At 29.9% G+C, this 72089-nt stretch overlaps 1 protein-coding gene across 3 annotated transcripts; it reads right to left on the reverse strand.

Annotated features, from left to right (window-relative positions):
• Positions 1–23328: 23328 nt before the first annotated feature.
• On the reverse strand, positions 23329–52062 carry LOC129921416 (homeotic protein spalt-major). Of its 3 annotated transcripts, none has more exons than XM_056003227.1 (5): positions 50628–52053; positions 24996–28886; positions 24685–24821; positions 23695–23771; positions 23329–23553 (listed from the first exon to the last, which is right to left on the reverse strand). In XM_056003227.1, exons 1-5 carry the CDS (start codon positions 50770–50772, stop codon positions 23550–23552), a joined length of 4254 nt encoding a protein of 1417 aa, XP_055859202.1. In that variant the 5' UTR covers positions 50773–52053; the 3' UTR covers positions 23329–23549. The 3 variants fall into 3 exon arrangements, 2 of the variants coding, with proteins under 2 accessions (XP_055859202.1, XP_055859201.1); XM_056003226.1 differs by having other exon boundaries at positions 23691–23771; positions 50628–52052; XR_008773513.1 differs by lacking the exon at positions 23329–23553 and having other exon boundaries at positions 23696–23771; positions 24989–28886; positions 50628–52062.
• Positions 52063–72089: the final 20027 nt, after the last annotated feature.

The following is a 72089-nucleotide window of genomic DNA, read 5'->3' on the forward strand; positions in this document are numbered from 1 at the left end:
CAGAAATATCTTTTTCACCATCAGACACCTTTTTGTGGAAATTCTCTAGGAGATCTAGGTAGGTACTATAGAAACAACTGAAACCAATATTTTTGTAAATACATCAAATTGACAAGATGTATTCTTGTAGGGGCTTAAACGTTCTACAAAAAATTCCTTGGCATCAAATTGATGGCTTTAACCGTTTAGAAGATATTCGTATCCAAACCAATGCCCACTGATTTCAATAGTTTTCTTATGAATCGTATGCATTGCGATTTGGATACGAATATCTTCTAAACGGTTAAGGGGGGAAATCCCTCTGGACGACACCCTTTTCAATATTTTTTATGAAAAACTGAAAGCACTTATTGAAATTTGGAAAAAGACAAGACATTACTGACATTATTAAATATTGAAAAAATTTTTTTTGAAATGAAAAAATAACAAAATGGCGGCTCTGGAGCCTTTCAAAGTTGACGCCTCTAGTTTACGCCGTGCAATGCACAGGTCCAGGAAATCATCTTAAATCAAAAAGGAAATTTTTTTCAGTTAGATGATATTAGTACGCATTGCATGAACCTAAATTTATTTTTTTTAAATGAAAAATAAAAATTAGAAATCAAAAAAACGAAAAAAACATGTTATTTTTTACAAAGAAGTAGTTAAATAAAATATTTACTGTACAAATTTTATTCAACTTTTAGGTTCATGTTGTGGCCAATAAGTTAAGGAGTAATTTGCTTCAAATTTCAAGTCGATAGCTTTATTAGTTTTTGAGTTACATTGCACGGCGCGGAAAAAAACTAGTTTCAAAAAAAATGCGTTTAAAGTTTTCGTTTTCGTACTATGGTAGGTTCGGAGCGCATTGGTTTCGGGACTATCTAGGCATTTTTGATACTTCATTTAAGGCTAAGACCACTGAAAATAGTTTCTTCGGTTGATAAATAAATTTATTACGCAAAAAAAAAAATAATGCAAAAATAAAAAATTCCAGAGGGATTTCCCCCCTTAAAGCAATCAATTTGATGCCAAGGAATTTTTTGTAGAACGTTTAAGCCCCTACAAGAATACATCTTGTTAATTTGAAAATAATGAAGTTTCAGTGAATTGGAAAATTTTTAAAAGTAAAAATTGTTTTTATAATTTTTTTTAAACTTTGACCTCGAATATCTTTAGAATGGCTAGATTATTGAAAAAATTTAATAAAACCTTTTTTGTGGAGCAATCTGTTTCCTACAGGAACATGTCATGCGCGTTTGATTATTATAATTTTTCAATTTGTTAAAAAATTAAGAATAAAAAACGAATTTTTAAAGATTTTCTCGATTTTTGGACCCCAAATATCTACTAAACGGTTATATAATTGAAAAAAGTGTATAAGGCTTTTTTTGTAGAGCGTTCAATTTTCTACAAAAATATCTAAAAAAAATTTGCTAAAAAAGTCAATTAATAAAAAAAATGATTTTTTTTAGTAGAAGCTTGATGTAAAAATGGAAAATTGAGAAGCGGAGGACCTTTTCATTAATATAAAAAGCTCATATTTGGTGTGTATATTCTAGAGGTTACTAGCAATCGATTTTTTTTCTGAGTACAAAATCGAAAAAACGAATTTCGATTTTTTTGACCCACCCTAAAGTAGATACTATTAAAAAACCTAAAATGTTCCTTGGTTTGAATTCAATTGAAACCCGAAGATTAACGTTTATGATTTAGTCGATACTAAACTACCAATAAAGCAATTTCAAATTTCAAATTGTTTGAAACTTAATCTACCAAAAGCATAAATCACTGCACCATTCATACCATCCGACCGACCTCACAAAAGTATCATAATCCTGTTTCACCATTAAATGCTATCTATTTTTCCTTTCATCTTCGCCAAGGAAGATAATAAAAAAAAATCCACAAATTTTCACTTCAATTATACCACACCATGTTTACACATATGTCGAATCTCATATTTGTCATCGAATCCTTTGCCGATCCACTATAGAATATTATCAACCCCTCAGAAGAAGACACAATTCGTTTGCAGCAACAAATATCTACAAAATTGTGACAAACAAAGACACCAGCTCAGGAGTTCTCCTTCCCCCACTATGTACACTGTACAGAATATTCCACATGCAATAAATTCAATTAATTTCAAAAGAAGACAAAAAATAAATATCCTTTTTATTCGCAAAAGGATATTGTAAATACATATGACAGGCATTCTATAATTTCTTTTATCTGTCTCTCGACGACATCGACGACCGACAACGGTGGATGGTGCACAAATCCTTCTCAATCCATATCGAACCATTGAACCCCTGGGTCTGTACTTCATAACTTCCATTCCAACCAAACACACATAGAGTGCATCATCAGCCAGCATCATGTGTTCTTTGTTACATCCTTATACAAAAGTTACACTGCGGAAGGACTATTTATTTATTATCTTGTCACTTTTGTGGAGTTGCTCTGATTTTTCCAAAATCAAAAAAAACTCCTCATACATCACACCGTAAGCCATATTCCTCCGCCATTCACAATAACCTCCTTCTCAATTTTTCACAATTTAATTTTTGTCAAGGATATTTTTTACACCAGTCATGATATTTTTTTTTTTTTTCTTTTTTAAGTTTTATTCATTTCGATTTTTGCCGCCTGTCAACAAGTCCTTGTATAGTTAATAGAAGAGTGTATTGTAAATAGGATTTTTTATCATCCTTTTTTTTTTTTTTTTATGTTTTGTTGTCGTCGAGTGTTGTCTTCTTCAATATTTGACCAGATGCGACTGTTCACGACCACGAATTATCCTGCAGCGCAGAATACATCTGACTGACTGTACAGAGTAGCTATAGGGTGGATGAAGTTGATCCTGAAAAAGGATGTATGTTATAGGATTCACTTAATTATTTTTGACCTATTTTGGTGGGAGGATGGAAAAAGGATATTTCTGTCATATTGAAGAATTGCTTTGGTTTTTTTTTGCAAAAGAAAATGTAGGTACACCTTTAAATAATATACAAAAATAGAACAACGAAACAATCATCTAAAAACCCCACCACACTAAATCTATACTCCTTCTCCTAAGTCGCTTCGTCTATGATCCATCCATGGAAACCACTTAATGAACATCGTCTCAATTAGGACATAGAAATAGTAGAAGGAAAAGCAAGAAAAATGCCTAATAGCCATTAACAAAATTGGGTTATGTGCCGGTTATAATGCTTAGCAATAGTTTTCCCTATCCACTATATATATGCCCTAAGCAGCATGCTCATTAAGGCAACAAAATTTGATGAAGGATTTTCTTTCTTTCTTTCTTCTAATAGATATTCTGCCCTGGACTGTACACAGTGCAACTTTTGTATATTAATTGCCCCCAAACAAAGGACTCACGGGAAGGAATTGAAGAAATTATTGAAAAAATTCTAGAAGCGCTTGCAAGTTCTTTTTGCCATATAAATGTTATTAGCGATGGGGGTAAGAATGTGTATTATAAAGAAACAGTATTTCTGTTTTGGCTAAAAACGAAACAAAAATGATTCCGAGTCTGCTTAAAGGCATTTTTTTAATGCTGTTCTTATTTTAATATTTCTGAGTCGTGAACACCAAAAACCAATATAGTTCTTAATTAATAATTTTTATTTTAAACGAAACTAAATAAAAAAAAATCATGTGTGCAACTCACACGTGGTAGAAGTGAAACCTTAAGAAATCATTTTTCTTGCAAAAAAAAAAAATAGAAAAAATCTACCTATTTTTATTCTATCACCTTCAAATCCATGTTTTTTATATGACAACCTATATAAATCTTATATCATCTGAAAGCTTATTGTCTAAGCTCAAAATATATATATCGATCAGGTGTATGAGACATCTACAAAAAGAGCTAGAATTTTTTAAACTCGATGAAATTTCATCCAAAAAGCAAAAAAAACATTTATTTTTATGTTCTCATGCTATTAAATCAATTTTTTTGTTTGACAACCTCTAAAAAAATTTACACCATGTGAAAGCTTAGTGTTTCACCTTGTATAATGATGCATAAATCTTATTTCAAAGATGTCTACAAGAGAAGTTAGAATTTTTTAAAGTCAACCATGTCGAATTTCCAGACTGAGATTACGGTACTTCCTACACTGGTAGCTGGTCATCGCCAACAGATCTCCACAGGTATTTTGAGGTATTTTTAAATATTTTTCAATTTAAGATTGTGTAACTTGTAGAGCACGTAACGTTATGTGTGATATATCAAATAAAAGGTTATGTTATCAGCATGCGTATTAAAGTTAAATCAATTTGTATGTGCACTAGATCAAAAGATATAACGTGTGTTGGAAAAGAACATCTTTTTACCGTTATCTCCGAATTTTGAATATGAAATTAATTGAAGTTTTGTACAATTATATTTTATTTAATTACCTATCTACAGTACAAATTTCATTCATCTATCTATTAAAACAAAAAAGTTATAACAAGTTGAAGTCGTGTCGCGTTTTCGTTTCATCTTGTTTCAAATCACTACGATACTAAAGAAGTTTTCACTTCAAAAAACTAAAATTAAAATAAAACCTAATATCCTTTTTTTAAAAGGCTTAAACTAGTTGAGTAAATTATATCAGGCAACAGTGGCGTATTGAGGGGGGGGGGGGGGCTCAGGGGGCTCAAGCACCCCCAAACCCCCAAGACAATATTATTATTTAGCTGATTTCTTCATAATGTACATGATTAACTGAAACTTGTTCGTAAATCTTAGAGATTTAGAGGCAGCTCAGATGTTTGAGCCCCCTCCAAATTCTGAAAGGGCTGTTTGTGTTTGTTTGAGTAAGGGCCTTAGCTGCCGTTGAGGGTTGGGATACATTTTTTTCCGATTTTATTCCAATTCGGAATTCTTCAAATCTTTTTTTTTCGGTATTTTGGCGTCGAATTACATCACCGTTAAATTTTGTAAAACTTCTTATGCAAACTCAAAACACCGTATTTTATCGTCTTCAGTATATTTACTTTTTTTTTAAATAATATTTTTCTCAAAGATAATAGAAATGTTTGGTATCTTAAAATCTTAGTGGTCAACATAACTAATGGGTTCTTTAAGGAAATTTCAGTTTGCGCTTCTGAAAAATAGTTTTTCACACTTTCACGTTCTGCATTTCACTTTTTGCGCATTCACTTGCCGATAGTGAAATTAAATGTTCTGCATTTTTTCACTCATTTTGGATTTTCTGATCGAAATCAGCTCACTTTGTTTCTGTAAGTGAATTTGGTGCCTTTTTCAATGATACTGCAATCCTTGAACAAAATTTGTTGTTAATTTATTTATATAATAATTTATCACTGCCTCTATGTTTGCACCTCATTCGCTTTACACTTTACCTAATTAATTATTATTTGAGTATTTACAAATTGCAATAATATCGCCCATGTTCTGCATTTCACTTACATACATATTTGATATGCCTCGAAAAATGTGTCTACTTATTTTTTCTTTTAAATTCTGCTTTTTTTTCATTAAAAATGTAAATAAAATGGCATCCATGCAACAAAATAAAAATGGATGATACTTCAGTTTTGACAGTTCAAAGCATTTACGAAGTGAAATTGAAAAGTGATTTCAATTCACTTTCGGTCGAATTGCGGAAAATAGTAATGAGTATAGTCAAAAACAAGACGTGATAGGAATAAATACGTAAACAGCTTTGAATTCAGCATATGACAAAGTTCAAACGATATAAAGTGTTTTTTTTTTTAAGATTACTCAACACCTTGCTGTTTGTATAAAATGATTGAGATACAAGAACTTTAAAAAAAACACTACTTTGACTGTGAAAGGAAGAGACAGTAGTACGAAGCTGTCGAGAGCAGTAAAATGTAACTTTCAGTACTGCAGCACAGCGCTTTTCTCTCGATCAAAGACGAATAAAAAAAGAAAAAAAAATGTTCCTTCATTTAGGTACCTTATACAAAATTTTTGAAAAATTTTCCAGCCCCCTCCAAATTTTTTTCTGGATACGCCACTGTCAGGCAATATGTTACTATCATAAGAATATTTTTATAAATCATTAGGGTTTATTTGATATACAAAATTGTAGCTAATTAAATGCATATTTATAATGCAAAAATTAATTTTGTAGCTCCACCCAGTCAATTTTTATATCAACTTCAATTTCAGATGTGTACTTCCGGTTTGATGAGGAAAGTGGAGACATTTTTAAAGAATATCTTTTTTAAATTAGCTTTTGAAAATAGATTTTTTGGTACAAATTCCAATTTTGTAGTACCAACGATTTTAAAAATATTCAATTTTTTGATTAAAAAAGTTAGCTTAAAAGTGACTAAGCTTTCAAAATAAAAAAATAGAGAAATACAAAATAATTATTCGAACAAAATTCAAGATCCTATTGGAGGTTCTGATTTTTGAAAAATATTTTTCCGACAGAAGTGCACATGAATTATAGCACTTTTTTGAACTTGGTTTATTTATGGTCATTTATATGAATTTCAATAAAAATAAGCTATGTTTTTAAATAGTTTATTATGACTACATTAGTATTAACTCCTAAGTGGGCTTGACCTCAAGCCCACTTAGGAGTTAATATTGTATATTAAAAAAAAGGTCACGAAGATAGAAATAATTTGACTACATTAGGGTGGGTCAAAAAAAATCGAAATTCGTTTTTTCTATTTTGTTCTCCGAAAAATCGATTGCTAGACACCTCTAGAATATACACACCAAATATGAGCTCTTTATATTAATGGAAAGGTCCTCCGCTTCGCAATTTTCCATTTTTACATCAAGCTTCTACGAAAAAAAAAATCCTTTTTTTATTAATTAACTTTTTAGCCAATTTTCTAACATATTCTTGTAGAAAATTGAACGCTCTACAAAAAGGCCTTATTCACATTTTTCAATTATCTAACCGTTTAACCCTTTCGGACCCAGCGTTACTCTCATGTAACATTTTTTTAAAAATTCGTAAAAAATATTAAATTAAACAATTTTTTAGGTTACGATGGCTTAATTGAAAGATAATAATGCCTAGTTACTGGATTATTACAAAAAGTTAGTCAAATATCATACCTTTAATTTTTTTTTATCGAGAAAGGGGCTGAAATTCTTTTTTTTTTGGTGGTCATAGGCAGTGCATGTTACTTACATGTAACATGAGAAAAACACATTAGTTTTGGTATTTATTATTTTGGAAAATAACTTTTTGCTATTAATATTTCTTAGTTGTGATGTTTTTGACCCGATAATACCGAAAAAACATTTTTTAATATTGATTTTCATAGCTTGGGTTCGAAAGGGTTAATAGATATTTGAGGTATAAAAATCTAAAAAATATTTAAAACTTCGTTTTTTGTTCTTAATTTTGTAACAAATTGAAAAATTATAATAATCAAACGCGCAAGACATATTCTTGTAGAAAATAGATTTTTCAATAAAAAAGATCTTGATAACTTTTTTCATTAATCTAACCATTCTAAAGATATTCAAGGTCAAAGTTAAAAAAAATTATTAAAAACTTTTTTTACTTTTTTTTTAATATAAAGAGCTCATATTTGGTGTGTATATTCTAGAGGTTACTAGCAATCTATTTTTTTTCCGAGTACAAAATCGAAAAAAACGAATTTCGATTTTTTTGACCCACCCTAAGCTACATAAATTACAATAAATTTTCATTAAAATACGCTGCAAAAAAAAAAACACCTTTTTGAAGCATTTTTTTTATGTTTAATATTGTAAATTTTTGCCAAAACAATTTTATACAGCGACTATCAAAAAGGAAGTACCTGCTGTTAAATGACCAAGCCAACGAAAAAAAAATTAAAAAAAACGAACAAAAATCCACCCAAAACAGCTTCATTAATGAGATTTTCTACCCCATATCGAATTCAAATGAATGAAAAAGGCCCCCATTTAGCTCACTGAATAAACATTTCCAACTAAACCATCAAAAAAATATCTTATCTCTTTCACAAAATCTTTATAATCCCAAAGAAAAAAAAAAAAAAAAAAAAAAACCACAAAAGATCTGTTTATACTTAATAATAAAACAAAAAACCACTAAAGTATCTATAAAAATATTATGAAAAACCTAAAAAAAATCAAAAAAATATAAAACCCATCTCGCCACATTCACACTATATACTCAAGATGAGATGAGGAGCCTCTCCAACCATCGGAATTGGCCCGGCCGGCCAGCATCAGCATTTAGCCATGTTCAGAGCATCAGCACCCCCCATCGAGTCAATCGATCGATTAAAATCAATATCATCGCAGGTTCAGCTAAAAGGAGATGAAAACGCTGCTGCAGAGCTGAACAATGGGCCGGCAATCCATTCGGTGAAAGATCCAGCTACCGGGGAGCTGGGAAGCGTCATTTGTTTTGGTGCACAGGTGAGGTCTTTTCAAAGGAAATCACGTGGTTTTTTTTTGTTGTTGCCTTCTTTTTTTTTAGTTTGTTTCTGTTTGTCTTTCTCTCTTATGGGTGAGTAAATGCGCTACCGCCTTACGATCTTGCTGATGATGCGTGATGCGGTATATTGATGCTGCGATGAAGCTGAAGTAGATTCGGATGCTGCCGCTGTTGATGGCTCTTTACCATGTCGATGTCCATATTCCCAGATATTCGGATGGAAAACACGAGGGAAGATATGACATCATGTCATCATGGAATTTGATTTACGACTTATTCGATATTAATTTATATGCGAGAGATCTCTGCTGGAGATTAGAGAGAAGCCCGCTCTTGGTATGCTAGTTATAATATTATGGTCAAGAATTGTTTGTTTGTTTTTTTTTATTTGTTTGTTTACTGAAATTATCTATGAAATATATTTTATATGTTTTTGATTTGTGTTTTATTGTTTTTTTTTTTTTTTTTCTTCTATCATCAGCAAGATATTCTGATGATTTTTTGTTTGATTTTTCTAGAAATGTTATACTCGATGAGATGGTTTTGGGTGATGATGATGTGATTCGAAGAAAGGGTTTAATAGGATTTTTTTACGGATAGTAAATCTTGTTTCTTTTTTCTTTCAATTTATGGGAGAAGGTTTATGTAAAGAGGGCCTAACTATGGGGGTATTGGATTTAATTACCCTTTCTTCGAAATTTAGTTTGAATATTTTCATGGGCCAATATATTTATAGCTTTTCTGAAAAATATTCAAAACCAATTTTCCGGGGAATTTTTATGAAATTAAAAAAGTATTAATGTCACTATCTAATTAGTTTACTTACAACGCAGTTATTTAGTGTCGCATATTCGATTGCAAAGTTATAAATTTTTCATGGTTATCTACTTTGTGAGAAAAAAATTAATAAGGCCTTATTGGTTGAAAATTTTGAAGGTCTACAAAATCACTGGATTTTGCAAAGAAAGAATTTCTGAAGAATTTTTTGTGCTGAAAATTTGACTGACGTTTTTGAAGGATTTGAATATTAACAGATCAAAAGAGAAGTTTTTGGGTAGGGTCTAAGATATATTTAGTTTTTCTTTTTCAAAATTATATTTTTTTTTATTTTCGTGCAAAATATTGAAAATTTTAAATTTTGAAAATCATTAGGTACCTACAGAGTTAAAAAAAAAAATAATTTTTTTTCATATACCTATTTTTTCCAAAAACAAGTTAATATGCCCTTTTTAAGAAAATATAAAACAACACTTCAAAAGAAAATTTGAACAAAATTCAATAAATTGAATTATTTTAAAAAATAGCAAAAGTGTGTTTATTACAATTACTTGAACAATTCTATACCTACGATTTTTTTTTCGAAATCGTTTAAGTCGTTTACGAAAAATTTAGAAATAAAAAAGAAAACAGTTCTATGGGAGACACCAACGACGGACGTCCCTTACTTTGGAAGACCACTTTGGTGCAGAATCAAAAAAAAAAAATAATATCAGAAATTGTACCTAATCAAATAACCTAAAACTTTTAGCTCGCATGGTTTTCGAGTTACCCATTGAATTTTCCTCTAAAAAAAAAAAAACTGAAGTTAGCGGAAAGAAACTTTATTTTTATAGTGTCCAAAGTACATATATAATTTAATTCTATACAAAAATTTATTAAGACCTAAAATAATACAAAATTTTTCTCTTTAACAAAAGTGTGTCATAAAATTTCTTGAAAAAAAAACAAATACAAATTTTTGTTTCGAAAAATATAAAAATAAAAAAAAAATTTCATGAATTTTGGAAAAAAAAAAATTGTTTGTAATGTAAATAAAAGAAAATACTTTTATTAAAAAAATAAAATTAAATATAAAAGCAAAGTTTCACAAAAATTCTTCAATCTTTTTTCAAAAAAATTGAGTTTTGAAAAACAATATTAAATTTTTTTGAAAATGTTTCTTAATTTTGGTAGTATCTTTACTAATTTTTTTTTTTTACAACAATTTTCCGTTGAAATCGGTTACGTTGTAACGCAAAAGTCAGACAACAAGAAAGCGGTTTTAAGGAAGATACCGCGCGTGTCGGTGCAAAAAATATTACTTTTAAATCAAAAGTAGGACCTTATTTTCCGCAGTAGGTATGTGTTATTTTTTCATTCACTATCGTAAGATCCATTTTTGAGAATAACAACCATTTCCCATTTTGGTCTATCTCTATAGGTATATAGTAATTACCTACTCTTAATTTGTCATAAAAAACATCAATTTCCCCTCCAGAAAATCTTAAATACGATCTACGAGCTTTAAATCTACGAGCTTTAAATGAATCGATTCAGTGATTTAGGCAAATTTTTCATTTTATGTAATTTTTCGAGATTTCGGGATCGCATGGGACTTTGGATTTTCGGTATCCTGGGTTTCAAGATTCTGGATTTTTTGGGAATTTTGTCTCCAACACAAATAACAAATGCAGTTTTACAATCAGGATTCAATTCGAGATTTTAGTGTTTTTTTTTTTTTTTTTTTTATTTTCTAGATTTTGCATTTTCAGGATTTAGGGTTTTCGGGATTTTGATCCCAAACCCAAAAGCAAGGCATGAATTTTTATGTATTTTAAACACCCTCTATTAGGTTAGTCTCAAAACTTTTAACCCAAAAACTGTCTGATAAAAAAAAAAAATCAGTTTTGTTAGCCCTGATTTTTCAATCATCAGTTAGACTATCATAGGTATATAACACAATATAAAAAAATAGATATTCTTAAGAATAAGCTCTAACTCAGGTTTATCTGACTACACTGGCCTGCAAAATTTAACTTTTTTTTTCTCCTTCAAATAATTTTTTGGTATTATGAAAGATAAGAATCTAAATCTGGTTTCAGAAAAATTCTATCAGGTACCATTTTTGTAAAAATGATTTTTGAAAAATGTGGGTATTTTCTAAGAAATCACATTTTTAGATTCATTTGATCTTGTATAAAATTAAAACTATTTGTCAAATTTGGAGGACTTATTCCTCATAATATGACCTATCGATTGACACCAAATATTAATGTTTACTCATATTTTAAATTTAAAATACTGATTGAGAAAAAAAGCAGAAATATCGAAATCCTTCACTTTTTAGTAAATCCTACATGAACAAAAAAACCTTAATTAAGGAAATTGTAAAATATTAAAGCCCATTATATTTAAAAAGTCAAATATTACAAAAAAAAACTATAATAAAATACATTAAACAAAATTTTTACGTGTTTTGTAATTTGATATACCTAGGTACTACTTTTCTATTTAGAAATATATCTTATTTGTAATAAACCTATCGATAAACTGCCTTGTAAAGTTTCAGATTTGTTTCTCCTAGCAACAAAAGTATACTTTTCTTATAGTTTTTGATGTGCTGAGTTAAAATTCGAAGTCAAAAAAATTCTATCACGTCAGAATTTTGAGATATTCGCATTAATGTATCACAAAATCAAGTTTTTTTTTTTTGAATATCTCAAAAAAAAACTACTATATCTCAAAAACCAGAGCTGACCGAAATTTGTTTTGAGTTCAGATTCAAAATCAACACACTAAAGTCCATTAGAAAAGTATACTTTTGTTCTAGGGAGAAAGATATATTATTTTTTAGAGATCAGTTTCTTTATGGTAAAATATGCCAAACCCACTAAACTTACTTAAATTAAGATATCTCGGAGAAGAAAAGAGATATTGAGAATATTGAAACTGAATTTAAAAGAAAAATATAAGTTCTTTTATAAACCGTAACAATTTTAATTGAAAAAGATAACATTATGCCAAAATATTTCTTCGAAAACAGCAAAAAAAAAATGGGTTTTTGAGATTTCCCAACGGGTAGGTATATCTAAAAAACGTGACGTCGGATTCGGAATTAGCATACGAAAAACCTTTAGAAAAGTATAGTTTTATTTAAAGGAGGATTTCCTTGCAGACCAGTACTATTGAAAAATTGGCCCTTAATAAAAGATACCTACCCAAATATCTATGTGTGAAGTACTTTTGCATTTTATCTAAATTTTTTTTTTTTTGGAAAATTACTACTCACTAAATATTTTGTTTACTTACTATCTGGCAAAAGGACAATTTGCGTGTGCTTTGGTCATGGCAATTACACTGTGTGACCACAATCGACTCACTCTAATAACCACATCCCGGTTGTGTGTTAAACATTTTGTTTTTTTGTTGTCCTCCTCCGCCAATTTGATTTAACATGCTTCTCTCATAGGGTGGGAAACACACACAAACACCTGTTTCATAATGTATGCGCCATATAAAATGTACTCGTAGTTTTTATTTTTTTTTTAAACCAATTTTAGCGGATGTTTAATGTCCGCCTTCGATTATTTGCACTATTGGCGCACTCTCGCCGTAAAATGTTGCTACGTGTGCACGATCACACGTCAATTTCAAATCAAGTCTTTATATCGTTCGTCGTCGTCGTCGTCGTCTTCGTCATCCATGGCGTCCAGGTGCAGTGCAGTGCAACATTTTTAGGGGCAACCATAATCAAGGGGATGGGAGAGGCAAGAAGGTGCAATTTTTCGACGAGGAGGTGGATTTACCTTGCTTGCGCTTACCCGATGGGTGCAATGGGTGGGTGGTGGATTCATGATAATTGGCGAATTATTGTATCTGAACGACTGAAATTGCCCCAGACATGCGATTCGATTTTTTGATTGGTTTTCTCCTTCGAATACAGATTTGAAATGAATTAAATGTTTTTTTTTTTTTTATTTTAGTATTTTTCCTTCTTTTTTTTTTCTTCTTCTACCAGCAAAGTTGTTTATTTTAGTTTAAGATTTTGGTTTTATTTACTTTTTTTTTTTTGGCTTAAAGTTTGTTTGGCTGTTTATGGGCGACAACATTTGCTACTCATGTGCAACAACCGAGTGTCATTTGAGTGAATTGTGTAATCAAACAGTTTGTATCGTCGTCGTTTGGTTATCTGGAGCTGGACTGCTGCTCTGTGTAGTACATTGATGATGAGGAAAAAAATATACACAAAAGTTGGAAATAATTTAATTATTTTTACACGGCTGAGTTGAATTTGATGTTGGTGTAGGTATGTTTTTTTTTTTTATTTTTTTATATTCCAAAATACCACTCCTTTAGGATTTAAGTGGGTTTCGGCCTAGTAAATGGATGTTTAAATGCATTTTCCTAGTTTTTTTTTTTTTTTTCTTTCTAATATTTTAAATTGATATTATGTAATTAATTGCATTTAAACCAAATTTGTATTAAGTTTTTTTCTTCTTTTTCTTCACTTGTAGAGGCGACACGTGAAATTAGAAAAAAAAACTTTCGAAACATGTGTTTTTGTATCTCAAATTCTACTTAAAAATGCTAACATGTTTATTGATAAACAAAACATAGTAACAGACGCCATCAATGCAAGTGTTTTGACTTTCACTTTGAAGAAGGAATATTTTAGATCTTTACTTTCCAAAAAACCTACCTAATTAGATTGATAATTATCAGAATTCTATCCCAGGATTCGTAGAAAATATAAGTTTATCAGGAGAATACTAAGTTCCAACTTTTTCAAAAAAAAATATATATTATATATGTATATCAATTGGTGATGATCTTTGTGGTGATACTCTTAAACAACTGCAATTTCCATAACAAATTGAAAATTACAAAAATTTCACTATTCGAACAAGTCCGGTTTAGGCTTCATTTTTCACAACCTCATTAAAATATTGGAAGAACTACTAATCTGAAGACTTAAATTAAATTTCTTGATACCTATCGAAAAAGAGTTATACTCCATTTTCAATTTTCTGATAATCTTATTCATCATCATATCGCATCAACTCCGTCATAAAAGTGAAAGTCTCCTGTTTGTCAAAAGTTCGCTGACATTCTCCATGTATTCTGCATGTATTTCGAAAATCATCTCCAATACTAGATAGATTCACACATAGTCACCTTAATCTTTTGTTGGTTTATTGTTTTCCTAAGTATTGCAAAAGTTTAAATTTTGGAAAACTATCAAATTGGTCCACATGGTGTATACGTACTTTTTTTTATAATTTTTTTAGTCGATTCGTAACAAGCTGCCAAAATCAAGTCATGTTATCAAAGACATAAAAGAGGTTGTCTGTAAAGCCGGTTTACGGACGATGATTTTACGTGATAACTATTTTTTAAATTTTTACAATGCGCAAAAATTATAAAAATAATTTACTGAAAACAATCATTTTTATCAAAAAAAAAGCAAAAAAAAACATGAGTTTTTATCTGCTCACGTCATTAATTTCATCTTTTTCCCTAACAACTTATAACAAATTGTATACCATCTATTGTCTTAGCTCAAAATATATATATATCGATCAGGTCTATGAGACATCTACAAAAAGAGCTAGAATTTTTTGAACTCGATCAAATTTCATTAAAAAAGCAAAAAAAAAACATTTTTTTTTTATTTTTATGTTCTCAGGCTATGGATTCAATTTGTTTGTTTGACAACCTATAAAAAATATATATCATGTGAAAGCTTATTTCACCTTTCATATGACGTATCAATCTCATTTCAAAGATGCCTACAAGAGAAGTTAGAATTTTTTAAAATCAATCATGTCGAATTTCCAGACTGAGATTACGGTACTTCCCACACTGGTGGCTGTTCATGATCAACAGATCTCCACTGGTGTTTTGAGGTTTTTCACAAGTTTCTTGATTTAACATTGTGTAGCTTGTAGTTAGTCTACCGTTATGTGTAATATACCAAATGAAAGGTAATTGTATCAGGATGCTCATTAAAGTTTAATAAAATTTCTATCAGCTCTTGGTCAAAAGTTATAACCTGTTGAATTCTAAAATTTTTTTTTACTTATATCTCAAAATTGTGTTTACGAAAATGATTGAAACTTCGCACACATATAGTCGTAGTCATAGTCTATCATTACTCCATATACTTTATTCCTGTATCTATTAAAGAAAAAAAGATAAAAATAAAAAACGATGAAAATCGGTTAAAAACGGTAAAAAAACCTGTTTTTTAAAAACTTTTTTGTTCTGTTATTCAGTCAAAACTCACTAAACGATTCCAATTTTTTGCACATGTATGCATAAAGCCAAAACCTACATGTCCTATAAGTTTTGAATGCTCAAAAAAAAAAGCTAAAAATCAAAAATTACCAAAAAATACCCCTAAAAACAAGGTGTTTTTCAAAAATGCATATTTCGAAACGCAGAGTGTTCGAAAAAAATCCGTATCAGCAGTTTAATTTGTTTTCCCTCATCTTTCACCTGGCATCTTTAGAATTTCGTTTACCCAAAATCATCATTTTGTCATAGCCCCAACACGTATACAACGTTCAAACAAAACGTTATAGCTTAGTTTCAACATTTTTTAGAGCTTTTTCTTAAATGCAGTTATTCTTAAATTATTAATCTCATATCTATAGCAAAAAAATTCAATTGTCTGCAACTTCGCGTTTAGATTTTAGCCCAAATTTCATCTTTCGGTTTTACCCTTGTTTACCCTATTAAATGATGGAATTTTTAAAAATCCTTCAATTGGATTAAGCTTTAGGTTATTATCTTTCAAATAAGCTATACCTAGAAGATTTTTGTATCTCTAATAGTTTATTTTTTAATTTTGAATTGAAATTTTTTGCCGCACTGCGAAAGTGCGAGAGTGTAACGTTAGAAAATGGCGTCACTTTTTTGTGGTGGCTGCCATGGTTCATCGATTTATAAGACGTTATCACATCAAAAAATATGAGCAAGCTGGAGATCTTTAAAAAAAAATTTTTTGGTAATCTGCATTGATATCAGAGTTGTAAAAATATCAATTGAAAAAAAGCATTTGAAATTAAAAAAAAATATTTATTGGAATTAAAATTTTTTTTTTTAATATTCATCGAATTTCTTACAATTTTGATTATTTGCCCTTACTTACATTAGGTTCAATATTATAATTGAAAAAGATAATGTATGGTCGAATTGTAAAAAAATTGTAAGAAATTCGTCAATTGAATTGAATTTCTTTTTCAATGCACAAAATTTATTATTCGAAATACATTTTTTTTATCCAAAATACTTTTATTTACAATAAAAGACTCACTTTTAATGAAAATATATTTCAGTTGCAACAAATCTTTATTTTTAATGCAATTATTTTTTATTTGCAATATTATTTTTTAATGCAAATTTTTTTATTTGCAGTAAATATTTTTTTTTTAATTTCAAATGCGTTTTTTTTTTTAATTGATATTTTTACAGCCCTGATACTGATCTATTGAACGTAACAAGAGAGCTGTCTACTTCTTTCACAGGATGTTGCTTCGAGCTTCTTACACCTGTACCTGATCATAGTCTGGTAAAATACCTAACTACATTTTTCATAATATTTAGATCAATACTAAAAACATCCTTAAGAAAAATGATGCAGTTTTAAAATGCCAATAAACTGATCATTTCCATCCCAACTTACAAAGAATTTTGAAACCTAAGACGCAAAGTGCGTAAAAATCTTCCTTCCATCATAAATCAAAAAAAACCTTCCCGTTATTTCATTTTTGTCAAATTTAAACAAATTACCCTCGTCCTTGTGTCAACGCTATGCACACAATTAACATTCTTGAAATAAATAAACACAGTTTTTTTTTACGGACGTGAAATTATTCAATTTAAGGGATGACACTGGCATAAACACATTTTTTAACTTCTTCCTTTAATTTTTTTTTTTTTTTACTATATTTCAACAACCCAATTCTCAATTGATAAACAGGAGAAGTTACCAAAAACCAACAACAAAAACAAGAGAAAAAATCATCATGAAAAATATTGTATGACATATAACATGTTACGTTACACCATTCAACAAAGTGCACAAAGCCAACTATATTGCTTGCCTGCGTATTGCGTATCCCTTTTTTTTTAAATAACTGTCACATGCATGTAAATGCATATTGTATAATACCTTCTGTCAGTTAGCCGTCATAACAGCCGTAACAAATATATGTAAAAAATATACAACGGAAGATCTGCGGCACCCTTCTAGGGTTAACGCGTTGAAAGGGCATATTTTTGAACGTGTCTTTTTAGAAACAAACAAAAAAAAAATAATAAAAACGAACGGAAAAACAAACCCTTCTTTACAATAAAATTATAATTTGTCACCCCCAAAAAAACGAAAGAAATGTGCGTAGTGTTGAAATGTTTTTTTATTTTACCACCACCGACCGCCATCGGTTATCCTTAAACGATGACATTTTTGATGACTGCAACTCATACCAAGCTAATTGCTTCCGTTCGGTGAGAGCAGTGTGTCTGTCTGTCGGATGGCGTAAGTCATCATGTCAGAGAGGGGTATGATCATTTGTCATTTTTACTTTAGCGTGTCATTTTTAATTTTTTTTTTTTTTTGACTGATAAAAGACAGGTTCATATCGACTTCGATCTTCGAGATATTCATCAAACATAGTAGATACCCACAAATTGTTTATATGGAAAAAGTGGGTTATTTAATTCTAGTACTGTTGAAGCGAAAAGGTGGTTTTGGTTTCGATCAGATTTAACGAAATTTTAGTAGGTAGTTGAAGTTCTCAAAGTGCCAATTTGTTTTATTTTATTTATTTAATGTCTATTACTTTTAATTATAAAAAAAAACCTGTTTAGTTCATGACTTTTACCGCCAGAGGGCACGACATTATAGAACGTTACATAGCATGTAACCAGTTTTTAACGATACCTCATTTTTCAAGTTATGATCAGTAGTTTAGAAGTTATGAAGGAAAATACATACCATAATTCGTTTTTTTAAGTGATAATAGAAATTAATTCAGCCATCCTTGCATCCATGCTATTTTAAACCAATTTTGTGAAATTTACACATGCCGTGCCGTTAAGGCACGACATAGGCTTAACGAAAGTTTAACGAACAACCCATTAGGCGTATTATAGCCAGCCTTATAGGATTGTATGTTTTCGCTTATTCGCACACGCCATTTTGACATGAGTCCTATAAGCTCATGTCTCTTATAGTAAGAGGCAAGCGGATTTGTAGGTGGTTAGTGGTAAGAGTAAATGGTAAGAGGGGTAAATGACAAGTGGTAAGTGGTAAGAGGCAAATGGTAAGTAGTAAGTGATACCTTATTGCTAAGTGATAAAAGTAGTGGTAAGTGTTTTTTTAATAATTTTTTGGACATAAAAACTTTCGTTGTATTTTGTTGACAAAATACAACAAAAAAAGGTCACCTAATTCCACGATATAACATAAAAGTTTTCTAGCATTTTCGGAAAAAAATTTGGTATGCCATTTTTAAGAGAATATTAATCAGTATTAAAAAAAGAGATTTCAAAAAAATCATAGCCCGTTTTCAAAATATTAATTTTTCAAAATGCCATTTACGAGAGATTCAGAAATTAAAAAACAGTTTTTTGACAGATACCTTATTAGAGTTCAAAAAATGTTTATTTTATTTAAGAAAAAAAAGATCTTATTTACTGCAGTAGGAACTTACAAAAAAGACATCTAGATCTTAAAAAAAACAGAGGTTGTCTGTAAAGCCGTAAAAAAAAATTTATACCATATGAAAGCTTATTGTTTCACCTTTCAAATGACGTATCAATCTCATTTCAAAGATGCCTACAAGAGAAGTTAGAATTTTTTAAAGTCAACCATGTGGAATTTCCAGACTGAGATTACGGTACTTCCCACACTGGTGGCTGTTAATGGCGCAACAGATCTCCACTGGTGGTATGATGTTTTTCGCAAGTTTCTTGATTTAACATTGTGTGGCTTGTAATTAGTCTAGCGTTATGTGTGATATACCAAATGAAAGGTAATTGTATCAGGATGCTCATAAATGTTTAATCAAATTTTTATCTGCTCTTGGTAAAAAGTTATAACCTGTTGAATTCTAAAATTTTATTTTACCGTTATCTCAAAATTGTGTTTAAGAAAATGATTGAAATTTCGTACACATATAGTCGTAGTCATAGTCTATCATTACTCCATATATAATATTCCTCTATCTATTAAAGAAAAAAAAAGGTAAAAATATAAAACGATGAAAATCGGTTAAAAACGGGCAAAAAACCTGTTTTTTTAAAACTTATTTTTCTCCGTATTCAGTCAAAACTCTTTTAACGATTCCAATTTTTTGCACATGTCCCATATAACTTGAGATTTTTTGAACGCTCCAAAAAAAAGCTAATAATCAAAAACTACCCAAAAATACCCCTAAAAGAGTAGGTATTTTTCAAAAATTCATATTTCGAAACGCAGAGTGTTGGAAAAAAATCCGTATAAGATGCCTAATTTTTTTTCCTTCATCTTTCACCTGGCACCTTTAGAATTGTCAAAAAAAAATTTCCCCTTCCCATAATCAACATTTTGTCATACCCACAATACCTGATCAACGCTCAAACAAAACGTTATAGCGGAGTTTCAGAATTTTTTAGAAATTTTTTCTTAGATGCAGTTATCCTTAAATCAGTCTCTTCTATCTATAACAAAAAGAATCAACTCTCTACGACCACGCGTTTAGATTTTAGCCCAAATTTCATCTTTCCGTTTTACCCCTGTTTACCCTATTTAATGACGGAATTTTTAAAAATCCTTTATTTGGATTAGGCTTTAGATTATTATCTTTCAAAAAAGCTCTGGGAGATTTTTGTATCTATGATAGTTTATTTTTAATTTTGAATTTAAATTTTTTGCCGCACTGCGAAAGTGGGAGAGAATGGCGTCACTTTTTTGTGGTGGCTGCAATGGTTCATCGATTTATAAGACGTTATCACGTCAAAACAAGCTTTCACCTTTTTACTATACATTTTTGTATGATCAAATTCGTCAATTACACTCCCATAAATTACAAACTATGTTTAAAGTGGCAATGGACGGTACTATTTTCTTATTCACATATGATTGTCAAAACGGTATTAAAATCATCGAGAATCTGGTTTTTTTTGGCTTCTTTTTAGACAAAATTATGGTCAAATTACGTTACCTTTAAGATTCTCTTTAACGACAACTGTCAACTGATGAGATCAAATACTCAAATTGACACCAATCTTTCCATGAAAATAAGCTGAAATCTTTAAGAACTGTCCAACTTCAAATAAAAGAAAGTGTTTTTTTTTTTCAATTCCATTTAATTGTTTTATTTTCTTTGTTGTTTTTTTTTTATATACAGGGTGTCCCACAGTCACCGCCCCAAACGAAAACCATGGCTTCCTGAGGTCATTTTAAGTCGAAAAACTTAAGAGGTAATTTTCTCGTTTTCGTCCCGTTTTCGAGTTACCACGGTTTTTATGATTTTTGTTCTCTTTTCCCTTATCTGGCTTTATCTTTGCCAAACTACGTTTGATTTGAAAATTTTTTTTTTCAACCAATCAAGAATTTATTACAGTTTTAGTTTGTCTCAAATCTTTTTTTTCTGCGGACAACCGTTTCTCCACAATTTTGCATCAAACACAACTTTCTTCGTTTTTTAAGTTGTTTTTTACACTTTCATATCATTTAAGTCAAAAAAACACGTTAATGAGTATTAATTTTTTGTGCTTTTTATTAAAGCCCAGTTTATTTTCATAAAAAAAAATAAGTTTTATTTCATAAAAAAGGCTACTGAAATTAATTTAAAAAAAATAAACAAACTGAGTGAATTAAAAAAAAATAATTTTTAAATAAAAAATTAATTTAAATGAATTAAAACTTTTTCTGAGCTTTATCTATTTGTTCTTTTCTCAACCACAATAGCTCAGAAAAAGTTTTTAATTCATTTAAATAAATTTTGTATTTAAAAATTATTTTTTTTTTTAATTCACTCAGTCTGTTTATTTTTTTTAAATTAATTTCAGTAGCCTTTTTTATGAAATAAAACTTATTTTTTTTTATGAAAATAAACTGGGCTTTAATAAAAAGCACAAAAAATTAATACTCATTAACGTGTTTTTTGACTTAAATGATATGAAAGTGTAAAAAACAACTTAAAAAACGAAGAAAGTTGTGTTTGATGCAAAATTGTGGAGAAACGGTTGTCCGCAGAAAAAAAAGATTTGAGACAAACTAAAACTGTAATAAATTCTTGATTGGTTGTAAAAAAAAATTTTCAAATCAAAAATAGTTTGGCAAAGATAAAGCCAGATAAGGGAAAAGAGAACAAAAATCATAAAAACCGTGGTAACTCGAAAACGGGACGAAAACGAGAAAATTACCTCTTAAGTTTTTCGACTTAAAATGACCTCAGGAAGCCATGGTTTTCGTTTGGGGCGGTGACTGTGGGACACCCTGTATATTTTTTGGTTTGTAATAACTTATTACATTGTTTTTGTTTTTTTATTGTATATTAATTATTTTACTTACTATTTCTAGTGTTTCAGTGTTTTTTTTTTTTTGTTTTTTTTTTTATTTTTTATTGACAAATATTTTTAAACATATCCATACACTAACATCTATATTTTATATAATTTTCTTATATGACTAATTTTTAATTTTTAAATAATATTTAGTAATAAATATTTACAAATGATGCATTATGAACAAAAAAGGAAACAAAAAAAAAAATATTTTAAATAAAAAGTCCAACATCACAAAATATGTTTTATTTAATAATTTTTCTTAATTTAAAATATATACTATATTTAACCTTATGTTTATTATAAAATGTTTTATATTTGATTGATAATTATTTATATTTTTGTTTTTATTTTTATTTTTCTTAAAAATTAAATTATTTATTTTCTTATATTGATTTACTTTTATAGTTTTTTATTTTTGTCTTAATAAAGTGCAAATTTTTTATTCAATTTGTAGACTTTTCATATTTTTAAAATTAGAACTTTTTGCCATAAAATAAATAATTTAATTTGATTTTAGTTATTTATTTACATTAAAAATATTTTTTATCTAACATTTATAATATGTATAATGGATAGTATCACAAAATGTTTGTTTATATATTAATTTTTTTTTTTTTTTAATTTTTCTTATTAGTTTTATTTTAGTTTATCTCTCGTTTCATTTTTCGTGGTTAAATTATTTATATTACATCGACCGGATATTTTTTTTTCATATTTATATCTACAAAAGCAATGACGAAGAATTTATATTTAGAGGGAGACAATGAAAATATTTGTATTTATTGTTTTTTTTTACATTTTTACAATTTATGTTTTCCGCCGAAATTATTTTATAAAATTTATTTAAAATTTTTATTGCACTTTTATTTGATACAAAATAATATTACAACGGCGGCGTCAACGACACGACAGTGGCGGCGATGAATTTTTGATAAATTCGATTTTTGATTTTTATTTTTTTTTTTCTGCAAGGAATTTACTTTGTATGATTTTATTAGTCTGAGATTTTTTTTCTATTGTTAAATGAAACGAAATCAGTCTCTTGTCTGGCGTTCTAATATTTTTTTGTTTTTTTTTTTTTTTATTTTTGTTTGAAATCACACATTGCATGCATCTTTGGATACGTTTCATTTAATAGTTTTTTTTTTTTTTTTGTTAAAATTTTAATTTGTCTATTTTCTTTAAGATTCCCATTTGAATGAATATTTTATAGAAACAAAAGAAAAACAAATAAAATAATTCACTCATAAACAAGATTATCGAGAACAATAAATATACATTTTTTTTTTCTTTTAATTTTTATTTTCGTCTTTGTTTGTATTCGCAGGGCAAAATATTTCAGAATTTCAGAGAGATAGATGAAAAATAAAAATTATTATTATATTATTTTGCCAGCTTTTATGTTAATTTTAATATTTTAGTTTACGAGTAGGATTGTTCTTGTATGAAACCAGTAATAATGAGATTTATATTGTTTGTTTATGAGGAATTAATTGTTTTTTTTTTTTTTGAAACGATATAGTTCATAGAATCATAATTTTTGGAGATGGCATTTTATTTTTAAAAATATAGAAGATAATATTTAATTACCAGATTTAGTTTCTTCTTCTGTCTTTCAGATTTTTTTTTTTTTGTTTCAAGATGACTTTTGTTTTTAATATATTTTTAGTAAAGGAATTTCATGAGATCATTTTATAGGGCGACAGTTTAACTTTTTGATAAAATCACTTTCGGGAAAGGAGCAAAATTAAAAGGATTCCTTTTGATAAGCTCAGGATGGACTATGTTGGATATCAAAAGATTTTGATTGTATTTACTCGTATTCTTCTTTCCAGCCGCCTAACTGTAAATAAAGAAATAAAATAATTTGAGAGTTAGATATGATTGCAAACACTTTTTTTATAGTTAAAAAAAAAACAATTAAAAAATAAATTTTTTTAAGTATATAACAATTTAAAACTTAACGACATTGAAACTTACATACTTGACAGCTCTGTTTCTAAAAGTCTCTTGCTCCATGTCCCGAATTTTATGCGTGAGCATGTGTTGTTTAAGATTGCCCTGAAAAAAAAATAAAGGAATGGTTAAAATTTGCGTATTTTTAATTTTCTTTTTGTTTTTAATTTGTTTATATTTTATATTTTTATAATCTTATATATTTTTTTAATATTTTTATATTTTTATATTTTTATATTTTTATATTTTTATATTTTTATATTTTTATATTTTTATATTTTTATATTTTTATATTTTTATATTTTTATATTTTTTATATTTTTTATATTTTTATATTTTCATATTGTTATATTTTTATATTTTTATATTTTTATATTTTTATATTTTTATATTTTTATATTTTTATATTTTTTATATTTTTTATATTTTTATATTTTCATATTGTTATATTTTTATATTTTTATGTTTTTATATTTTTATATTTTTATATATTTTTATTTTTATATTTTTATATTTTTATATTTTTATATTTTTATATTTTTATATTTTTATATTTTTATATTTTTATATTTTTATATTTTTATATTTTTATATTTTTATATTTTTATATTTTTATATTTTTATATTTTTATACTTTTATATTTTTATATTTTTATATTTTTATATTTTTATATTTTTATATTTTTATATTTTTATATTTTTATATTTTTATATTTTTATATTTTTATATTTTTATATTTTTATATTTTTATATTTTTATATTTTTATAGTTTTATATTTTTATATTTTTATAATTTTATATTTTTATATTTTTATATTTTTATATTTTTATATTTTTATATTTTTATATTTTTTATATTTTTTATATTTTTATTTTTTTATATTTTTAAAATTAATTTAATTTTTTTTTTATTTTTACTTATTTTTATTTTTACTTATTTTTATTTTTACTTATTTTTATTTTTACTTATTTTTATTTTTTTTTATTATATAAAAATATTAATTTTTTTTAACTCACCTTAGTTGTGAAACCTCGATCACAGATCGAGCATTTGAATGGTCGCTCTTTGGTATGACTCCTATAGTGGATTTCTAAAGCCGAATGGCATGGGAATGTTTTGAAGCAGATACCGCAAGTTGTGCTCCCTCTGACGCCTTTAAAGAAAAAAATAAAAATAAATCAAATTATTCAAAATAAATTAAATTTTTCATCATTTACACAAAAATAAATAAATTAATTTAAATTTTATTTATTTTTTATGTTTAATTTTTTTTTTTAATTATGTATTTTTTTTTTTAATAAAAAAAAGTTGGAAACTCACAACTCACCCGAAAGTGCTAGTGGATTAAATGGTGCCGCTGGCATCACCGACTGAGCTATAGAGTTCATGGCGGTGCACATATTCTGTGTTGTTGCTGGCGGGAAGAGCGGAATGTTGGGGAACATTCCGAATGGCGGACGTGCAGATATCATGGCCGGATTTGGTTGAGGTGGTGGTGGAGGTTGCAAGGCATGATGTTGCTGTTGCGATTGTTGCTGGGATTGTTGTTGAGCTTCTTGTTGCTGCCGTTGTTGATGCAGATGTTGCTGATGCTGTTGTTGCTGGTGATGATGATGTAGTTGTTGGTGAAGATGTTGCTGGTGGTGTAGGAACATGTTTGGATGGCTTGGAGCAATCGGGCTATGTTGTTGTTGCGGTGGTGGAGGCTGTGGTGGTTGTGGTTGTTGTTGAGGTGGTTGAGGATTAGATTGAGGGGGCGTTGGAGGTGTTGGTATTTTTGCAGGTGCTGGAGCAGGTGGTTGTTGCTGACTCAGTTGAGACCTCGGGGTGAGATCTAACGCACCGGAACTATCTTCGGGAGATGCCGGTGGTTTGTTGGTAGGAGTATTTTCTACGGGACTTGTTGGCGCCGAACTAGTATTTGCCTCGATTTTAAGTTTTTGCTCAAACAACATACCCTTCATTTCATCTCCAGACTTTGGCCGGTCGATAGATTCATCATGAATCGACGACATATGTTCCGAGGAAACATCATCTTCATAGTCATCACTACAATCCATGTTGTCATCCATATCACCTTGAGACGACTCAGATCCCATGGCTCCATTGTGAGGACCTCCAGGTCCCATTGCACCAAAATGAAAAGCGAACGGATTCAAGAACGCTCCCGGCATCATCGACGGTGGTGGATCACGAATTTCTGCCGCCTGAATTTGCTCGGGCGTCAGATCGGTGGGCTCACCAGTGTGCAGGCGAATGTGTTGCTGCAACACCAAGGCATTGGAGTATTTTTTGTGACACACAGGACACTGGTGGAAATTGCGCATTGGTGGACGAATTTTATGAACTGCCATGTGGGTTTTTAGATTTCCCTTGGTCGTGAAAGCCCGACCGCATATCCTGCACTTGAATGGTCGCTCACCGGTATGCGTCCGATAGTGCATCTGTAAGGCACTTTTACACGACAACACTCGGTCACACACCACACATTGATTGGGATCGGTGAGTTTTTTGTTCTTCATCATTTCTTTTAGTTTCAAAGTCTCCGAGGTATTGGAGACTTCAATGAAATTCTCCCATGAATTGTCATTGCTATGGGGCCTTGGGAGAAGTGCCATTTCATGCTTCATAGCCGCTCCGAAGAATGGTGATCGAGGGAAACTCGCTGGACTGCGGATTGGTGATCGACGGTCGGGCGAGGTTTTCGTAAAGTTCAATGGAAACCGATCGGCAAAGAAGTCATCTCGGTGAAATGACGGAGGTAGTTGTCCGGGAGTTGGGAGAAGTTCGATATTTTGCGGAGGAATTGGTCCCGGTGATGGTTGGGGATGTATCGCTGGTTGTTGGGGTTGCACCACTGGAGGCAAAGCTGATTTCGTTGGGGTTGGTGGAGTTGCGGGGGCAAGTGGTCTCACCGAGATGATCGGTGTTGGTGGTGACACTTGGGTTACTGGTGCCGGTGGAGGGGGTAGTGGTAGAGATGGAGGTGCTTCTGCCGGTGGTGGTGTTGACATTCTTTCACTATCCCGGGACAGTTCGTTCTCCTCTTGAACTGCCTCTTGTTTGATTTTTAAGCTCAATGGTTCTTCTTCAACAACTGGTGGTGGAGTCACACTTCTTGCATTGGCTCTCTCTTGTTCAGGCTCAGGTTCCTTCACCTGTTCCGGCGAATTCGGAGGCGATGGCTTGCGAAGGTCAGTTGGCAGTTCTTCATTTCGTTTTAAAGCCGCTGCCATGGCTGGTGGCAAATGCGGTAGAGATGGGAAAAACGGATTAGGATACGGTCCAAGTGTCTTCAGGATATCCAACGGTGGACGATAGAGACCGGGAAGTCCAGGATAACCTGCACTCGGTGGGAATGGTAGAGGCAATGACACGGGAGGCATTTGTTGTGGCATCTGCGGCTGATGTGTTGGCGAACTGTCCGGTGACATCTGCTCCAGCAAAGGTGGATGGAATTTGTCAAGGTGCTCGGGAATGGGTGTTGCATTCATAGGAATATGAGGGAATTTATGCGCATGTCGCTGGAAATGGACTTTGAGGTTACCCTTGGTGGTGAAGCGACTCCCACAAACATTGCACTTGAACGGTCGCTCTCCGGTGTGAGAGCGAATGTGTATTTGTAAAGCTGAATCCGAACCGAATACCTTGCCGCAGTACCGGCACCGGTGTTTGAAGAACGGTTCGTTGCGACTCTTGCCATCGGCTGTCTTGCCATCCTTGCCAAAGGCATATTCATCGGCAAGATTATTAGCTAAAATGCCTTGCGATGCAGAATCAAGTACTTCTTGAGCTCTTCGCTGAAGCATTTCTAGGGAATTAGGTTCGTCCAGTGATGGAAGATCATCATGATTTGTAATAATGCTCGAAGCCAAATCATTACCGAAAGGCAGCGGCATGTTTTCGTCCTGTTTCATGCTCGCCATCATTTGAAGCGAATTGTTTCTGCTGTATTCATCGTATTCTTCCCGTTTTCGTTTCAGTGATTCATTGTTGTTTGACTCACTGGTATTTGATGCTTGCATTTCTTCGTCTTGGCAACGCATATCATCGTCGAGTCTTTCACGTTTTACATTAATCTCACCTGGCTCCAATTCACGATCGTCATCCAGTTCTATATGTCTTTCAGGCTCTTCATCCAGCTCAATGTCTTCATTTTCATCTTCGCCCTCATTTTCACTCTTTCCACCTTGGTTCATGGCAAGCTGTGACTGCAGCTGTTGGATCAGTTGAATCTGAAACAGTTGCTGCTGCTGAAGATTGAAGAGCGTTTGTTGTAAGAAAGCCAGTTGTTTCATGGCTGCTTCATTGTCAGCGCCGGCATTGCCATTGGCAATTGTCTTTGCGGCGAATTGGGCAATCGCCATTTGCATATTTTGTATTGCCTCCAGTGTAACTGGACCTGGCGCTGGGAACTGTGGCATTTGCAGAGGTGAACTACTCGCTGGTGGCGTCGAGATGGGTTGGTTTTCTTCCTCTGTGCAGTCTTCATCATTCGGCTTATCACCTTCGGTTGGTGGAGTTGGGACTCTCTGTTCAGGTTCTATCGCCATTGCAGCAGTCTTTTCAGTTGTTTCCCGTTCCATCACTTGGATTTCTTCCCTCTCTTCAGTCTTCTCACTTTTAAGCTGCTGTTCTTTCAGAGTTTCTTCTCCCACCACCACCTCTGGCGATCGCCTATCCAAAGGCTGGTTATTAATTTCCAAATCAGGTGGCGTTGGCGATGGTAATTTAGTATTAATTCTTTCAATTTCTTGCAGATATGTATGTTGTTCGCCTTTCAAACCACCCATCATTTCAGCTTGCTGTTGATGATGATGGTGATGGGTAGGAGCAGGCGGCAAATGTGTATCATTGCCATCTAGCGGTGACATTAGGCTATTGTTGTTATTATTGTTATTATTATTGTGATTGATGTGATCTTCTAAACCACTATTACTATGATTACTTAAATGACTAAATGGATTCAGGTGATGATGCATATGATGTAGGTGATGATGATGATGATGATGATTATGATTATCTAACATTGTTCGTGTATCAGCTAAACTAAAGGCAACACTTGCACTTGCAGCTGGCGTAGCAGTTATTGTTGTATCAATTTCTTCATCAGCATTTGAAGCTGCGGGCGAATGTTGCGATTGCATTTGAATATCAGGACTATTTGACTTGCAACTGGGTGAACATGAGCCAATTTCTTCTTGGTCACTTGTTATATCTGCAAAGAAAAATTAAAAAAAAAAAATGTTTTATAAAAATGGCGCCCAACGCAGAATTTTTGTTTATAGAAGTGAATGGTTATTTCTAAAAGTATGTTTATCATGTGTCGCTGAACAGAATCTCTATCAAAAAACTTTTCTAATGTTTTTATTACATATATGTATGCTCAAACATCAAGGTTGTTACTTAATTAAATGGCGCCCAACGTGAAAATAAATAAATAGGTTTGAAAATGATTCATAGGGCGCAAGTTGTCAAAATGGTTCAGCATGATTTAAAAGAAAAACATTATTCACATTGTCAAATTTTTTTTTATACTCGTGAATAAAATTTCAAGAAAGTGGCGCCCAACGTGGGTCTCAAAAGCAAACCATAATTAATTTCTAAGAAGTTTATCTCATATTAGAATGTGTTTTGCTCATTTGTATCTCCATGTGTTCTGTAAACCGCGAACAATATTGTTTCAGCAAAATGGCGCCCAACGTGAGAACTGAAAACATTATGTTTTTTTACAGATTTTCTTAATCAAAACGGGTTGTGTCTGCTTTTTCATGTTTTTTTTGTTTAATTTTAATCGAAGAATTGTAACGAAAGCAACGAATAAAGCAAACCTACAATTTGTTTTGAATATTGTTTGCTTATTTATCAATGTAAGCAATTAACTAAATGGCGCCCAACGTTAAGACTGCTCATTTAAGACTATCTAATGATTTAATATGGAAAATAATGGTTAAAATCATTCAATAGAAGCATTATTCATATTATTTCGAGTGTTGATACATGTAAATAATATTCCACAGTAGTTTTAGAAAATGGCGCCCAACACGGACAGCAAAATATTTTTTTTCTAATAAGCGTATTCAAGTTAGTTATGTTCTTATCTTACAAGTATCAAAAAAATTGTGTAAGCTGCAAAATTCAACTATTTTTATAAAATGGCGCCCAACGTGAAAACTGAAAATTATGGTTTTCATACAGTTTCTCTATTTTTTTTCATCCATCGTATGCCCACTGTTAAAATTAAACAAAAATAACAAAATATTCATAGAAAAATTGTAAAAAATGGGGAAAAACTGCAACAAATTAAGAAAAATACATTCATTTCTTTCTCAAACATCAAACATACCTTCCTGTTATATTACCCTTTTGAAGTCATCATATGACTTTCCTTTGAAACTTTCGATTTCAAGACCATGTTTTGACTATTTTTCCACCGACGGCCGTCGGCAAATATGGAATTAAATACATTTTCTGAATTCTTAAACATACAGTGTATAAAACCGCAACAAGCCAGGCATCTATGCCTTCATTAGGCGAAGATCACTTATATTATTATTGTTTTGTTGTTGTTTTTTTTTTTTTTTTTTTTATAAATATTTTTCTTTTTTATTCTCCCACGGTTGTTTTGTTAGCTTGCTTACTCACTCTCATTCCTAAACAACAATGGGACACAAGTGGCACGTGTTTTCCTCGAACCACACACGCATCCCGCTGTCATCACAATACACTACACACCCTACCACGCCCCTCTTATGCACCTCACACTCGTCATCAACGACGACCGGGACGGCATGCATCGGCATCGTACCTACACCGACCGACCGACAACAAAATAATCTCATCTCTCTATATATGACTTGTGCATACTGGCCTGCGGCTGCTGCTGTTAGTGGAATTGGAGAGAAAATACCTGTTGCCCCGAACACCGCATCATCTATAATAGTCGGGAGTATGTGTGTAGATATTTTTGATGCAAAAAAAAAATACTATATTGTATCTATTAGATACTATTTCTTGGTCAGTAGATCGGAAACAAGCAAACACCACAAAATGCACCCAAACACACACAAATACATTCGGTATGGTATAATAAATGTGGCAAATCCACATCGACATGAGGCTTTACAGATACCTACATACACTACTTTTGTTTCAAGCCTTTTTGTTTTGAAAAAAAAAAAAAAAAAAAATGTTTCATAGATACGAGTGATTCGTAAAATGATGAAGATGAGAGAGGAAACAACACGACACGACCGACGACGAAGCACGGACCGATGTCTAAGTTGAATAAAAAAAAAAAAATTAAATAAAAAAAAAAATGGAAGTTCATTAAAAATTTTGATCGCACCATTAAAATCTATTATTGCTGTTTGTTGCTGTTTCGTTTGGTTTGGATTTCAACAGCAATGTGCAATTTACTCCAAACACACACACGCTACATACCCATACATGTTCATACACACACATGGACTCTCTAGAATTTGTATCTTTAGGTTTCCTCTTGTCGTCCTCCCTTGGAACATATAAAAAAAAAAAAAAAACAGAATGAAAAATGCACAACAATAAACCATGCGTTTATTTTTTCTTCAAAAAAGATACAATATCTATCTGCGAATCTATATTTGCAAAATGCAGTAGGTACACAATAATAAATTGTGGAACGAATATGGAATTGTATTTGTGTTTCTATCTGCGAAATGGCTTAATCAAAGATTTTTTTTTTATTATTAAAACAATGCAATTAAAAATGTATCTTTAGTTTTTATCCAAGGTTTTGAACTACATTTTGTATCTCAAAGTATGCATCTTAAAGTGATAGGAATACTAAATACACCTGCATTCTTTTTGAGAGTGAAAGATACGAGTATCAGATTTAGATTCAAAAAGGCGTTCAAGTGTTGAATATTTCGCGCCCCCTAGTATTTGATTGTATTAACTTCTATATTACAAGAGTGCACAAAATCTTGTAACATACAAAACCAGTATAAATGATTAACATATCACAATAAGATAGCTTTTTTTGTGTATAGTTGTTCAAATAGGTATAGTATGCCGCCTGAGGTCAGGCTATTTGTTTCAACTAATTCCGGTGTCATGTTTAAAATGTTTAAACTTTAAACACACCCGTGGGGCACTATACTCACTCTTTAAACACGATTTCTATTGGTATGGATGAGCTCTACACAATAGATTGTAATTGCAGTGCAGGTGAAGGTTTGCAAATTGATATTTTAAAATTATGCAACATGTGGCAGAGTAATCTGCAAATTGAGACATCAATCTGAGTTGAGATGTAGAAAGTATTTGTGTTGAATGTGGTATTTCAACTTTCTATGTTAATATACCTCAATTCGATGTTTTAACAAGCTTCCTGTTATCATAAGTTAACATTTCATGTTACTATTCTTGGCAGCAAAAGTAAATACTGTACCTATGTTTTTTTTATATTCTATGTTTTTGGACGATCTATGTTTTTACTTTCGATGTTTTTTGTTTATTCTACTGATTTAAGTAGCATTCTATGTTTGTAACATTCTGTATTACCATTAGTTAATATTCTATGAAACCGAAAGTTACCATTCTATGTTATCACAAGCACCATCTTATAGCAATGTTTCAATCGAAGAAGCCAGTACTCTTTGCAAAGAGTTAGGGTCTGAAATTGAGACTATTGAATAATTGGAACAATATACATGGTCAAATATTTTATTCTATGTTTTTTGTTTGTATTCTATGTTTCTTTTGAGAGACTTTCATTGATTAACTTCTTTGATGTTCAAATGAAAAAATTAAAACATTACAAAATAATGTACAATCTCGCATTCTATGTTTTTCTATGTTTTTTACAAGTAAACATTCTGTCTTAGTTTTCAAAAATTAATATTTTCGCTTCGATTAAATATCAAAATTCTACGTTAATACTAGTCTACATTGTTATCACAATAAAACGTTCAATGTAAATATAAATAAAAATTCTATATTAACATAAGATGACATTTATTATTATTAGGGAGCGGTTTTCTTTTTCTTCTTCCCTCATTGATTGTGTTTTTATTTTTCATCATCAAAAAATTATGCCATGTTAACATCCACTTAGGAAATATCTTAAACCAATTAAATAATATCCATAAAAAAAAAAAATTTACAAAACCACAAAACGTTCTATTGGTTGAAAACCTAATGAAGGGGAAACCATAAAATTATTAGTCAAACAAGAACAACAAAAATAAAGTGTAGGCTCCCCTTTTATACTTTGTTGTTGTTAATTTATGAGTTAGATATTTATTATATTTTTGGGGGCGTTGTCTCTCTCTCAAAGAGTTGTTAAATGATATTTTGTATTTAATTGGAGCAATAAACATAATTTGTTTCAAAAGAATTATGGAGGAGTTGGTATAATGGAAGGGAAAAGCATCTGTATCGAATTGATAAACGATTAAAGATTGTTAACTGGAAAATTAGACAGGAGTTTTTCTCGGTTTTTAAATGTTAAACACCAATTAGTAGAAGAATGCTATTCAACTGTGAACAATATTGCACTTACTAAATGGAAAAGAGTTTGTTTCTATTTTTAGTTAAATTTTTGTTAAATGGCGCCCAATGCCAAGTTTTTTCGATCGCGAAAGGATAGCTTTTAAAAAAGATTATCAATGTTGTGTTCTATTCAAATACTAAACACTCACGAAATATGTATTTTACACACTCATGCGACCTAATAAGATTAGATTCTCAAATGGCGCCCAACACGAAATTTCATGATTCATGAATAAAAACCTATTTGGTTGAAAATGAGGTTTACAAATTTTCATTGATTAGGTTATATAAGTCTTCAATAAAATAAATAAAATCATCTATATATGAATTTTTTAATTTTTCGTAAATGGCGCCCAACGCGAATTTTTTTTTTTTTTTTTTTTTTTTTTGAGAAATGAATTTTTATACAATTTCACGCACAACTTTTCAACAATAACAATAAAACAACTTTAGATATTAAGAAAATATACAAAACTATACCTATCCTTTTTTCAATATCCCCTCCAATATTTCTTACAAAATTATAAAAAAAAAAAACACATGACTCCAAACTAATTCTCCACCAATCAGTCCTCTCATAGAAATGAAAAATTACGCCCATTATCCAAAACTCGATTTAAACTAGATCATTTTTTCTAAAGAAATCCGTAACTAACTTGAACAAAAAAAAAAAAATAATAAATTTTGAAAAATTTGCATTTTACAATCTAATAGGTACCCACAAAGTGATAAAAAAATTTAATGAACTCTCCAAAAAACCACAAAAAAAAAATTAAAATAATAAAAAAAAAACTATAATGGAAAGGAAGCTAAGAAATACCAAAAAGATTAATCTTCATTTATGCGCATTAACATATAAATATTTATAATGTATCTTATATTGTGGTACAAAAAGTAGAGTGTTAATATACTTATATTGATTGAATTAATTATAAATTTTTATTGTTTTTTTTTTCTTTGTGTCTCTCTTATCAAAATGAAAATCATTTTTTTTTTTGTTAAAATCATAAAACAAAAAATCATAAAATTACAATTTTTCCTGTTTGGATTTTTAAGAACCATCATCATCATTGATTGAAATAATTGATAAGAAAAAATAAAGAGACACTCAAAATGTTTCAATTTTTATTATTTTTATTGTTTAGGTAATATATAAAATTATTTCAAATATCTTAAAGAAAAAAAAAAAATCAAACACGTGTTTTTTTTTCAAAATGCCTTCATAATGATAAAATAAAAAAAAAAATAATAATAAAATCATTTCGAGGACGGATCATTCAACTATACCTACCTACTTTTTTTTTAATTCGTTTATTATGACTAAGTTTGGTATTATTTTTTTATGATTAAATTATATACAAATTTTATTTTATTATTATTTTTTTTTTTTTTGTCTTTAAAATACATTAAGCTGGGTGTTTTATTTTCCTTTTGTTTCTAATTTATATTCATCATAAAATAGATTTTATATATCAATGATTAGCATTGATGGTAGATATAAAATGAATATTTTAAGAAAAAAAAAAAAAAAAAAAATACAAAAATTATATATCAAAGCGTGTAATGTAATGCTATAACAGTAACACAGTGATGATGGAATAATAAACACATTAAGATCAAAAAGTCTATGGGAAATCAATTAGAAGTTGACAAAATTATGTTGAAAAAGGTTTAGATACGTATTCATAATTTAAAAAGATACTTTTTTTTATGTGAAGTGTTTTAGAGTAGAAAAATCAGGTGTATCTTTCTATCTTTTTAGAGTGAAAGGTGATTTGTGAAAAGAGAAAAACTCAAAATTGAGTTCATAAGTAATTGATACCTACTCAAAGACTAAATATTTTGAACCTTAAGATACATATTTTTGTATCTCATCAAATAAATCTAAACCTGTTTGGTTTTTTTTTTTTTTGTGATTTTCTCAGCTTAAAGCGACTATTAGCCATCTTAAGTGTTAAAAATTTATGATTTCATAAATCTTCTACCGCTTCTATACTTAAACAAACAAACTATTTTAATTTTTTTGTCTCTAATTTGTATACAGAGTCTAAATCCTGTTGAAGTCTCTTCAACCACAAAGAAAAGCCAATATAATAAATAAATCTGTTTTTTTTTTTTTTTTTTTTGGTATTTTTTGTTTTCATTCACGATTTTTTGTTCATTTATTATTAACGCAGAACACTTAAAAAAAATCGTCTCTGTGGTTCTTAAATCAACTTTAATGATATCACATATGTATGTAGATGAATGTGTGTGCCTCCTTTACGTCTGGATGGTGTATCTTGGAAGAGCCTTTTCTCTTCTGTTAATCTGGTGCTGGTGCTGGTTCCGCTTCTCCGCCATTGTAAAATCCATGTATCTTTTCTTCGATCGTCGTCCGTTGTGGCTGCCGCCATATTAAATGAGCGATGGATACACGGAAAAAAATAAGGAATACCTCACCTCATAAAAATTGATTAACCAAACGACAAGCGCACACTCTTAAGATATATACAGATTTTTTTTTTTTTCAAAAAAAAAAAAAAAAAAAAAAAAAAACCATCTTAAGGCTGTCATCGAGATAGGAAACATGGTATTCTCATCTTTCTGTGTGGATGCATATTAAATTGTTGGAGAATTTTGTATATTCAATTCGATATATTTTTTTGTTTTTTATTGTATGCAGTCAAGATAAATGCTATATTTCTTCTCATCATTTTTTTTTTTTTTTTTTTTTTTTAAGACAAAATATAACGAAAAAGATTAAATTGGTATTCAATGAATAATTGTAGATTTTGTATCTTCTGCATTGTTGGATCTGGTCTGCAGAACGTAAATACTTAAGTGATTTACATTTTTCCAGTTTGGATGACATTTTTTTTTTTTTTTCATTTTGAGTCTGAAGATATTTTATGGAATTGGACTGGTATTTTGATGCTTTCAATGGGTGTCCCTGTCCGATATTTTATAAGATATTGAATTAAAAGGAATTTTATTTTCTTGTACTTAATTGATGTAAAATTATAAGAATTCTAGTAAAGCGTAGTAGAAAGTTAAAAAAAAATATATTTTTTTCATCTTGTGGCCTAATTTACATACACGTTCTTTGTAAACTTAGTAATTTTGTGCCTATAATGTAGCTGGTAACTTCATTTTCAAATCTCATCTAGGTATAGAATTCTTCCAAAAAAAAAAAAAGCAAAAATTGAATGCACCTCACGTTGGGCGCCAGTTTTTGAAGAAATTTTTCTGAGGCAGGATAAACGTGTGATACTTTACTGGACTTTCCTTACAAAAAAAAAATTGGCTTCTATGAAAAAATAAATTAACATAAGTATTCAATGTGAAATTCAACAAAAATTGGAAAACACAAATATCACTTTGGGCGTCATATACCTATGAAAAATCAACAGAACAACCGTGTAAACTGTAACCAGACAATAAAATGGTCTTTAAAAATAAAAGTTCTCTTCGGGTTTTTCATCTAATTAGATCTAATTGTGATTCAGAAAGAAAAAAAAAATATACTATTTCTCACGTTGGGCGCCATTTAAGATAAAATATAAATTTAAATCAATTTAGACTGCAGAATATAACTTCATTTAAAAATCGAATTTTATGACGAAAGAATAGTCAATTGAAATGATTGCTTTAAAAAAAAAAAAAGCAACCCCCAAAATTGAAATTCAAAAATTTTCCACTAGAAAAAAAAAATTATTTAATTTCATACTATATCATAGTCAAGTAATTCATTACCCTGAAATTATTTCAACAGTTATAAGATTTAAGATTTAACAGATAAAATTTAAGAGTTTTTGGTATCAAAATTTTAGGTCATTGCAAAATACATTAAACATTTTTTTTTAACAATAACTTGAAGTTCAACGAATTTTGTTTCATAGTTTTCAATATCTTTTTTAAATAAAAACAAATTATTCCAAAAAATAATTCAAAATTCTTCGGTTTATGCTATTAATCTTAATTTTGTTGTGTTTCCCTTAATCTTAATCTCCTATGATTTATAACTCAAAATTTACATTAAAAAATTTCCAAATAAATAATAAATCACTATGAAATTAATTAAAAAATCAAAAATAACCCCAAAAAACATTAATTTTCTGCCCACCACAAGTTCTAAATCATTAAATTAAAAAACTATAAAAACTTTTTACAAATTAACTATACGAAAGATGATGGTTTTTTGATAATAATTCATTTCATAATTCACACAAAAATATTTCATTTTAATTTCTAGTATATTTTTTTTTTTTTATTTTTGCCGGTAAAACACATAAACAAAAAAATATAATTTTTTTTATGTGTTATTTTTGTAAACACTATAAACAATTTATTATACATGTATACTGTATATTTATCCATTTTTATTCTAAAAATACAAAATTTTAGTTCACACATGAAAACGCTACTTTAATATGATTATTTTCCTATAGATATGTAGTAGAGGTGTTGTATTATTGTTATATAGGAGGTGAGGTATGTACTGGGCAGTGTAGTTTTGGTACCAATCTAAAACATTCCACATTCAATGCAAAAGCTTTTATTTGATTTTGGTGTTGATTATAAACAGGAGCGGATCTATTTTTAAAAGGCTTTGTTATTGGGATATCAACCTCATATATAGTTTAAATATTTAATTTTTTAACATGTATACAACTTAAATGTAAAAATAAAAAAATTAAAAATAAATAAAATAAAAATGAAAATTTGGAAATTAATAAAAAAATAAATAATGTAAAAACGATAACAAATAAAAAAAAATATTTTTATTGCAAAATATACACTTTTTAGATTATTTTTTTTTTTTTTTTCTTAAATAAAAATATATTTTTCTTATAACGAAAAATTAATATTTTGAACAAGTTTTTTATTAACAAAATTTTGTTTTTCTTTGTAGAAAGACAAAGTATAAATCAAGAAATTTAAGAAATGAAAAAAAGATAAAAATTAAGGCAAAAATTAAAAAAAAAAACAAAAATTGCAAAAATATACCAAAAATTATTGAAAAAATATTATATCACAATATTTTAGAAAAAAAAAGAAAATTTAAAAGATAAAAAAACTTTAATTAAAAAAAAAAAACAAAACTAAAGTAATAATCAATACAAAAATATAAAACATAAAAATAAATTAATAGAACTAAATACTTAAAAAAATAAAAATGGTAAAAAGTTAAAAAAAAAAAAATATGAAAAATTAAAAGAAAGAACTTAAAAAATGTATTACACAATATCTATAAAACAAAAAGTGAGTTATAATATTTATTTTAACACAATTTTGGAGCCATCTAAAGTTCTGGCCTTTGTTATTTTATATGACTAATCCCGTCCATTTCATAAAAAAAACCGTTCTGTGCAATACCTGGATGAATGAATATACTAGTGGTAAAATTAATTGTACATATACCTATCTCATGTGAATTATGGAAATTCTAAATAAAATTTTTCGATTTATATCTGACAGAGGGCAGCCTATATCCTCTACCCACACGATTATAATAGATAGATATGTTTTACTATACAAACAGATAGAATAGTGTAATCACATAATAATTTTCAAATTTATTGTACTAACAAAAAAATAAAAATATGCATAAAATTTAAATTGATCTATGATCAGGCTTGTAAAATAGATTGAAAAATATTTCACGGATATAAAAATGATGTGTGTGAGCAATTAAAATATAAATACGTAAATAACCATCAGGAGTAGTAAAAACCTAAACAACCAGTAAAACTGAAAATAAATGTGTGTTACGACGAAGCAACGTCAGTATCTAATAGATAGACGTTTGATGAGTTACAATAAAAAAAAAAAAAATAATTCGAACTACTGCTCGACAAACATAGAAACCAGTAGGCAGTATAGAGGTATACAAAATACAATCTGAGGTCAAAATTGGAATAATTTAACCTACAATATGTGTGTGCAATATAGACTTATACTTTTTAACAAAAAAAAAAAAAAAAAAATATAATGGATAATAAAAAGGGTGACATTGTCGTGTTGTATATAGATACTCTTTGGTTATATCGCATGAAATTTGCAATTCGAATTTTCAACTCGTTCTTGTATTTTTTTTTTTTTTTTTTTATTTTTTTTATTTGATTGTACATTAAACGAAATAATAAATAAAATTTTTGTTTTGTGTTTTAAAAAACGTAGAAAAAAAACTAAAATTAAAGGAAATCGTATTTTTCATTTGCTTCTTTCTTGTTGTCTACATAGAGTAGGTAAGGTACATATGTGTGTTTTTTTAGATACACGTTGTTGTTCGTGATAATGATTTTTTGTATAAATTTTGTATACTAACTGGGGAGTCGAGTTATCACCATCGTTTGTATAAAATTATTATGGTGTCCGTGAAATTACAATGTACGAGTACTCATACAGTACTTATTACGATATAGATATCGACACAAAGGTATAATAGATAGAAAAACGCAGTTGAAGAATAATTTGCATATTAAACAAGTAATAAATATATAGATAACTTTTTCTACTAGGTAGAAGAATTTCCTAGATACTTATCATATTATTAATATTTATTTCTTTATTTTATTTTATTTTCTTTCTTTTTATTTTATTTTTTTTTTTTAAGAAAATTAAATTAAAATTAATTAAGTGAGTAAATTAAATTTTAATTATTATGAATTGGATGCAAGGGCATAGGTTGTATTTATTATAGGTTGGTATGAGTGGTGTTACAGTTTTTTATTTCTTTTTTTGTCTTCTTTTTTTGTAATTGGAATTATATTTATTTAAATAAATAAAATATATTTTTGTATCGAGCTTAATGTTTTTTTTATTGTTAAGATTTCAACACCTAATTAAAATATAATTGCTTTATACCATTTAAGTTATTAATTTTATTTAACTTAAAAGAAAGCATATCAAATAGAAAAGAGTAATTAAAAGTAGGTTTTTTCTGAGGACCAGTTTAGTTTTTCAACATAATTCATTCATAATTTAGAGAAGGGAATTGCATTTTTTCAGAAGGATATTCAAAATGATCGTTCACTTTATGCAAGAATTGAAACCAAATGCGCATCATTTATTTCAAACTTTCGGTAAATGTTTTTTTTAAATGGAGTGAGAATGTCCACTTTGGCCTAAGTGGGTAATATGGCCTACCAATGAATATAAATTACTAAAAACTACAAGCATATAGGTACAAATTATTCCATTAGTATCAGTCTTTTGTGATGAGCCTGGAGAGACGCCGACGACGGGTTTGAAAAATGTATCTACTTACAAATGGGTGGGCCATATTTGACGCACTTAGGTACTCCAAGTTAACGACTTCTTAAAAAAAAGTATAAACAAACTTTCAAAACTTCTCAATCATCTCGATAGTTTGTATTGTTTTCAAACAAATATTTCTATGACACATAAATCTTATCTTAGAATACCAACAATACCTAGAAACTATTGACTCACTGTCTTTCTCTAATATACAAAAAAAAAATCAACAACATTGTAAACCACAAAAAATAACTCGTCACTATCATGTAAATAATTTATCAATTTCAAATTGTGAATGATTTCACATTTGTATCTTTTTTTTCTTTCTTCTTTTTTTGTTTGTGTTTCCATTATTATTTTTTGTTTTATTAATTTTTTTGTCAACACACACAAAAAAAAATATTTCTGTTAAGGTAATTTTTCGTCGATTCGTTCTGCACTCATTTGCCTATCATTTAAGTGGTTTCCTAATGAGTGAACATATATTTTCTTTTTAACAAAAAAAAAATTAATAAAAAACAAAATTGAAAAAGAAGAAGAAAAAAAAAATAAAACAAGAAGTTCCATCAAACAAATTCAAAATTAAACAACAACAACAAAAAAATGTCCCATCATCAGCGCATCCATTATAATATAAATCTAAATAATCAAAAATTCAAAAATTTACCCCTCGAAACCCTCCCAAATGACAAGAAAAAAAATAATAATAAATTCGAAAAAAAGATGAGACATGAAATTCAACCTCAGGCAGAAGAACTAGAAAAATTAAGTAACGAAACAAAAACAAAAAAAAAAAAAAAACTAACAACAAAAAACAAAATTATTTATTGATTCATTTAAATGTAAATTGCCTCCAACGTCGAATGTATCTCATCTTTGCTACTGTCACCATCTACCAACCGACCAGAGATCCACGTCATTGGGTGAACTCTCTCACACCACATCAGAAATCAAGATACACAGATTCTATACCTCTTTTTTTTTTTGTTGGAGTAAGCCCTGAGACTTTGAGATGATGGCTAAAGTGCTAAGACTAGAGTGGCATATCTTTGACTCCCTTTAAAAGAGTTAAAGATGGAAATCTATCTTTTTTTTTTTTTGGTCCAAGTGACTATTCCACATAGTCTCTTAGACCTTTGTGCACATTTAGATTAATTTATTCATAATTAGTTACATTCATACCTTTTTTACTCATACATCTGCAGCATCCATATGGAAAAGATCACACAGATACAAACTCAATTTTGAACGTTTTTTGTATGCCCTTTTGTTTTAGCCAGATTTTTTTTAACAGGGTTTAGACGTGGGTTTAATTTCCCTATTTTATCACTGTGAAAGCATTTTGGATAGTCATTAATTTTTGTTGTTATATTTTTGGACTCGAAAAAAAAAGATTTTTCGGCTTATTTGGGATTTTAAAAATTTTAAACCATAAAATGGAATATTAATTATTAATATTAAGAATCAAAAAAAAAAAAAAAACGATAACAAAAAACAACAACAATGTTGTATCTGCCTTTTTTTTTTTGTTAATTTTATTCAACAAGATGGAGAAGATTAGAGCTGTATTTCAGAAATATTCGAGTTAACAAAAAAAAAAAAAAAAACGGAGAAGAAAAATTTAAAGATGGTGAAGATTTGATAGCAAAGTGACCGCTTCTCGATACTAATTAAGCCACCGGAGTTAGTTTTTTAAGCCCCTTTCTGATGATGGTGATCTGCCAATCTCCATTTTTTTTTTCTTTCTTTCTTTTTTTTTGTGAAAGAAGATGAAATTTTTAATGGTGGTGCGTTATTATTATTATTTCCTTTATAGATATGAATGTTTGTTGTTGTTGTTGTAATTTTCTTCTTATTTTCATCATTTGGATGGGTAAAGTATATGAATGAGACAAGCTTAATTAACCGATTAATCGGAATGAGCAAAAGGATTTTTATCAGAGACAGGAGTCATGAAGAATATTTTTTTAACTTAAAACAGCTACCAAATACGCTTAATTGGCAGGAAAAATGACAGAGAAGTTGTATGGAATTTCTTGGTTTTTTGGTATTTTTGTTTGTTTTGTTAACTGTGTTAACTAATCGATGTGATTAAATGAGAGATGGAAAGAGTATGATAGCCAGAAACCAAACCAAATTTAAAAAAGAAAAAGGATTTGAATGATTTTATTATTTGAGTTAAGATTTTTGAATGAATTTTTTTCGATTTAAGTGCGGTAATTATTTGAATATTTTGACAATGAAATTAATGATTGGGATTGGGGAAGGTTTTTTTTGGAAGAAATACCGACGGTAATTTAAGTTATCAGGAAAAGGATACGAGAACGATATTTTTGATAAGTTTTAAACTTTTGAAATGCTTTTATTAATAAACAGGTTTAATTAATAACAGTATAGGACCTAAGTGATTCTAAGTTGTAGGTTGTTTTTCAAAGTTTTCTATTACCTACAGTTCAACTGCAACTGGAATAGCTAGATTTCAACAATTAAAAAGGAGAATTTGAATCTTTTCAAAGAGTTGGAATTCAGAGAAATTATAATTTTAATGTATTGGCTATACTTTTTCGTAGGAAGAAGGACGACCAGTAGCTTGTAAGTCGTTAAACATAATTTTCTATTGAAGAAGTAACGGTAAAAACTTTCACAGCATAATTTTTGTACAAAATGGTTGCCTATGTACCGTAGAACCGGGTGATTTTGGCCTGGCGGGTGACTTTGACTTTGACATGGACACTTTTTTTAAAAATTGTTAATATATGAAGGACTTGTTTGATTTTTTCCAAGTTTCTTTGTAAATTCGTATAATTTGATGAATTCAAAAGTGATCATACTAGCTTTATTTAATTAAAATAAGATATTAATTTATACTAAAATTTAGTTTTCTTAAAAATGCTAAAAAAAATCACCTGAAAATGTTTGATGGTTTGAACATGTTGAAGAAATAGGATTGCAAAATGACTTTAACTCCGATATGTGTATTGTTTTGCAAGTTGAATTACTTTTATTCTACCCTTGTAATTATTTCATAAAAATTAATTTTAATTTGTTTATAAAAAATGCCATATGGTAGGGTGGCTTTGGCCGGCATATCGGGTGAATTTGGCCGGGTGGCCAAAGTCACCCTCTTAATTTTTGCACTAGACTTAGTTTTTATATATTGGTATATGTTGGCAAAACTGATATTTGGCAATATAATTAAAATGTTATTAGATCATACATATCAACATTTGGCAGCTCAACCACTAGACGTAGCCTTCTTTCGGCCTCTTAAAATATTATGGATGAAGAACTTAACAGCGTATAAGATGGCAAACTCGAAAACAAAACAGTGCCGAAAGACGTGTTTCCTAGGCTTCTAAAATAACATTTTACTTCGGCTGCATCTTAAATGTTGATATCGATGAGGTTACAGTGTCATTCCTACGAAGAGGTGCTGGGTACAGCTTCAGAGAAAAAAAGACGTTGCACAAGTCAGCAAAAGTGATCTGGAGAAGAAACTTCTTGTTCCAATGGTTGACCGCAGAGAGAGAAGGATATCAAAATTTATGCTAATATTAATTTTTTGTTTTTTTTTTTTTTTAATCAAATAAAAACCGACAATTCTGTGTAGGGTAAAAGCGGGTGAGATGGCGCGGCGGGGGAGATGGCGCACTTTAAATATCTTTTACATTTATTGCTCTAAAAATGTATGAAATATATTTTTAGCTTTCTTTAAATATTTTAAATCGAAGTAGCCAGTATTCGTTTCTTTGTCTTTGATACAAAAAATTAAAAAAATTTCAAAGCAAATCATGTGATGATTTTTTTCGAATTTTTTTTTTCGCTCTTTTTTTTTGTTCCGATATTTTGTGAGTCGTTGGGATCTTAGATACCCTTGATACACCAATACAAACAAGAGAGTATAAGTTATGGATTGCGCGTGAAATCTGAGCTCTAGTTCTATCTGCTTTTTATGGGTGCTTACGAATAGGAATTATGCGAAAAAAGGTGAGATGGCGCAGTTTTTTGCGGGTGAAATGGCGCATTCCGTACAAGAATTTTTCAATTGAGTATAGTGTTAGCATGTGCCATATCACCCTCAAAATATTTTTTTTAAGTAATTCAGGCAAGCTCAAATTTTATAAAAAAGACGACAAGTTGCAATCTATTATATGACATGCATTGGTGCTTGACTTCTTCACATCGTTCAACCATTTGTGCAATGAATTTGGCAATAGAAACCTTAAAAAAACTCATGCGCCATCTCACCCACCCTGTAGGGGGAGATGGTTTTTTTTAAACTTTTTTTCTATATTAATTTAAAAATATACATTTAAAATATAAAATTCTGTAAACCAAATAATACGTTGGATATTGAATATAGAACATTTTTGCATTGTTAGAAATATGAAATGTGGTTTACTTTGTAAAATATGACAAAAACAAAAAAGGTATGCCATCTCACCCGCTTTTACCCTACGAAAATAAAAAAAAATACCCACGTTTTGAAAAATCTGCTCTTTCATTTGGGCTGGGTTAGAATGACGTGCTACTTGTAGTTGAACTGGAAATATAGCAAACGTCCCACCGGCCAAAGTCACCCGGAATGGAGGGTGACTTTGGCCACCCATATTTTGGAATTTATCTATAGAACTGTCGGACAGATTTTTTCACGATTAATCATACCTATAGAATGAGCGAAGCAGGTAAATTGGTTGAAATCTTCATCAAACAAAAAAATTATTTCAGAAGTTATTCACATTTGAATTTGAAAACGTGCCAAAGTCACCCGGTTTTACGGTAGGTCTGGATTAAACTTTCATTGCTTTGAAACAGCTTGTTTTACTTGTTTCTATGAAATTGGAAAGGCAAAATCTTCTCGGAAAGACATCAAGTACTTCTTTATACATTTTTTAAAAGTATTTAAACGAATACTTTCAAGTAGTTTACACTTCAAAATTTCAGATGTAGGTAGTCTAGTCTAACACAATTTAGGATAGGACTAGATTCCTATTATTACAAATAAATTAATAACCAGTTAATTAAAGCTTTAAAGTTAAACTTAAATATCAGCTAGCGTTTCGTTTCAGCAAAGGAGTCTGAATATTAAAAGATTATATTCTTATTAAGTTCTCCAGTAAGGAAATAATATCCTATGGTACCTTAACAGATAGCAGAATGCTAAACTAGGTACTATGTCTGCTCTAAATTCGGCAAATTAAAAGTTGAATAAACGTACCAATTTTACATTGTCTACCTGCCACTCTGATATTAAAAATTGCTATTCAAATTTTGACCACCAAAGACGTTACAAAGCCATTATCTATTTATCATATACTCAAAAACCACAACAACTATGCAAATTATGGATATCAATTAGGCAAAAGACCAAATAGATATCTATTAGTAAAACAAAAAAAAATAATGACACGTTTTGGATGATATTATAGTCTCACAATCTTTCATTAAGACAGATTAAAAAGTTTATTTTTAGATCTAAATAGTATGTGTTAATAATGGAAAATAAATGCTCTCATAAGTAGTTAGGTACACATATTTTAATATTAATCGATATAGAATAGGTTTTGTCTTTAATTATTTAGAGCATTTTTTTTAAATATTAAAATGAAACTAGATTGGAACTAAGGAAAGACAGTATTTGTATTTAGATACCTACCAAATTGACATTTAAAAATGGTATTAGTTATCAATGAATACAGTTTTTAAGAAATATTTCTACAGTACGAAATCTAGGTTAAATCCAATCAATTGAACAAATTTTTAATGTTTTACTCCCTCAAATAATGTGTAGATATATATTTAGGTAATTTTACTAAAAGGGCAACTTATTATGATACAACTCAGCACTGAAAAATGATAATTTAATTGTACTACTTTAATTTAAAGCCTTAAATTAAAATAAATCTATAGACTATAGAGAAAACAATGCAGACAGAAAACTTTTAAGGAATAAAGGAAATTTGTCTGTGCGAAAAAAGTCCAAATTTTGTAAAGAATCTTGATTTAATAAACACATCGTTTGTTTGTTACAAACTATTTTAGTGCTTAGAATTTCGCTTTTCAGCATTGTTGAGTTAGAACAGTATTAATTCTGATCAAAGCTGCTAAGAAAATAATATTAAGAAATGGAATGAAAAAATATGAATGGTCTGCGGTTTTAACCTTGTGGAACGTCATTGCTTCATGAAAAGCGCAAAGAAGATGGATTTGTTAAAAGAGAAACAGTTTTTTTTTTTAGAAAAACGACTTATTTTAAAAGGAATTAAACCAACACAAAACTAACAAACATTAATGAAGTACGGTATCTAATTGTAACGAAACAAAACTTTAGGAGTTATTAACCCTTTCGGACCCAGCGTTACTCTCATGTAACATATTTTTAAAAATTCGTAAAAAATATTCCATTAAGTATTTTTTTAGGTTTGGATGGCTCAATTGAAAGATATTGATGCCTAGTTACTGGATTATTACAAAAATTTAGTCAAATATCATACCTTTAATTATTTTTTATCGAAAAAGAAACTGAATTTCACATTTTTTCTTTTTTTTGCAAAAAAAATTTTTTTTTATATATTGTCATAATTTTGAAAAAAAGATATAAAAGAAGATAATCCAGAAAGTGTTTTGCTTTTTGGCTTAGAAGAAGTAGCATATATTATTGTTCCATAAAAAATTATTTTCTCAGTTGTCCGACTTTTTTTGGTGGTCATAGGCAGTGCATGTTACTTACATGCAACATGAGAGTAACACATTAGTTTTGCTATTTATTATTTTGGAAAATAACTTTTTGCTATTCATATTTCTTAGTTGTGACGTTTTTGATACGATAATACTGAAAAAACATTTTTTAATATTGATTTTCATAGCTTGGGTTCGAAAGGGTTAACTGAAAGAAATGTTGATTTATAAATTTGCAACTATGTATTGTAGACATAGTTGCAAATTTATAAACTAACCTAAATATTTCTATGAATTAACAATTTGAAATGAGTGTGAATGAATACCTATTTGATTTTCGAAAAAAGTTATATATAAAATACATTCCGTTCTGTTTTGCTTTAGGACTTAAGATAAAAAATGTGGTCAATTCAGTTTAAAAATCTTGAGAGAACTATGAAAACTTAAGCTGTTCGCTGAAACACTCAGGATAACAAAACTCGAAGTATTTAACTGAATTACTGTTTTAGAGTGATACAGTTTAAAATTCTTTAAATCAGCTCACATCTTAACTCTATGTAAATCATCCTTTATGCTTTATTTTAAGTAGATACTCACAAAATTTTCGAATATTTACATTTTGCTTAGAGTAAAGATCTAGTTCTAGATGCATGACAATACTCATTTCAGGCAATATAATAGCGGTCTAGTGAAAAGTTTACCATTGATATAAAGTTCATAAAGAAATATAGGTAGCAGGGCTACCTTTGCGCCTCTAAAGAGGGGTTTTTCCCCTTTTTTTCACCCAATCCACTTTCCCTCCACTTTTTAAAAATTGTCAAAAAATCCCTCTTTTTAATATTTTGGTTCCTCTTTTTCCTCTTTTTTTTAAATTATGTACGCTTGATTAAAAAAATTGACATATTTTTGAAAATCAAGGAAATTGTGACCTATTACCACTTTCAATTATAATGACTCAATTGTAAAAAAATATTCGTTACTGTTGTTTGGCGCTAATTTGATTTTTAAAAGCTTATTTTTGATAAATTGTGTGTTCTTTTTTGAAGAAATTATGCACAGGCAATGTTTTTATAATATTCTGTTTTTAAAATTCGTCGGCGTAAAGCAAAATTGTTCTAAATCCACTTTTTACCGAAAATGAGTTATGGATGCGGTTTAACTAATTTGAATGTGCTCTTTCCGAATTTGAAAACCGTTTTTGTCAACAAATTTCATTCCGCAGATAATATAATTTAACGGGACATAGAACAATAAAAACAGGGAAGTAGCCTTTTGAAAATGAGCCTGAGCATTCTTGATTGTTAAGTCCCATAATATTTTCTTCTAAGTCCACTTTGTATTTTAGGAAAAAACGTACTTGTATAGAAATTGTTCTATGTGCTACTACTACTAATGAGGTAAACTTGTATATTTTATTCAAGAGAAAAGAACAAACTTAATAAAAAACATAACTTGAATGGCAAACGAGCAGAAAATTGTCGTTTTAAACCAATTTGAAACTTAAAAATCGTGCCCTGTAAAATTTGCTTTTTGTGACTTAGAACAAATTTGCTTTACGGCGACGAATTGTATGAACATAACACAATTTTAATTTTAAGAAATTGTGTTAAAAGGTTTGTGTTGCTGTTCGGAAAAGGCGCAATTGAGGTTATTCGTGTGACTGTCGTACTTAACTTATTCTATTTTCACATTTTTTTATTGGGGCCTCTTTTTTTATCAAAATCCTCTTTTTTGGCCTCTTTTTGAAAATCTACGAAGGTAGCCCTGACAGGTACATATTTTAAAGACCTTCTTCATAAATAAATTTATTCCGGTATACATAGTTCTTTTCACCTTTGATGTCAAGAATTTTAAAATTATTGGACAAATTCTATATAAGATTTTTGTCAAAATATACAGTTATATATAGATAGAATAGTAGTTGTAGATTACACCGATTAGCAAAAGCTTACCTAAATGCTACGATTATATGCCTGATACCTTATTGGTACATAGCTACTTTTTGAAATAAAATAAAACGAAATAAGAATATTAAACTAATTCTCAATACCTAATATACCTATACCCAAACACTTATCTATAAGATAGGTACCTATAGGGTAATTATAAATGAAAAACTCTAAGTCAGTTTGTATTTATTGCTTTAAGTTTTTAAAAATTAATTAATTTAAAAAAAATCACAATTTAAAAAGAATTATTGGATAACTGCTATTATAGCTAGAAACATAATTGCATTAACCCTAGAAAGCTAACCTTCGTCGATTTGACGAACACTAATTTTATTTTTCCTGATTTTTCGGAAAAAGGAGCTTCCGATTGCATTCTTAATTCGTGTAACCCGTGTGTAAAAAAATCCTTTTTTTGCTTTTTCTGTTAAGAAAATAACTACTTTACATGAATTATTTAACTTCACAGAAATTAGTTAATAACTTTTTCTTAACAGCGCGGTTAAAAATCACTTCGTCGTTTCGACGAATGGTTAGCTTAAACGTACTACAAAATAAGGTTAGCTTTTTAGGGCTAACTTTAAACTCTATCAACCTAACCTGCTATCTATGGTAGGTACCTTTGTATGGCCTTTCTATCGACAGATTCAGAATTCTAGTCGGAATTAATATTTAACCTTACCTACTTTGGTTCTCTTCCAAAATGTATCTCAAATAGAATATTCTGGGTATTTATCAGTTCCAAGTTAGACAATTTTTACTAAATTCAAAAGTTTGTCGCTTATCTAATTTTGTAATAACACAATATTCAACTTTTCATTTTGTGAACGACGAGCGTAGATTTTTGCATCCAAGCCTTATTTCTTGAAGTTGTAATATTAATTAATCAGTTATACCTAATTATGATAAATATTGAGTAGGTATTTTTAATTTGGGCTTTTATGATCTATGAATTTTTAAAGCAATTAAAAGACAAATCCATTAATTTTACCGACGTTTCGTTTGGTTTGTTGCCAACATATTTCTTTAATTTTGAGAGGCAGTTTTTTCAAATGTTTATATTTCAAGACTATTCTTATTGTTGAAACAAGTATGAACATTGTTTTCTTTTACTATGTATATTGCACAATTTACAGAGATATAGTATAACCATAACTTCCTTAGTCCTTTCTACTGATAATATTGCAGAATATTTGTGGTATGTAGTTATTAGAATAGATCTTTGAGGAACTCCTTGTTTTGAAGATTCAGAAAAGCCACCTTAGGTAAATAACACTTTTTTAATTAAATCTTCCTGTTCTTTGCTAGGTATTGTATCAAAAGCTTTCTTGAAGTAGAAGGAATCAGCTGATCCTTTTTTTTTAGTTTTGCTTGTAGGTATAATTCTGTGTTTTTCTTGAATCAAAGTAAAATTAGGTTTTGAAAATATTCTTAACTTCTGTTCTTCATCTTTCTTTCCCATTCAAAAATTCTTCTTTCTTCAAAAACACAAGTTTCATCCTAAAATCTAATTAAGTTAATAATAATCACTTGTACATTTATAACAAAATAACACTCACCTCGTTCAGATCTCGTTCGATCCTTAAGCTGCTTAACAATTCCATATTTAACAGTTCCAAATTGTATCATTTTATTGATAGTATCTTGATTATCTTTAAAATCACTTCGCATTTCACCCAATAATGTAATAAAATTATTTTTCATTTAAAAATATTATTATTTATTTATTTATTTTTTTTTTTTTTTTTTTAATAAACTTAAAAACCCGGAAACATTGAGGTTAATTAAACATGGCAATAAATAAAATTCAAGAAAAACCTCAAAAAATCACAACCGCACTTTGTTGTTTTGTGTCCCCGAGACGCGTTCAATTCATTCGAATTATCATCTCGATAAATTCAATTTAAATCTTCGTTTCATTTTTCTTTTTTATGTTTCAACTTTTTTTGTTTTTTGTTTAATCCTTTTTCGTTTTTCAACTTTTTTCTTCACTTCACTTCATATTTGTATGCATTTCTTAATTTTTAATAAAATTTTATTAAATCCTTTTTGTTGTGTCAAAAATACGCGTTACCGGTTGCACAGTCAATTTTGTATAAAAAGAAGAAACTTTTTTTTAAAAATTATTATTTTTTTTCTTTTTTAATAAACAATATTTTTAATTGTGTAGGAGAAGATAAATCGGGTGTGTGGTGTTTTTTTTTTTTTTTAGTGTTGTGATTGTGATGTGTGTTTACACTGCACGTTGCCGTCATCAACTGTCATCATTATTTTCGAATAAACGAATAATAACTCTAGGTGCTCATCATCATCATCATCGTCATAATAATTGAAAACACCACATATATTGTATATATGTATGAATGTATATGTATATGCGTGCATTACATAGGCATACTATACACTTCACTCATCCATCACACTGTAGTCTGTTATGCGCGCCTACCCCTCCCCACGTTCTTATCGGTATCGTATCGTAACTCTTATTTGCCGTTTGTTGTGTATCAATATAAGAATATGTGCATGTGTGTATACATTTTTGTATTTGAGTTATTACGGGCAACAAAAACGTCACGTTATGGTCTCAAAAACTGACCGGAGGACAGTTACACATTTATCATATTAGACACTCTTCGAAAAAAAATTTCCTTCAAAAAATCCCCCACAAAACAAAATAAAAAAAACACACGATATTGTATCTCTTTGCTGCTTTTGTATCTCCAAATAACACGTAACTCTTTTTCCTTTTTTGTATATTTTTACGAATTTTTATTCGGCTGTGATTTGGCGATATATAATAAATATGAGCGACCGCGGTACCTTCCGTGATATGGATATGTTCGGAACGCGCGTCAAAATAGCACTGACACAACAACAGTGCGACAACAGGAAAAATCACTCAATTTTCGTTCACCTTTTTTTTCCTATTTTTCTCATTTCAAATTTTTCTTCTCTTTCATTCTTATACAAATATTCATTCAATTTGTTTTCTTTTCACAATTTTTCGCTCTCTCTATCAAGCAATCGCATTCAAGTATATTTCTTCTTTCTCTTACAGTCACCCTTCTCTTTTTCACTCATGATGAAAAATTATGAGCGAACGACGACGAACCAACAAGCAAAGACCAACTGTAGATATTTTTATGATCTTTTTATAAAAAAAATATCTCGCAGTATGAGTGAGAGGGAGCAAGCAAGGTGGTTCATAATTTTTATATTTTTCATCTTTCATTTGTATTTGTGTATCATCAAAGAAGAAAAGAAATATACAGAAAAAGATGAAAAATTATGATTGCTCACTCTCACTCACTCACCTGTGGTGGTGTGAATGCGGCGCTTTTTAGTGCGACTCCATCTTGAAATTTCTCATAATTTCTCTGGCCCGCCTGTCATAAAATTCATAACTTTTGTCCCACCCCTTTTTTCATAAATCATACATCATAATTTTTGTGTTGTCTCCCTTCTTCTAATATAACTACTCACTCACCCATTTCGAACACACCACCAAAAGTCAATTTTTGTTGCCGACGGAGTTATGAAAAAGAAACAACAAAAACCACACACAACAAAGAGGAAGAAAAGACAAACCCATATTTATCCCCTCTCCTTTTCTTTTTTGCCAACCAAAAAACAAATAAAATTCATAATTCTCCTACACACACTCATAATAAACCAAAACAAAAACAAATATAACTTGAATTAAGAAAATGAAAGAGCGAAAGAGATAGAAAACCTGTCATATGCATATTAACCGCGCCACCACCACACACCAACCAAAAACACAAAACACCACTAAGCAAAAAAAAAAAGATGAAACAAAAAACCTTCCATATATGATTTTCATCATAACTTTGTTATTTCTTTATTTCCTTTTAAAACTCTGGTTTTGGTGTTTTTTTTTTTTTTTTCTTTATTTTCTCCACCTTTCTCATTCCTACTTTTATTTTGAGAGCGAATCCATTGAATATGTTTTTAAGTTTATTATTTTTTTTTTTTTTTTTGAGTGAATAACTGGTTTCGAAGTTATGTTTGTCTCACCCTAGTACCCAATTGGTATTGGATTTGTATGCTGTTGGGTGCTGTGATGGTAAAATTTTGTTCGGTTTTTTTCTTATTTTTGTTTTATGAAGAGAGAAAGGTGAATTTGGTAGTGAAACTCTTATACTAGTGGATTTTCGAAAATAAAGAGAATTTTCATTGAATAATGGCCGCGTGGTGAATATGAATTTATTTGATGGTCATTTTTGTTGTTGTTTTTTATTCTTATTTTTTTTTCTCTGTGTCTGATATTTTTTTGTAGGTATTCTCCGGTTTTAGCAGATTAAAAAATGGAGGAGTCTTGCCTTTTGCCTACTTTGTTATCCTTTGAGTGAAATTCATAAATTTATCGTTAGGGGAGAGTGGGGCCAAATGTAACACTTTTTTCTAAAATCGATGGTTCTCCTACAAATTTGAAAGTGGGTCAACCTGACCTTTTTTAAATTAAAGACCCATGTTTTAGCTAAAAGATCCATCATAAAAATTTAGCAAAACATAACGGTAATGTTGAAAAATAAAGCTTCCAAAAAAAAAATCGTGTTGTTTCAACTTACCCCACATACGGGGCAAAGTGTAACACATACCGGGGTAGGTTGTACCAAGAACTAAAAATAAGAGAAAAATACCTTTATTTGTTTATATTTATTTATTTTTAATTAATAACAATAAAAACAAACCTCAGTCATGAAATTTTGGTGCAAATTTGTAAAAAGTGGAGCAAATCCAAGATTTCCAGAGAAAATTTGACAGTAGTCTTAAATAAAAGTTATTCGAATTCATAAATTGTTTTATAAGCTTTATGAATTCAAGTGGTGGTTCAAAAATGTGTTTCCAATTTCAAAATAAATACAAATTCAATTACAAGCATTCATATTCAGGGTTGTTAATTATATTAAGTAAACAATTTTTCAGTATAGGTAGGTTTTTACATGGTACAACTTGCCCCGGAAAAATGTTACAACTAGCCCCAGCATGAAATTTGGCACATAAAATCAATTTAAAAAAAAAGTGAAACTGATATAGACATAACATATATACGCAATTTGAGCCAAAACACAGTTGCATATAACAAAAAAACACTTAGCACTCTATCTTTTTCGGGTAAAGAGGTAGACCAAAAATAAAATTAAAAAAAAAAGTTACAAACATGCATTTTTTGGGCACCACTAGTGTAACTTCTCACCCTGTCGTCTAATCTTCATCTGAAGAAAATGTGCCGGTAGATATGCAAAAATTGAGCATTTTTCTCCTTTACGCGTTTCTTAATATTGAAAGGAACATCGCTTTTTTTAGCTGTTAATTCTTACCCCTGTTACATTTAGCCCCACTCTCCCCTACTTAAATTTTTAAATTTTTTTTCGTGGTTTTCGAGGATCATGGATGATTTTTTCTTCTGTTTAGTGTTAGGTAATGTGAATCGTGTTAAAAATTTGATTAATAAGGTAGGAGCAAAAATCTATGTTAGTTGAGTTATAAAGAATTTAAACAAAATTTTCGTATTGACAAAGTGTCTCACGATAAGTCTGATGGGTACAAGTGAGCTCCACCGTAACGAATTGCCAAATTATGTATGGACTAAAGGCAGTAAGAAAAGCTTTATCATACATTGAATTATAACTGTTAATAGCTTGATGCAGATGGAGGGAATGTTACCTAACCTTCTTCCAATATTTACCTACAAAGTGAATGATGATACGCGAAACTGTGACACTTAGGTACTGTTTGATTAAGCTGATGTCACATACCATGAAGATTGTTGAGCTAGTCTGCGGAAAATAATAATGCTATCTGATGACCAGTGCGGGTTTGTCGCGGGTAAATCAACCATAGATGTAATCCAGAGTATTAAAAACATTTGATATGGAAAAACATCGAGCTTCCTTGTAGGATTTGCATGTCGTATTTGTTGATTTTGGAAAAGCGTTCGATCGACAAACAAGAGATCTGATATGGGTGGCCCTCAGCCAACGAGGATTTCCAGAAACCTACGTGCGGCTAATTATGGACATGTATGATGGAGCAATTACTAAAGTAAGATGTGCAGCTGGAGTCCCCGAAGAATTCGAAATCACAGTAGGTGTACTGTGTACATCAGGGAAGCGTCTCACATAGGAGTAGATATTGTCATCAAAAACCTGGCCATAATTATTTTTCGTGGTTTTTGTTATTATTTCTGTTTAAAATGAGTATTTCTGCAAGAAAATACAATATAAACCTAGTTTTTGTTATTTTTATTTTGTAACCAAACACTAATTAAATGATTAATGGCCTGTAGGGTAGAAGGGGGAGCATTTGCCAGTCCAGGTTTTTTTTCCAAACCAACAGAATATTAAATACCGAAAAATCATTTTCTGTTGCACATTTATGATTGAAAACTTTCCACAAAGTTTGACAGCTTTTGGCTGGACACGAAATAAATTAGACGCTTGTGTTTTTTTTTTTTAGTTTTTAATGTTGAAAACCAAAATATGAAGGCACATAATCGTCGTAAATTTTTAATATTTGTCTTGTTAAATTACTTTTTTATACAAATATCTTTTGAAAATGATGTGTACTATGCTGTGTAGAAGTGATTTTTTTATTGTTTAACTTATTAAAAAGTTATAAGTGAATTTTTGAAAGATTAGCTTGTGGGGTGCATTTGCCATTTGTTTTTGGGTAGGTTTTGCTCTGGCAAATGTACCCCATGGGGTACATTTGCCAGAAGCAAGCTTCCTCAAAAGAGGATGACAGAATCCTTAAAAATCAATCCCTTCTTCGTACTTTCAGCTAAAAAGAAGTTTTGTTTATGATTATTGGTTTTATTTGTATTAACTTTTATATTTAGGTAACTGGCAATCCCTCCCCACCCCCGTGGCAAAGCCTCCCACCTGGGGAGGCTGTGCCACATCACTTTTCGTTTTTTTGAATAAATTATTAAAAATATCAATAATTAATATATCAAGATGAAAAAAATATTTAAGTGAAGATGATAAAGTCAATAATAATATCAGATATAAAAAAATTAAAAGAAACGTAACAACTTTGCGTTATATCAATTTTCCTAAATCCTGGCAAATCCTCCCCCTTCTACCCTACTCCGCCTATCGACATTATTTTTCTCAAATTTTTTTCCTCATCCCTAATAAGCAATTCTCAGTTTCTTTTCTCTCTTCCCCAACCTTAATTAAGATCACCCAAAATAAAATACACTAATAACATCAGTAAATTTAATTTAAAAATAAAAAACTTTGCATAAAGTAAGGAGTATTTTCTATCAGAAAGTGAAAAACTAATTGACCCTCGATTCTCTAAAGAGCATTTAAGAGCACCCAATTTTTGTTGCATTGTGTTAAAGAATATATAAACTAACTCATAAGTTTCAATTCATCGCAGAATAACGTGGTATACTAAAACAAAATCATTAAAGTTAAAATAATAACTTACCAAAAATATCACGTTTTTAGATACTAAGCCCGAAATAAAATAGAAAAAACCATCTAACATTTTCAAAACTTTATTAATATCGTTAATAAATAACTGAAGAAGAATTCTCTATTTAAATTTTTTTAAGATTTCTATCACAACACTTCGATATCGCATATAGAATAACACTTACCAAAAGACTTCGCTTTTAAATAAAAATGAGGTAGTTGTAAGAGTTAACTTTGAACTCATTTTTTAACAACACGATCGAAAAACAAAAAAATGAGTGCAGCATATTGACACATGTTTATTTTGCACCCACTTTGCCAAACTTTTTGGCGTCAATTTTGATTTTCAGAAAATCGACTTATGACCAGATTTTTACTGTAAATACTCCTATGTGGCGTCTTTAGTCCCCTGCTCTTTATTACCGTTCTTGATTACCTGCTTGAAAGCAAAAATTTCACTTTGACAATTAAAATATCAATGTTGACTAGATTTTACGTTTAAGTTTATTATAATGAAACCTATTTCTTTCCTTTTCTTTTTTATTATTTTTATTTTAAGTATTTTCTTTCTTTTTTCAAAACATTACTGAAAGTGAATATTCTTTACAAAATAGTGGTGATATTATTTTTTCTATTATAGATGATATAATATTGTTTTGTTATTTTCTCCCAAACTACGTGAAGTAAAATCTTATTGCCGATCAAATTTTCTCAGTAAATCATACATTTTACTTCGAAAAAACACAAAGCGCCTTTAAATTAGTACACATTAAGAATTTTTTATTTAATATTTTTCAATAATTTCGAATGAGAAATTGATATGAAAAAATGATAATAAAATATCGAACAAAATTTCCAAAATTTGACATTTAAATATCATCCTGATAATAAAAATGTTGTTTAAACATTTTAAATATCATAAAACACTTTTTATAGAGCATTTTTGGCTGATATTTAAAAAATGTTAAATTGATATTGTTTTTTTTTCGGTGTACCGCATAAGCGCGAAAAAATCGGATGCTGCCCATTTTCTGATCCACACATTTATCTGATCCTGACATTTATTTGAACGAAATAGTGAAGTTTGATGAATACTCAAAGTCAAAAGCTTGTAATCACATTACAAAATAAATTTTTTTTAATATTGAAATACATATAGGTAATAATTTAACTATTTTGTTGGTTTTGCTTTAATATTAAAAAATACTACTTTTCTTTTAGTAACACTATTTTGATTTTTGTTAAAGACCTTAATGTCAAAATGTAACACTGAATCCAAAACCTTGTGACTGTCCAATCATGATTTTTCAAAATTAAACAAATTTAAATATCTAAGTATTTCAGAATCAGGGGCGTACACTCCCTTGGGGCAAGCGGGGCGGTGCCCCGGGGCCCCCGACCGCCCCAGGGCCCCCACTGGAGACAATGCAGAAAAGGAAACTGTTAGCATAAATTGAGTTACGAAGTAACCAGGGAGACAAATTATTTCATTCAGTGTAATGTATAATGCAATGGTAGCCACACAATATATGTATATTGATTTTAAAAAAAAGTTACCCCAAGGGCCCCAAAAAAAAAATAAACTGCTTTTTTAAAAGAAAAATTATAATTTTATCTTTATCAAAAAATATTACTTGAAAAATCTTTGCCACCACAAATAATACATTAGGGGCCCCAAAAAAGCAAAAAGATATTATTTGAGGATCTTCAAAAGTGGTTCAAAACAATCAAATGGAAAATTAAATATAAATTTAGGGGCCCCAACATAAATACATCAGGGCCCAAAATAAAAACATTACGTTATTGGTGGCATTCCGAATATTACTTCAGAACGAAGCCCCAATACCTATGTATTAATTCTTGGCTCCAAAAAAATTATATTATATTTTAGGGGCCTGTAAGCAATTAAATTTGAGGCTCTAAAAATAATTTTTCAGCGGCCTGATGATGGAAAATAAAATATGTATTTATTACTTCTGAACAAAAGCCCCAAGAACTACCAATTCTAAGCTAAAAAAAATTTTATTTTAGGGGTCTCTAAATATTTAATTTTGGGGGCCCCTAGTACAAGTGTTTACTACTTTTATGAGAGACAAAACTTTATTTACATTTTTCATTTTCAGTATAGCAAAGTGCATTAAGAACATATTAAAACATTAAAATAAACCTAAAAATAAATAAGCCATACAAAAAAAAACGTATGGAGTATAAGTATTTTTTTTTTGTAACTAAGGGGCCCCCAAATATCAAAGGGGCCCCAAAATTTAGTCTAACCCCGGGGCCCCGGCGACTCAACGTACGCCACTGTTCAGAATATGTAAGTATGTAGGTTTGTCTATTTAAAACTAAAAAATATCACAAATCTATCTATTGTTTAGTTTTGTAAATTTGTAGAATTCTAAAAAGAATTTTAAAGGAAAACAGTAAAGTCATTTGTTAAAATGTCCCACTCGTGACTATGGAATGCCTAAAAAAAGTATTCTTCTACGGATGTTAGCCTCTTGATTAGTATCCATATTACCAGCTGAAACGCTTTAAAACTATTTTGAGAAATATAATATTTTTAAATGTTGTGCTTTTTGTGTAGTACCTTAGCGTACACTCAAAAATGTCTTAGGCGACAAGTTTTGTGGGCCTTTTTGCACTGATTACGAAACGGATAAAAATCATTCCAAACTCCGATACCGACATATAAGAACATTTGATGTAAAACTACCATCAAAATTAGAAGTTGAAGAGAAAATGAGAAAAAAATAGGTATCAGTTGGAGTTTTTTTTTCAAATTTTTGAGTTATTTATGCAGTAGGGGGGACCAACAAAATTATTTTTCATTATTTTAATTTGCTCTACCGATAACTTGTTTTCTCGACACAAAATAATGCTATCCTAATTTTTCAGAATTTTTCGATTATGTTTAGGGGTTGCGCTCACCTTTATTAAAAAAAATAAGCTTTTTTAGTTTTTAATTTTTTAAAGCTTAAATAATTTTTTAATCGAAAAGCTGTTTGTGTAAAATGTATTGAGTATCAATAGATCTACTTACCTTATTTTTTTTTTCAAAAAAAAATATTCGAAATTAGTGATAAATGCTGGGAAAAAAGCCTCAAAACTATGTTTTATTGTTTTTTATAACGGTTAAAATTATTTTTATCGTATTCCTCATCAAATTTACTATAAAAGCCGCTCAATTCTTCTTTAATTGATAAAAGAAAAATAATTTTTAAAAAAGATCGTACCAAAACAAGTGAATGAAAAATGGGGGAGGGTACTATATCTTGGGCGCCGAGATTTGATAACGGTATTTTGTAAAAGAGTTAAATACGATCATTTTTTACTATGGGAGGGGTGGTCCATCTGCCTCCGTTTAGGCGGGAATATTAATTTTCTAAAAAAATGACTTTAAATACCTAATAAAAAAAATATTAAAAAACAATGGCAACACTTACAGTTATAATTGATACCTATTTCAAAAGCTAGAACTGTACACTTTATTCTAATTTTGAAATAAAATTATTTCAATCAATTGTTTTTGAAATAATCGATTTCAAAGTAAAAAATTAGGAAAAAAGTTTAAAAACACATTAAATACTATTTTTGTCAAGATTGTGGATTACAATAAAAAAAAATGGCTGATAAAATAAAGTGTCACAATTGATTCCTTATCAAATACTGAAGTCCATATGTTTTAATACTTTCTAGTTTTTGAGAAAATTGAAAAATAAAAAAAATATTGAATATCGGATATGTTTTTTGATGGTGGCAAAATATCGAAAACAGCCATAAAAACTATAATCTGATAAAAAGAAGTTTTTTTATTTTTCAATTTTCTCAAAAACCATCCCTTTTTTCCCCCCACCACCTGCCTTACAGCCATCTGTTGCGATGCAGTCGATTTTTCCCTTATGTTCCTATAATGTAGGTAGATACTATTAATAGCCCTGTTCCATTGGAGTTGGTACCTATTAGATGTTTTTGTTAATCTAGTACTATCATCTACTCATGCTCTTCTTTACGAGTAGATACGATTTGTATTGAATTCGTTGAAAGTGCGTTAAGCGTTACATTAAAAATCGCTAGTAAACTACTAGTATAGTACCTACTTTGCCACCTCCCAAAGGAACAGGACTAATAATACATTTCTTGGTCATTCATTTTCTGTAGGTAAGTAATTTTTCTAAATTTTAGGATCTGTAAAGGGCTTTGTTTGCTCGCACTGGTCTAAGTTTGAAACAATCAACCAAATATTAAATAAAAATTGCCGTCGGAATCTTAAGCTTTTTTATGGAATCCGAATCAGTATTGAAATCTATATCTATATCTAAAATCTAAATTTGCAGATATTGCCGTCACCTGGCCGCTAAGCAAGGAAGGTTATTCTAATATACATTCAACTGCAAACTCGGCTTGAATTTCATGAATTAAAAATTTAGCTCAAATCAAAATTTCCATTGGAAAAAAAAAATAACAAAAATCACCTAAAATTCATTCACTCACTTTGAAATAGGTAAATAGGGATACCAACCAACAACTTTTTTTCTTCAACCCAGCCAGATGCCAGACTCACTCATACCCTAGTCCTCCTACCTTACCTAAACTGCCATTCAATAAATTTATCAAAAATTTTAATTTCGAAAGAACTCAACTCACACTCAAATCATTTTCACTCATTACCACCATTATTCCTATTATTTTTGCTCAACTCAAAAATTAAATGCGCAAAAGTCATAACCACACACACACACACATTCATACAAATAGCCTTTTCTCTGTCTAACTTCAAGAAAACCTTTCAATCTCCCTCTCTGATCATAAGAGATAATATGAAAAGATGAAATTTTATAAGGTTATGACAAGGTTAGGCGGAGCGATATAATAACAACTCGTTGTCGGTTGCTCGCACACTCAGCCATTACCACCCATTCAACAGTGGGTTCTCCTTAATTTTTGTATATCCTTTTTCCCTTTTTTTTCCCCACAACCCCCTTTCTCTAAATTTTCTAAGGATGGTTTCTTTGTGAGTTCAGGTTCACCTTATTTTTTCTTATTTGAAAAAATAAATATTTAGTTTTTATTATTTTCTGTTGTTGTTGGTTTACTAAGGGAATGGTGCAAAACTTTTACTCTCTTTGCCTCCAAAGAGAGTTCGTTGTTGTTGTTGGATTGCATTTTATATTACATATTTTATTTATTATTGTTTTTTTTTTTTTTTATATATTTCTCTCCTTGTTGGATTCGAGATAAGAAAAATATTCTCAGAAATCATCTTTCTCTGTTTTACTTAAGTTAAGAGAGGTTTTGCTCTTTCCTTGTCTAATTTTGCTTGCATAGTGTTATTATGTTTTCTTGCAAATGCAATGAGATTATGAAAATGTTCTTTTCTTTCGTTGTTGCTGGGGGTGGGTAACGGTGCTTGATTGTTGTAGGTATTAATAATTTTCCTACCCAGAGTTTTTGTTGTTGTTTTTTTTTTTTTCTGTTTGGAGAATCTGCTGTTGATTCGCTCTTTCTCAGGCGGTAAATAAGGAGAAGAACGCATAATATTGTATTGTGGCTCTGACGGCGAGGATGATGACGACTAACGGTGGTAGCGAGTAGAGTAGATATGTGTAGGTAACGTAGGGTGGCTATAGTGGGTGGGTGGTAGTGTGGGCAAATAATAACACAAGAGAAAAAAAAATACACCCTTAGAATTTTTTCTTCGGGTGAGCCGCTACTGCTTGAGTGTAGGGGTAGTTTTTTTCCAGGGCGCATTATGTGAAGAAATATCCTTTATGTGTGGTTGGATTCTCTTCGTCAGGTGCTGGTGCTGTTTTTGTATGCTTTCGCCGGACTAAGGGAGAAGAGAAAGGCTCGAGGGGGTGAAATGAAAGAAAAATATTTTGCTGTTGTATTGTGAAACGAAAGGTGAAATTTTTATTTTCTGGGCGTGGTCATAAATTTTTATTTATCTGGTTAAGTTTTTTTTTTTTTTTTTGTTCATCTTTTTCTTTTGGGTCGGTGTAGGTAGGTGAAGGTACCTGCATATAGTGGTGGAGACTTGCACCTACATAACTATCTACCTTTCAGTGAAATTTAGGTACACATACCTTCAACTTTACCTAGTTATAACTTTCATATATTTTCTTGATAAATGAGAATAAAAATACCTTGCTCTCAAGTTTTGTTTGGCTGCTGATGGCTGGCTGGATCCTGGAAGAAGGAAAAGAAAATTTCGTTCGACCTCACAGATGAGACAGTGGCCGAGTTAAGAGTGAGGTCCGTTGAGGGTACTACTATACTTCTTGGTGATTCTTCTCTGTGTGTTTCTACCGAGTTTGGAAAGTTAAAGCACTCTAACTTTTGTATGCCAAAAGAGGGTTTGAGTTGAGGTTTTTTTTTTGGGTGGCTTTGGATGGGTTGATACTTCGTCCTTCTTTTAAGAGTGCCTCAGGTGGAAAAGCGAATTTTCCGTTTTTGTTTTTTGAGTTGAGATACGAAGATAGAATTAAGGGGGCTATTGTTAGGTATCTAGATATATGAACGTCGTAGGTAGGTACCTTAAGGATGATTGTTATCAAGTGTGATGAAAGGAAAGAGTGGATAATTGCTTTCGGGGAGCTTTTGACTAAGGGCTAACATTGTTTGTGTAAAGATAATTTTTGATTGATTTCAGGTTGAGGTAATGTGTGGAAGGTTGAATATCCATCTACCTATTATGTTCTGTTTGAATACCTACCTATCTGAAGTATTAAGATATGAGAATGAAAAGAAAAAATGTATTCCTTCCTATCAAACAAGGGCTTAGATACCTATGTGCAGCGTACAGTTGAGAAGTAATTAATTTTGAACGGATCTGATAAAATGTCTGAACTTACGTGGTTTTAAAAAAATTTATCAAAAGTAAAGTTGTTTTTACATTCAATAAGATCAATTAGAATTGAGACTAACCATTTTGCAAATCGATTTAATTGTTTGTTTTATTCTAATAATTAAGAAAAGACAAGAAGATCAGTTCCAACCTCTTAACGTCATGAAGACCAAGACCCTAATCTTGGTCATCCAATTGAACTCAATATATCTAAAGACTGATGCTAATGGCACCAATAACCTAAGACTTAACAGAATTGTAAAAGTAAAATCTCTTAGAAAATTATGAGAAAAAAAAAAGAATAAGTAAAATACCTAAATATTTTTGAAGCCTAAGGAGCCTACCCAGTGAAAATAACGCAGGGATAACTCCACTTTTAGTATATTTAACTCTATTTCTGGTAGATAATATATAACAAAGGTGTCTGGAAACTGAATCTAGTTTTTCAGTATTCGGACACACATATTTTAACTCTGGTAACCCTGTCCGAATACCGAACTGAAACATTGAGAGCAGTTCTCTTGCATTAATAGGTACCCAAAATATGCTCCAAACTGAAACTACAATTAAAGGACATAAGAAAGAGATTTTTAATTTTCCCTCATATTTTCAATATCCGGAGTCCGGACACTGTTTTCGGGAACTAAAACAAAGTAAAAAAAATTACCTAATTAATTTATCAAAATGTAGGTATCATATTTACCTACTCAAAATCATTTCCTTGTGTAGTAAAATTAATAAACAGGTTTCAATTTACTGAGTTTTTGCAAATGCTATTTTTTTCTACCTACCAACACAAAATCATTTTCACAACCTCACCCTTGATTTCGGACACTTAACTAAAGTATATCTCTCAAACCATTCAGGTGTTCTGCTTGAAACTTTGCATTTAATGTAAAATACGTCAAAGAACCTAAAAACGGTTTCAAATAAAAACCGTTTTTAAATCGAAGCATTCCTTGATATTTTTTTGAAAATTCATCTATTTCGAATGGCTGGGCTTGGAATCGTACCAAGCTTCAAATATTTAGGTATTTGCGTTTTTTTCCTTCAGTAGAATCTTAATATTTTGGTTTTGTTTTTTTAATTTTATTTATTAAGTGTGAATCTGTGAATATTGTTTTAAAACAAATAAAAGAGGTCAAAGTACGTAATATTTTGTTTTTACCTTCATACATAGATAAACTAATAGAGTCGTTCGTGGTAAGTGTGCTTATTGCTATTTTCTCGATACCTAGGTATAGGTATTATATATCAAGTTATGCATTCGTAAAAAAAAAAATTTGAGAGTACATTTTTCCATGACATTACGATGATAGAGAATGCCAAAAAAAAGTGGCCCTTATAAACTTAGCATGACAACTTTTGAAAAGTAAATTTTTTTTGGCTCAGTAATTGCCGCATAATTGCCGTGTTTATGCCGTGAAGCCAAAAAAATTGCCGCGCGCTTAATTTGGTCAAAATCGGTCCACACTGATTTCAATAGTTTTCTTATGACCCGTATGCATTGCGATTTGGATACGAATATCTTCTAAACGGTTAAAGCAATCAATTTGATGCCAGGGAATTTTTTGTAGAACGTTTAAGCCCCTACAAGAATATATCTTGCTAAATTGAAAATAATGAATTTTCAGTGAACTGGAAAATTTTTAAAAATATAAAATGTTTTTATAATTTTTTTTAACTTTGACTTCGAATATCTTTAGAATGGTTAGATTAATGAAAAAAGTTATGAAGACCATTTTTGTGGAGCAATCAATTTCCAACAAGAATATGTTTGATTATTATAATTTTTCAATTTGTTACAAAATTAAGAACAAAAAACGAATTTTTAAAGATTTTCTCGATTTTTGGACCTCAAATATCTATTCAACGGTTAGATAAACGAAAAAAGTGTACAAGGCCTTTTTTGTAGAGCGTTCAATTTCCTACAAGAATATGAAAAGAAATTTTGTAAAAAGTCAATTAATAAAAAAATTATTTTTTTTTTAGTAGAAGCTTGATGTAAAAATGGAAAATTGGACCTTCCCATTAATATAAAGAGCTCATATTTGGTGTGTATATTCTAGAGGTGCCTAGCAATCGATTTTTCGGAGTACCAAATCAAAAAAAAGAATTTCGTTTTTTTTTGACCCACCCTAATGCATATCTAATAAAATCAATTTACTTTTTTATGTACATCCTATATTTTGCTTCTAATACTTCTTCAAAGTCAAAAGTGCGCACACTTACCACAAACCACTCTAAATGCCAAAAATCTTGGCGAAATACTTGCGAAGCTGAAATAATCCACGATTTCTGAAGCAGCTTTTGACGAATTATGCAGTTTTTGTCCTTAAAGTGGTTGTGGTGGTAGTCTCCGACAGGACAAGTTTTTGGTGGTTCTTATCTTAGTTTGCGTGATGAAGCTACCAAGCCGTTTATCGCCTTCAAAATTGGCGCTGTTCAAGCATGATGGACGGCAACTAGTTTCTTTCCAGGAACTCTTCATGCAGCTTAAAAAGAAGATTGGATGGAAAGGACCAATTTTTTTTATAATGGGTCTTAAATGGGCTGATTAATTAAGTGCAAAAAATGCGCTGTGGTGAAAAAATGGGGTTCTTCCACGCATTTTTTTTTGAACCATATAAATGTATTTTTATAGGTATATAAAAATGAATTTTCAAGAAACTTTAACAAGAAAAGAAATCAAAATATTAATTCAAATTTGCATTAAATGTATGAGTTTATCTTCTTCTACCTAATAATATTTTCCCGCGTTTCTAAAACCATATGAAAATTAAAAAAAATATCAATCGATTTTTATTGATGTTTGTTTTTCTATTTTGTGTTAGAATAACCTACAATTTCAAGAACTTCCATTGACCAAAATCAAGATACCAGTTTCTGTCTAATTTCTTCCAAATCTATACCTACTTTCTTTACCTACACTTAACATATCGCCACTTATTTAATACAAATTTTCTCTTATCCACGTCCGTTTGCAATAAAATTTTTGATTATTATCCTGGCAGTGAGCAATAAAAATAAAAATTTTAAAATAGATCATAAAATGTGTAGAAGAGAACAATGCAAGCTAAAGCAAACAAACCAGCCCTCAGACTCTCCTACCTGAATCGGTTTCGGTACACACTGATATCCTTCTTCTAGTGTTTTGAAGGTGTAACTCCTTTTGCACTAATATCCTTCAACTCAGGTCAAAACATACTTTTAAACCACACAAAAACAATTTTCATAATTCACACAGCGATTTCGGAAGAACATTTCGCAAAAAAGGATTTGCATGCGCAAATCTGTTAGCAGACGAACCAATTGAAGAGATCAGGTAGCCAGTGACCGGAAAATCCGATTGTCCGAAATTCTATTGTCCGATAAAGCTGATAAATTGTATGAGAGATATAGAGAGTGACAATTGAACCCGAAGATTGTTGGGTTTCTGGGCGAAGACAATAGGCTGGGCACCATTTAAGCAATTAAGTCAAATATTTTGCGAGCTAATTACGTGCAAACGAAGACGAAGAGGATTTTCTTCAGAAGATTTCTCCAAAAAGTTTCTATATTTCTGTCTCAGCATGCGGTTCATTGGGTTAAACATATTCGCATATGTCTCGAAGAAGAACATTTTTGATAAATGGTTTTCAAATTTCAAATACATAAAAGAAAGTAGGACTACCTATATTTTGATGTCAATATGCAGATTTAGAGCTATTACCCTTTTGTAATGCAAACACGTTGTGCTAAGGTCCTTTGTTGAAGTTGCTTAAATATTCCTAGTATCTATTTGTATTCTATTTTTCTTGAGAAGAATAAATAAATCCTTTCGATATGCATGAAGAATGTATTGTAAGATGCAAATATTTAAGAAGGAAAATTTATCAAAATATATTTGAAGGTCGTTTTATAAAAATGATGGAACCTCCTTCGGACAGTAAATGCAAATGGATGTCCAGCTGAGTAAAAAGAGTTATTCTTCAAAATTTATTGCGAGGCAATATGAAAAACATGTTTTAAAAGCAAAAATTTCAATCGTTAAATTGAAAATTCTTTTAATGGTCAAAGGAAGTGTGAATTTTACCTAAGTGAAAAATGTGTTCCAATTTTCTTATAGCCTTGAAACTTGTTAGAATTCATTTGAATAATTTTTCACATAAACATAAATTAATCATTTTCGAGTTCTAGCTGCCGACACTAGATGTGTGGGTTAGATTTTAACAACGTCCTTGAATTTTTATCCTAATGTCCATATTCCGGTGCTATTGTGAATTTAGATTTCACTGAATTTATAAAAGAAAAAAGCCTTCATGATGAATTCCGACTTCACGGAGTAAAAAACATAACCTTAAGACCTCTTTAAAGATGCGAATTTATGAAAGAAAAAAGTCTTCATGATGCATTCGGACTTCACGGAGTAAAAAGTATAACCTTAAGACCTTTTTAAAGATGCGAATTTATGAAAGAAAAATGTCTGCATGATATATTCAGACTTCACGAAGTAAAAAGGATAACCTTAAGACCTCTTTAAAGATGCGAATTTATGAAAGAAAAAAGTCTTCATGATGCATTCGGACTTCACGGAGTAAAAAGTATAACCTTAAGACCTTTTTAAAGATGCGAATTTATGAAAGAAAAATGTCTGCATGATATATTCAGACTTCACGAAGTAAAAAGGATAACCTTAAGACCTCTTTAAAGATGCGAATTTATGAAAGAAAAAAGTCTTCGTGATGCATTCGGACTTCACGGAGTAAAAAACATAACCTTAAGACCTCTTTAAAAATGCGAATTTATGCAAGAAAAAAGTCTTTATGATGATTTCGGACTTCACGGAGTAAAAAACATAACATTAAGACCTCTTTAAAGATCGTGAATTTATGACAGAAAAAAGTCTTTATATAGAATTCGGATTTCACGGAGTAAAAAGAATAACCTTAAGACCTCTTTAAAGATGCGAATTTATGAAAGAAAAAAGTCTTCATGTTGAATTCGGACTTCACGCAGTAAAAAGTATAATCTTAAGACCTCTTTAAAGATGCGAATTTATGAAAGAAAAAAGTCTTCATGATGAATTCGGACTTCACGGAGTAAAAAGCATAACCTTAAGACCTCTTTAAAGATGCGAATTTATGAAAGAAAAAAGTCTTCATGTTGAATTCGGACTTCACGGAGTAAAAAGTATAATCTTAAGACCTCTTTAAAGATGCGAATTTATGAAAGAAAAAAGTCTTCATGATGAATTCGGACTTCACGGAGTAAAAAGCATAACCTTAAGACCTCTTTAAAGATGCGAGTTTATGAAAGAAAAAAGTCTTCATGTTGAATTCGGACTTCACGGAGTAAAAAGTATAATCTTAAGACCTCTTTAAAGATGCGAATTTATGAAAGAAAAAAGTCTTCATGATGAATTCGGACTTCACGGAGTAAAAAGCATAACCTTAAGACCTCTTTAAAGATGCGAATTTATGAAAGAAAAAAGTCTTCATGTTGAATTCGGACTTCACGGAGTAAAAAGTATAATCTTAAGACCTCTTTAAAGATGCGAATTTATGAAAGAAAAAAGTCTTCATGATGCATTCGGACTTCACGGAGTAAAAAGTATAACCTTAAGACCTTTTTAAAGATGCGAATTTATGAAAGAAAAATGTCTGCATGATATATTCAGACTTCACGAAGTAAAAAGGATAACCTTAAGACCTCTTTAAAGATGCGAATTTATGAAAGAAAAAAGTCTTCGTGATGCATTCGGACTTCACGGAGTAAAAAACATAACCTTAAGACCTCTTTAAAAATGCGAATTTATGCAAGAAAAAAGTCTTTATGATGATTTCGGACTTCACGGAGTAAAAAACATAACATTAAGACCTCTTTAAAGATCGTGAATTTATGACAGAAAAAAGTCTTTATATAGAATTCGGATTTCACGGAGTAAAAAGAATAACCTTAAGACCTCTTTAAAGATGCGAGTTTATGAAAGAAAAAAGTCTTCATGTTGAATTCGGACTTCACGCAGTAAAAAGTATAATCTTAAGACCTCTTTAAAGATGCGAATTTATGAAAGAAAAAAGTCTTCATGATGAATTCGGACTTCACGGAGTAAAAAGCATAACCTTAAGACCTCTTTAAAGATGCGAATTTATGAAAGAAAAAAGTCTTCATGTTGAATTCGGACTTCACGGAGTAAAAAGTATAACCTTAAGACCTTTTTAAAGATGCGAATTTATGAAAGAAAAATGTCTGCATGATATATTCAGACTTCACGAAGTAAAAAGCATAACCTTAAGACCTCTTTAAAGATGCGAATTTATGAAAGAAAAAAGTCTTCGTGATGCATTCGGACTTCACGGAGTAAAAAACATAACCTTAAGACCTCTTTAAAAATGCGAATTTATGCAAGAAAAAAGTCTTTATGATGATTTCGGACTTCACGGAGTAAAAAACATAACATTAAGACCTCTTTAAAGATCGTGAATTTATGACAGAAAAAAGTCTTTATATAGAATTCGGATTTCACGGAGTAAAAAGAATAACCTTAAGACCTCTTTAAAGATGCGAATTTATGAAAGAAAAAAGTCTTCATGTTGAATTCGGACTTCACGCAGTAAAAAGTATAATCTTAAGACCTCTTTAAAGATGCGAATTTATGAAAGAAAAAAGTCTTCATGATGAATTCGGACTTCACGGAGTAAAAAGTATAATCTTAAGACCTCTTTAAAGATGCGAATTTATGAAAGAAAAAAGTCTTCATGTTGAATTCGGACTTCACGGAGTAAAAAGTATAATCTTAAGACCTCTTTAAAGATGCGAATTTATGAAAGAAAAAAGTCTTCATGATGAATTCGGACTTCACGGAGTAAAAAGCATAACCTTAAGACCTCTTTAAAGATGCGAGTTTATGAAAGAAAAAAGTCTTCGTGATGCATTCGGACTTCACGGAGTAAAAAACATAACCTTAAGACCTCTTTAAAAATGCGAATTTATGCAAGAAAAAAGTCTTTATGATGATTTCGGACTTCACGGAGTAAAAAACATAACATTAAGACCTCTTTAAAGATCGTGAATTTATGACAGAAAAAAGTCTTTATATAGAATTCGGATTTCACGGAGTAAAAAGAATACTCTTTAAAGATGCGAATTTATGAAAGAAAAAAGTCTTCATGTTGAATTCGGACTTCACGGAGTAAAAAGTATAATCTTAAGACCTCTTTAAAGATGCGAATTTATGTAAGAAAAAAGTCTTCATGATGAATTCGGACTTCACGGAGTAAAAAGCATAACCTTAAGACCTCTTTAAAGATGCGAATTTATGAAAGAAAAAAGTCTTCATGTTGAATTCGGACTTCACGGAGTAAAAAGTATAATCTTAAGACCTCTTTAAAGATGCGAATTTATGTAAGAAAAAAGTCTTCATGATGAATTCGGACCTCACGGAGTAAAAAGCATAACCTTAAGACCTCTTTAAAGATGCGAATTTATGAAAGAAAAAAGTCTTCGTGATGCATTCGGACTTCACGGAGTAAAAAACATAACCTTAAGACCTCTTTAAAAAAGCGAATTTATGCAAGAAAAAAGTCTTTATGATGATTTCGGACTTCACGGAGTAAAAAGTATAATCTTAAGACCTCTTTAAAGATGCGAATTTATGCAAAAAAAAAGTCTTTATGATGATTTCGGACTTCACGGTTACTTAGAAAACATAACCCAACTTTAGTGATGCAAATTTATCAATCAAAAACAAAATTCCAAAAAATTCGAAACTTAAATGCAGAGTATACAATGTAAAGAACTCTTGGGTTGCTATTGAGAACTCTACTTTTGTTTAAAAAAGTGTTTTCTAACTTCACAAGAGTGTTTTATAGACACTTAATGTGACATTTCTTATCATTTCGTTTTTTTTTAACAAATAAAAAAATAAAAATAAAATAATTTACAGAACATGTAGGGAATAAACAAAAATCATATCTTACCAGAATATTGAACACTTTTGCATATAGCTATAGACTTTCAAAGAAAAGTCCTTAACATAATTCTGATCATAAAAATTAAATATTTTATTCAGTTGTACGTGTTGTTCGCATTAAATTCTAATTACTCTCACCGACATACACGAATTTGTAAAAGGGTCTTCAACGTCTCTGTAAACCTGCAGACCATTCACTGCGCATCTGCATCCGTTTTCATATAAACAAACTTTTATCGCCTACAACTAACACCAAAAAAAGTGTTGAGGAAAAAGGATGTGCGCATCGCGTATAGGATGCATAACAATTTATCATTTCATTTTATTGATATTGTTAGTTTTAATATTATAACCTTTACCTACCATAATAGTGCTACCATAATATCTCTTTATATGGCCTCAAACAATTTTGTGTATTCCATTTGTGGCACCTACAACATTAAACTTTTATGATCGTTTTCTTTCAAAAGTAAATTTAAATTAAAACACCAAGAAAAACACAGCGCTACTGCATCAAAGGATTCGTTTTTCAATTTTTCGTTTTTTTTTTTCAAAAATTTTTATGAGGGAGAGTGTGCATGTGCGTGCATCTATAATTTTTATTTGCTTTTAATATTTTCCGCTGAATCGTGAGTTTTTTGTTGTTGTGTGTTTTGTTACCAAGAACAACAACAAAAACAGCACCTAATCGGTCAAATTGAATCGTTTTGATATTTTTTCATCAGGGCTGTCGTTTGCAATACTCATTACGGAGTTAATACTATTTTAT

This window comes from Episyrphus balteatus, chromosome 1 (assembly GCF_945859705.1).
Source record: "Episyrphus balteatus chromosome 1, idEpiBalt1.1, whole genome shotgun sequence".
NCBI lineage: Eukaryota > Metazoa > Arthropoda > Insecta > Diptera > Syrphidae > Episyrphus > Episyrphus balteatus.

Excerpts from the sequence above, each read along its gene's own strand:
- LOC129921416 (XM_056003226.1), bottom strand. The coding sequence starts at position 50,772 with ATGAAAAATAATTTTATTACATTATTGGGTGAAATGCGAAGTGATTTT. Across the intron at positions 28,887-50,627 it reads TCGAACGAGATCTGAACGAG|ATATAACAAGTGACCAAGAA; the intron begins GTGAGTGTTATT and ends TTTTCTTTGCAG. Across the intron at positions 24,822-24,995 it reads TAATCCACTAGCACTTTCGG|GCGTCAGAGGGAGCACAACT; the intron begins GTGAGTTGTGAG and ends TTTTCTTTAAAG.